Source organism: Diabrotica undecimpunctata, chromosome 5 (assembly GCF_040954645.1).
Source record: "Diabrotica undecimpunctata isolate CICGRU chromosome 5, icDiaUnde3, whole genome shotgun sequence".
Lineage (NCBI taxonomy): Eukaryota > Metazoa > Arthropoda > Insecta > Coleoptera > Chrysomelidae > Diabrotica > Diabrotica undecimpunctata.
In genome coordinates, this window is record NC_092807.1 from 144,273,691 (window position 1) to 144,345,779 (window position 72,089).

The 72,089-nt window shown below is 34.0% G+C and overlaps 2 protein-coding genes across 3 annotated transcripts; one reads left to right on the plus strand and one right to left on the minus strand.

Annotated features, from left to right (window-relative positions):
• Nucleotides 1-11,894: 11,894 nt before the first annotated feature.
• Nucleotides 11,895-40,665, plus strand: btz (CASC3 exon junction complex subunit). The gene is made up of 8 exons (XM_072532924.1): nt 11,895-12,282; nt 12,444-12,736; nt 20,084-20,287; nt 23,130-23,345; nt 29,082-29,373; nt 32,555-32,795; nt 38,012-38,346; nt 40,326-40,665. The coding sequence occupies exons 1-8, from the start codon at nt 12,214-12,216 to the stop codon at nt 40,539-40,541; spliced, it is 1,866 nt and encodes a 621-aa protein (XP_072389025.1). The 5' UTR covers nt 11,895-12,213; the 3' UTR covers nt 40,542-40,665.
• Nucleotides 40,666-46,638: 5,973 nt separating this feature from the next.
• Arl6 (ADP ribosylation factor-like 6) lies at nt 46,639-59,607 on the minus strand. Of its 2 annotated transcripts, none has more exons than XM_072532926.1 (2): nt 59,363-59,607; nt 46,639-48,179 (listed from the first exon to the last, which is right to left on the minus strand). In XM_072532926.1, exons 1-2 carry the CDS (start codon nt 59,538-59,540, stop codon nt 47,809-47,811), a joined length of 549 nt encoding a protein of 182 aa, XP_072389027.1. In that variant the 5' UTR covers nt 59,541-59,607; the 3' UTR covers nt 46,639-47,808. The 2 variants fall into 2 exon arrangements, with proteins under 2 accessions (XP_072389027.1, XP_072389026.1); XM_072532925.1 differs by having other exon boundaries at nt 46,639-48,200.
• Nucleotides 59,608-72,089: the final 12,482 nt, after the last annotated feature.

Below are 72,089 nucleotides of genomic sequence, written 5' to 3' on the forward strand. Positions count from 1 at the left end.
AAATAAATCTACCAAAGGAACGTCAAAAATTACAGTTATAACAACTACTAATAAAATTAATTAAAATATAAGGAGAAGGAACATTGTCTATTGATATATCCGTTAAAGTGAATATGACTGTACAAAAAGAACGGATGGAGTGAGAAAGAAAGGAAGGCCTAGAGCATGATTTAAGAACCAGATGGAGAAAGACTTAAAATTGTTAGAAGTACGAAATGGGAAAACCAAGGCGAAAAATAGAGGGGAATGGAAGTTGATCCTGGGGAAGACTAAGACAACTATAGGTTGTAGAGCTAATGATGACGATGGCGAGTATTAACATTTCGGTACCTTAATCTGTAGATAGTAAGTTCAAATCTCATTAAGTTTAGTTTTTGTTTTTTATTTATTTTTTTTTAATAAAATGTAATAAAAGATCGCAATAGTACGCAATAATCAAAGGCAATATACTAAACACAAGAGCCTTTATTTTATAAGTTATGGCAGCGTGCTATTAAAAATTTCCTTATGCATAATATAAGCGGAAGTATTCTGCTGAGTTGTGAAGTGAAATTCCGCAATATCGAGAACAACGAATAGTTGAGCCAAAAGTAAATACCTGAAAAAAGCCAAAAGTAAATAATGAGGTGAGCCAAAGTAAATACCTGAAATATGAAATTAAGTTAACTTGAGCTGATCAAACACCTAAACTGCAAAAAAGAATATATATCTAGGTAACATAGGGAAAATTGCTTAATACCTTTAAAAACAATTTATCTATAAGCTTAACCAGAAAAACATTGGCCAATGTGATTTGCCAATCGTACCATATGGTGCCATAACACTATCGTATTCAAAAACATATGTAAGGAAATCATAATTACCCACAGTGAAATAAAACCCCCATAATATATGTAACCCTAATAAAAACGAATGCAAGTGAAAAGATAAGGAGAATAAAAAATTATGTAGATTTATAAATATTATGTTTATACAGGATTAAGCCACAATTATTGGTTGTCATGAAAATCACATTTTTAATTAACAAATGTTTGAAGTTTCGACTTTCCACGCCGGAAATCATTTTCAAAAAAGATTATTATACAAATTCTGAAAAATGTATTACCAAAGATTTTAATTATTGATTGCGTCATTTCAAAATTGACATGCTGGACCTCGATCTTGTAGGCAACAGCATATGATGGCTGCAAAATATTTGAGGGTGGTGTTTTTACCCCAGGAATATCAAATTCTGATTATTCTGTGTATTTTGTGTTATACGTTTGTCTAAAAAACTGTATCGTAATTGTGGCTGTGTACGTAATTGAGCAAAATAAATAGGTTTGTGTTTATGTGTATTGTGTGTTGCATATGTGTTGTGTGTAATAGTATAGACACAGAATACTAGTTATTAGTATTCTGTGGTATAGATGATGTTTTTCGACCTCATATTCCGCTTTTGTTGGTATACTCTTGTTTTTTACTTCTTTTAGTATTAGCAACCAAAGCCTGTTACATTCTGCTAGTGACTTTAAGTGAGTAAAGAAGAATCAATCAAATTCTCCATGGAACAAGAGAAAAATAACTCGCCTCCTTTTTTGGTAAGTAATGTCTTTGACTTTGAAATTTATTGCATCTTTACTAGATGCAATAAATAGTGAATGCATTCAAATGGGACTTGACATCAACACAGATAAGACCAAATTTATATTGGTATCAAGGAGTCCAATAAATAATTAACAACTAACTCTTGGTGGACAGCAAATAGAGAGAGTGACAAAATATAAACATCTGGGAGCTTACATAAACACAGAATTAGACCCAGACCAAGAGATCAGGGTACGAATAGAAGTGGCAAGGGCAGCGTTCTTAAAATTCAAGCAATTGTTCTGTGACAAAAATCTGAATACTGCGCTGAGACTGAGGTTTGTTGAATGTTACGTCTGGTCGCAACTATTGTACGGGGTAGAATCATGGACATTAAAAGTGCAAATAGTTAAGAAGCTTGAAGCCTATGAACTTTGGATATACCGGAGAATGTTGAGAATTCCATGGACTGCCAGGATCACCAATGAGAAAGTGCTGAGAAGGATGGGTCGAGACAAAAAATTGTTGAGAACAATAAAAGTACGCAAGACTGCATACCTTGGACACATACTGAGAAATGATAAATATAGTCTTCTGCAGGTCATCATGCAGGGTAGAGTCGATGGTAAAAAGGGAATAGGTAGAAAGAGGAAGTCATGGCTGCGAAATATTCGAGACTGGGACATGGAAAACATGACTGTAGACGAATTATTCCACGTTGCAAAAGACAAAGAAGCTTTTAAAAATGTGGTCGCCAACCTCCGTTAATGGGGAAGGCATAAAAAGAAGAAGAATGTCTTTGAGTTTAAATTTTTGAACGACACATCACTAAATGTTGAATTACCTTGTAATTCACTTCTAAGCAACTGGGACTTCCTTTGATATCTAGTGCATTCCAACAAATCATGCTGTAAGGTGTCTAAACTGCCACATGAACACAGATTTGTATTGATCACTTTCAATCTAAATAAATGAACTGGAACACTACAATGTCAACTTCTCATACGACACATTTGTGCAATTATACCCCTTTTTAATTCCTTTTACGTGTCCTATTTGTTGGAACTGATTTTTCCAACTGATCCATAGGTTTTCTTTATATTTTGTTTAGAAATCCTTAAAGGAAGCCTTTGGTTCTTACTCTATAATTCATCAAGATCCGGGTGTAACTTGGAATCCATGCGAATTTAATTTCTTTATATTGTTAGTAAAGTTGACTAAGTTTTAATTGAAGAGTTTGTGTGTCTGTTACAGTCTTATAACTTTTTCTTGTAATTTTCTCCTTTTTGAATCACTACAAATAGGGACTTTTTTCAAAATCATTCTGAATTAAATCTAATGCCTTTTTATCGCAAATAATTCTGCTGAACAAATTGAATTAGCAGATGATAATCTTACTGTTAATTTGGTGCTTTAATTAAGCTTTATACCAATGCCCACATTATCTTGTTCATCTTTGGATCCATGTGTGAAGACTAGTTTATATTCAGACCAGTTATCAAGGAGCCATGACACAAACCTGGCTTGGTTATCTTCTTTCCCTAGGTTAAGAGTTTTATAAACCATAGGAGAAATCTGAGAATTAAGAGGAAAAGAGTGACAAGGAAATAAGGAGTTATGTGTCACCTCATGAATCTCATGTAGCATATTCTGTCGAAGGCAGCCAGTATTGGTGGGAAGTATTTTCTTCTTCAGAAACTAAAGTAATTCGGAAATACTTTATGAAATTACTCAATTGAGGAATATATGGGGTTGTCATATACCACCTTAATATAAATTTAGATGCTAGCCAAATCCTTTTAAAATCTATAGGTGTTTCTCCGCACTCCGACAAAATAATATGAACTGGAGAAGACCTCATAAATCCCTCGACCACTCTGAGAGCTCTATATTGAACTTTATCTAGTTTTGTAAGTAAGGAACGGGCATAACCTTCAAGAAAAATCGATCCATAATCAAGGTGTAGTCTAATATAGGCCTTATATAAAATAAGTAAGGTAGCAGGATGTGCTCCCCACCTTGTTCGACACAGGCACCGAATAATATTGACCCCACTGGAAGCCCTCGACGTCATCTTTTCGATTTAGATTTCGATTTCCAAGAAAGGGAACTATCTAAAATAACTCCTAAATGAGAAACTTCCGGTTTCAAATCTAGCAAGATGTTATTTACTAATATTTGTGTGTTCGGAGTGTTATTCCTATTTCTATAAAAAAAATCGCTTGACTTTTGCTAGATGACAAACTCCAGCATGTCAATTTTAAAATGACATAACCAATAACAAAATCTTTGGTTATACAAGTTTATACCTTTTTCAGAATTTGTAACTATAATAATCTGCTTCTGAAAACTATTTCCGTAATGGAAATCGAAACGTCAAACATATATTAATTAAAAATGTGATTTTTCTTTACAACCAATAATTGTGGCGCAATCCCATATAAACATATTATTTCTTTTTTTAATTCTGTTTTTTTTTTGTTGTACATTCTTTATTTCCATTCCTCTCTATTTATATTTCCAAATCGTTAAATATGTCTACCTTTTTATTTCTTTAGTCAGTACGTTTTATTATATAACTAAGTAATGTGTTAAGTACTGTTTCTTTCATGACCATATCTTTGATCTTTTATTTTGAATTCGATTTGTTTGCATCCTGTATTTTTGTCCTTGAAATTTTTTAAAGTATTTTTTAGTTTAGTTTAATTTATTTTAAACTAAGCAGTTTTTCTCAGCTAACGCAATCTCATACTACTTATTTTTTGGGTTTTCTAACATTATTTTTATTAGCTGGATCATCTTAACTGTCACTTACAGTTCTTTCAATGCCCGGTATATTTGGTTTCTTTTAATTATGACAGTCTTGTTTGAAACATATGAAAATTGCATATGTGATTTTATCATCGAGTTAGAATCTATGGAGAAGCTATGAGCATATTAATCTGTGTCTTAAAAACGGCGTCAGTAGGTGTGGCTAACGATCATACCAATATGGCGGTGGGATCAGCGCCGGACTCAATAATATTAAAACTACTATACAAATATGACTAGTTATTCAGAAGATTTATTCATAATCTAAAAAATTGCAATACATTTTTAATAAACCATGATTTATTTATCCCGCGGTAAACACTAAAAACACGACATATTATACAAAAAGATAAATTAATACAGTCAAATAACAAGTTGTATCTGAAAGAGATAATAATATAAATATTATTTTAAAGGGTAAAATGAATATATGACATGAATAAAAATAATTATGTTGCAGTAGTTAAGAAATTTTAAGATATTTGGGATGAAGATATTTGAGTATTTTCAAGAATAGCATGATCTACCTTATTTATAAGATTTTTTATGAATACTATTGATTTATTCTCCGAAGTACGGACCATTACTTTGTTTTCATATTTGTATACTAACCTGTGGAACGTTATTCCTGACGATTTTTTATTGCATATTTACATTGCTTCTGCTACTGCAACTACGTTGAGAACAAGAAACCATTATTATGCACTATCACAATATAATATTATAGTTTCTATAAAAGTATTATAAAACTAATAATATTCGAAAAACAACAAACGTAAACAATCATACACGATCTGTCAAAACGATCATAACAATATGGCCGAAGTTAGGTCGTTTTTAGTCACGTAATGCCCTCTCCATAGATTCTAACTCGATGGATTTTATGTAACACCTGGCATTCGCGATTTTTTTAATGAAAAAAAATGATCTCAATACAGCCCTGTCATGCGTTTATGTAAATTATAGCCAAAGATATCTTTTTCGTATCTTAAATTTGGGTGCGAGGTTTCAATAATTTAAAGTTAAAAGTTAAAAATTCTACCGTTTACCGTATTTTATATTTAACAAACGGTCTGTTAAAGGCTTGACCTTTATATCTACTAGTTAGGGTTGAGACATTGATCCCCAACTTGTGCCTGAAACTCCGGGTGGATTTTTGGCTCACGGCTTTCCTTAATAATTCTTCTTTATTGCCTCGCCCGCTGTTACTTTTCACCTGTTCACTTTCCTTCTTTTACGGCCTTTTTAATCTCTCGTTCTATTGAAAATTTAATGAAAAATCACTTGGAGATAGATTTTTAAAATATTTTACCATGATATATATTTTACATTACACATAGAGAGAAACTTTTTGATACTTGCTGAAAATTGTGTCTGTTCTTCAGATACTTTAAAAATTCTTAACAGAAACTAACAAACTACCAGATGATGTGTTCATTTGTATGACTCTAACAAAGATTCCAAATGGGATAGGTACTCGAGAAGGAGGATATAGGGTAGACCGGGGAATCCCGACATACGGGGCAATACCGACCCAGTGGGTTTTGGTTTTATTTTTAGTTGAACACGTCACTGTATAGTGCTGCTGCTTAGCGAGTGGTAACTCTATAACAAATTATATTATTATAAAAACATTTAAATAAATAGAAAGTGCAAATTATAAAGATAATTTTGGTATAGTTCATATTACATTTTAACATTCAGTTAAGTCTGTAGATTTTTTTAACTGCCATCTTGTCCTACAGGGGTAATGCCGACAGGCCAATGAGAGGAAATATTGACAGGTGTCGGTATTACCCCATTTATTTTAAAATTAAATATGCAGTTATTTGATACCAAAGACGTTGCTTTTGATGTGTTTTAGATGGTGAGATCGAAAAAAGAACAACGGAATGGGGCAAATGGAACGAGGAGTCACTAAAAAGAGCATTTGAATTGGTTAAAAGTGAACGATCTGTAAAAAGTGTTGTTGCTGAATTGAATATTTCAAGAATTACGCTTCATGACCGTCTCAAATCTAATTCTACCGAAAAACCAGCCATGGGAAGGAAATCGTACTTTTCAGCAGAACAAGAAGCTATATTAGTTGATCACAACTATCAAACCAGTTTTTTGGCATTACTTTGACAGACTTATGGAGACTTGCGTATGATCTTGCTGAAAAGTTAAAAATAAAACATAAATTTAATAAAGGTACAAAAATGGCTGGGGAGGACTGGGTTTTCGGATTTCATAAGTCTAAGTCAACCCTCAGCAACAAGTCTGAACCGAGTTATTGCCTTTAACAAATCTGAAGTGGATTTATTTTTTTCCAATTTGGAAGCAGTTTACAAGAAACATCCTTTTAATCCACTATAATATTTAATATGGACGAAACCGGTATATCTACGGTCCAAAAACCTGGAAAGATTTTAGCTACTAAGCGTCAACATCTGGTGGGCTCTGTCACAAGTTGGGAAAGAGGCAGAAATATTACGATTGTCTGCACTTCGAGTGCTTCAGGTGCATAGATACCGCCCATGTTTATACATCCTAGGCAGATAATGGTATCTCGGTTAAAGAAAGATGGACCAGCTGGAGCCATTTACAAATGCTCCCATAATGGCTGGTCAAATGAAGACCTCTTCATGCAGTGGCTCACACATTTCAAAGACAAGGTAAAACCAACAAAGGAAGAGAGTCACATTTCTCTTGATAGTTATAATTATTGTAGATCTAATCATATACAGGTACCTCACACATCACATAAACTACACAGCCTTTAGATTTGTCGTTTTATGGCCTTCAGAAGAAAGCATTCAACCTACAGTGTGACAGATTCTTGAGGAAAAACCAATTTCAGAAGATTTCTATGTATGACATAGCATATATATTTAATGAAGCTTACTTGAAAATCGCAACGATGGACAAAGGATTTTCAGGGTTTAGTGCTTCGGGGATCTTACCGTACAGCCCTGAAAAATTTACTGATATAGACTTTGTCACCGAGCAAGACACTTAAACTCCAGTCATCGCTGACTCTGAAAATGTTTGTGAACCAGCACATGGTGCAACTCTTCATGAACACAATCATAATGTCACTGGGAAGCTTGCAATCGCTAGAGAGACTTGTGTCAAAACTTGTCAGATTTTAAAACATAATCCAAAAGATACGGTACAGAAATTTGGAACCAAGACAACAACCAGTGTGATTTATGAAAATTCATTACCAGGTAGTTCGAAAACGAATATTGTACCAAATTCTTGTCCAAAATCCTCTAATAATCTCTCATTTCAAAGACATTTTGGAATCAGTATCACTTCTTCCAAAATCATTTTTGAAAGACACAAAGAAGAAAAAGGAAAAAGCATAGACCAAAAAAGTTATACAGTTTTCGTTCAAGTATTTAATGTTTTTGTATATAGCGATACCATCAGTTGTCTCATTATTTTCTTATTATCACTACTGTCGGCATTACCCCAAAAGTCTGTCGCAATTACCCCGGTGATCGGGGAAATACCGAACTTTGCTAAAGTTAATGAAATATTATTTTTAAATACGTAAATGACATTGTTTTACCAATATTAAATACTCAATGGATAAGGAAAATTCCAATTATAGTATAGGTATTTTCATTAAAAACCTAATTAATATAGAATAATTCGGGAGTCCCCCGGTCTACCCTACCATAAACATATTTGTAGATGATATTAGTATCTACACAATAGAACAAATATGAAGAATGTCATAAATAAAAGAGGGTGTATAACATACGTTGCTGGACACCAATATGAGAGCTCTTACCAGTAATATAGAAATGCCTTAAACACTAACGATTCAAAAAGCTATGCAAAGGTATAAAATATTTATTAACACATTCGCGGACAAGACGGCATATCCCGTCATGCACACAGGGATAAGACGCGATATACCGTCCAAACAACCAGCTCCGTATAATACTCAAAGCGGCATTTTTCGTCGTGCATATATTTTTCCCCACACGAACACGACTGGTGACCCAGAAAACATCAAAATATTCCGTAAAATGTCTTTGCATAAGTTTTGCCATGGGGTTAACCTGACTTGTGTTTTGGTGATGCACGTTTTTTTTTTTATTTACAAAAAACCCTTCAACCTAATAAGGTTATTCGCTAATAAGCTCCGTATAATACTCAAAGCGGCATTTTTCGTCGTGCATATATTTTTCCCCACACGAACACGACTGGTGATCCAGCAAACATCAAAATATTCCGTAAAATGTCTTTGCATAAGTTTTGCCATGCGGTTAACCTGACTTGTGTTTTGGTGATGCACATTTTTTTTTATTTACAAAAAACCCTTCAACCTAATAAGGTTATTAGCGGAACGGTAACAATTAATTACACTTTGCTTCGTAAATTAAAGTCTTTTAAAAACAAAAATAGGTTATCTATGTTTTTTTAATTTAAAATGTCTTTAAGATTGTTTGGTAAATAATATTTAATTCTGTGACAATTGAGCTTTTCGCACTTTTCCACTAGCACATGTTTTACCGTAAAGGGTGAACCGCACTCATCACAAATTCGGCGTTCTTCTTTCTTAAATAAATGTTCATGAAAAAACGGTATGACCAAGTCGTAAACGGGAAATAATTAATCTGCTTTCGTCTGTATACCTCGGGGGTTGCCATGGTCCAGTCTTACTTTTTACCTCCTGAAGTAGCTTTTTAGGTCCATACTTACAGATTGGGGTGATATGGGGATACTGTTGTCGTTTATACCTTCTTGTCAATTGTCTAAAAATAGTAAAATTTTCCGATTTTGCCGTTTCATGTCCCCATTAACTGTTAAAAGCCAATTGTTAAAAAGTTCTGTCGTCATCCAAGTTTTTTTGTTAGCAAGATAATCCGTAGGAAACGACTTCACACCTTTGGAACATCGCGGTTTCATTGCTTTTCCTATCACTAAGGGTTTAAGTTTTTCTGATCCGTCCATATTTACTGCAAGTAAAACTGTCAACCTCTCTTTACAACATTTACTATGTTTTCCCCTATGACATTTTTCATCTTTAAAAGTAAGCGTCTTGTCCGGTAAACATTTGAAAAATAGGCCAATTTCATCAGTATTAAAAATGTCTCGGGCATCATAGTTTTCAATCAAGGTCTTCAATTTACCGTGCGAATCTAAGCGAAGTACATCATCAAGACTTCCACTTTCCCCACAAAACTTTTTTAAACACAACTCCATTTCTCTTTTTGAAATTTGTAAGCTACCCTTCACTTGCCGCAAAGTTTTTGATGCTTAGAGTAGACGCGAACTCTTTTGCTTTTTCCTTCAACAAGTTTCCGCTAATAGACACTTTTTGTGGTCTACACTGTCTTAACCAAATGATCAGACTTTCTTCCAGACGAGAAAATTCACCTTTAGTAGTTCTTTTCCGTACTCCAGCAGTTTGAGCAGCATTAATTTTCTCCTTGTGCTTTATTATGGTTAAGAAAGTACTCAAAGGAATCTTAAATTCTTTTGCAACATCACTTTTCTTCTCACCTTTCTCTACTTTTTGGATTAACTTCTTCTTTTCAGCAATCGTCAAACATTTATACTTTCTAGGGCTCATGACTAACAAAATTTTAATCTACATACCAACGAAAGAGTAACAGTAACTAATAACTAAACAAATTAATTCGTGAGAAGTGTGTGTCAAATATGCAGTTAAATTAATCATAACAAAAACAAAGGCGCGTTGATACATACAATCTTTCCGCCTCTTTCTCTCTGCAACTTTGAATTGTCGAGTGTTGGACGCCGATGAGTTCGAATTAACGCGTCGTTTTGTTATATAGCAATGATTTTTTTCGTTAGAATTACCAAGTGCATAAAAATGTATTGATTTAGTTCGAAATGTAAAGAGATTTTGTAAGGAACTCGTGATAACTTTGAACTATAGAGAGGTTTGAATTATCGCAGGTTTGAATTAACGCAAGTCGACTGTATGTCTCATCATGTTTACAGATGAAAAATCAGAGATAGATCTAAAGTAGGTATGTAGGGGAGTTAGACAAGGATGCGTTTTATCGCCGCTTTTGTTCAACTTATATTCATCAACATACAGCATCTAATGGGAAACATATAATGTGAATTAATATAAACGCTAAAAAACCGAAATATATATTTATTACAAAAAGACCACAAAATATAGAATAAATAATATTGATTATAAATAGTAATGTGATAGAATAAGTAGAAAAATATATAGTACAAGTAATATTAGTATCAGAACAAGTAGAAAAATAAAAAATTGACACCTTTCTACTATGTGATAGTCTAAGATTTAATTTACTTCTTAAAAAGTTTCTTCCATTCATTGTGTTTTCGTGCCAACATCCTTGTGTCTGTCCATGTCACACCTCTTTTCCAATATCTTCCCGGTTACTTCATCCCATGTCTGTCTTGGTCCTTCTCTTTTTTTCTTGTTTTTCAATATTTTTACTTCCCGCGCTCTTCTCACTGGTATGGTATCTTTTCTCTGGTGTAAATGGCCCCACCAATTAAGCTGTCAATATTTTTAATTAACTCATGTGCCTCTTATTATGACCCTCTCCTCTGTTGGAGTATTTCCAAGTACATCTCCTAATTAATCATATATCATAGAAAGCTTTTCTATCATTCCCATCAACCCGAGTTATAAACACAACATTTAACGCTTCTTTATCAAATACAAATTTCGGTCTCTTTATTTCATTATTAATCACAAACTTTTGTTCCCTTTTGTATTAGCATGGCTTATCTTGGATGCTAGCAATGTGTACTCTCCTTCAAAGCGCATCTACCAACTTCAGCCTTGCGTTTGCTTCCAGAACATTTTATCTCATAAGATGTCATCATTTTAGTATAATCTTTGTTATTCTGGGGAAAGTTTTTTCATGATTAGGAATAAAAATTTTGCCTGGCATTTGATTCCTGACTGCCTTTAGCTTTTTATTTAGACTCAAAATGAAAGACAAAATTAGTCACATTATAAGGTTTACCGCTTAATTTCAAAGTTAATATTCCCACTAAACCATGGATGACATAACTACTGATTAGGCAGTAGAAACCACACTATTTGTTTAGTATGGAGTATACAATATTAAAATAAGAATAAAGAATATGTATATAGTAAATACATATTGTTAAAATAATTTACTTTTAATGTAGGAAAATGCACTTAGGATTATAATCGACTTTGTTTATAAGCTTCTAAACAAATATTTTATATTGTTGAACACAAAACAAATCCCAGACAAGCAAACTAGACATAAATGTGTGACATCTGCCATCTACCGACAAAAAGACTAAATAACATTACATGCTATGGAGGTGCTATGGCTATTTAGCTTACCATTTTTAATTTCCTGTTATTTTATGAATTTATTTGTTAAACTGCAATTAATTACCGTACATGCAAATTAATGACAATTTTAAAATTTACCTTTGGAACAAATTATTTGGCATTACCTTTTAACCTTTTTATTAGGCTACTACATAAAAGGCCATTTGGAAGTTTGTTCTAAATTATTATTTCTATTGTTTGAAAACAATATACAACAATAATATTTTGTGTATACGTCTGACTAATATTTTATTTAGAAATTCTAAAGTCCAATAAATTCTTTAATACAATGGATAAGCAAAAGTCTAATTCCTAACCTCTTCTAGAAATTGACATATTTTCTAGCTGTATAAGAAATGTCATACGTTTACTTTTCTTTCTCTGTTTAACTTCTACAAGTACTTAGAAACATTCGTAAACATATGTTATGGTATAATTTATGAGAAGCATATTCATATCTTACGTCTTTTTAATTTAAGGAATGAAATTTATTTTTTATATAAGAAATGGATCCTATAACAGTTCAAGCAGCAACTGCGACAGAGGAAAGCGATAATTCTTTTGCCACATCCGAGGTAAGTGTTCAACTAATTCTTTTAGAGAACAACTTAAAAGTGAAAACTAAAAGAGAAAGACCAATCTAGTCATTAAATTAAGGTCGGGGATATTAAGTAGAGCAAGGCATTCACTAAAGGTTATTTCATGTTCACCGTCAGTCAATACAATGCTTTTACAGAAGGAAACTGACACCGCTTTTCCTGAGAATAATTCAGGTGACAACTCAGAATATGATAGTGCTGATGCTGAAAGCTATAGTGAAGAAGACGAAAATGTTAAAGTAAGATCCAGGGCTTCTGATTTAGATGAGCACTCAGATGATGGTAGCCTTATATTAGAACGGGAAGAAGGAGATGGTCAAGAGAGCACCCCGTCTAAAAAAGTAGATGATGATGAAGACAAGAAGAACCCCCAGTACATTCCAAAGCGGGGTACATTTTATGAACATGACGATAGGACTCTAGAAGACAAGTAGGTCATTTTTATTTTATCTTCATTTTAACTTTCATTTATATATTTATACAATCACCTCATTTTCTAAAATTAAATTAAATGTTATGCATGTGGCATCTGCAATAACATATTGAAACAGTTGTAATTAGTTGCATTCATGTTGAATTAAAGATAAGATATTCTTACAATTGTTTAACTAACAATAAATTTATAGTGAAAAAACAATAGTTATCTTCATAATATATTTTGTTTATCAGCCCCCCTCCCCAAACTACTTAGGATGAAATTACTCTCACATTGATTTGAAACTGATAATGTAAAAAAATATTTTTCATAGCATTAACATTACTTTTTCAGGTTTTGAAACAAAATTGTAATAAGAGGAGGGTTTGAATTTGTCTTTTAAATAGTAACCAAGGTTTGCAATATGTTCAGCAACCAATTTTTGCTAAGTAATATTAATTTAATGGTGAAAGTGGTGATTTTTAAATCACACCACTATCATTGACCGTGAATTTTAAATAACTGTACTTTTATGTACATTATTGGGTCGTCACAAGTATCGTAAACTAAACAATATGATTGCGATCACTCTGTGTTAGGTAGTACTATAAAAACATTGCTGATAATGAATATGTTTAACTAACGCAACTAGATGGTTTGACTTATAATAAATAAATTTACAATACTAATAATAAAGTAATCCAGTTTCAAAGCACTTTAAATCTGACAATGCTTCCTCTTTTAAATAAAAGTAAAAATAACTCTAGAATTTCACTTAATATTTTTTATAAACCTTAAGAATGTTTTTATGAAAGAAAAAATATATTCAATACATTTAATATTCTTTTAAATTTATGATTTCAAAAAGACAAATATTAGTGGATAACATCAAATATCTAGTATTTCAGTTCCTAATTTTCACAGTTGGTAAATTCCCAGATGTTAATCACTGTTCCCCAAATCACATTCACAGAGAATATCATAATATTTATTATATAAACAAGTTTTGTGAGGTGGTGACCATGAATTGATATCTGAGATATCTGGTCACTGATAACAGTTATCAAAGTTAGCAAGGAACACTAGTTATCAGTGATTTATAAATCACCGTGACTGAGTCACTGTTAATGAAATACTATTATTTTTATGATTGTGTTGGTTATCATATATTTAGTTAGACATATATTTTAAGAATGTATGCAAAATATTATTCAAAACGGCAAAAAACAAGCGGTTATTGTCCAGAAAGTAAAGCAAAATTGACCAGACACAAGATAAATATTGCTTAACATTGAATGGTCTTGTTTACTTTTGATACTAAATTCCTGACAAATATTTCTCTTGTATATACCAAAACGGTTTCCAAAAGAGCTTAAACATATTTTAAATTATCCCATTTACTTTAAATATATATTTTAAAAATGCTGAAAGTTGTAGAGAAGTTTAATTAAATACATATTTGTGTTCTGCATTATTATTGTACGGATGAGACCAACATTCCAATCCACAAAGTTTTGACTGCACTTTCTCCTCTAATTACAATTTTTCTTGATAATTCAATACTTTAATGAAACTTAATCCAGTAAAAGGTATCTGAGAAATAGTTTACGGGTTTTATGTAGTTGAAAGTCTGGAACCAAATTTCAACCTTCAGTTAATTTGTTTGTCATTCCATTTTATCAACATATATATACAGTGTGACCCATTTAGATTGGAAACACCTCTATAAAATTTGAAGTTGTTAACCGATTTTAATAAAATTTTTTTTTAATGTCATGTAATAATAGTTCTATTGCGGGACAAAATATGAAATATTTAGTTAAATTTTCAGGGCATTCTACAATACTTTTTCTTCGTCAAAAATGGAAAATTTGTATTAGCGATTTTTTTATTAAAAAAATTTCTACGTCACTGGATTTAGAGTGGCTTCAAATAGTTATGACAAAAATTTCATTTAAATATATTTATTAATAACGAAGTTATGACAACTTAAAATTTTAAAACTCACTAAGCTACGAGTTAAAAAAGAACACCCTGTATCAACAGATAACCATAAAACTAATTATTTTTCAAATAATTTTAATAATAAACCACTACTAGCCAAAAAACGTTTAAAATAGCATAAAAATTTAATGCAAGTAACGCACTTATATTATTATTAACCATATATGCTACAACTTAAATCTCAGTTGCCATGACAACGATATTACTGTTTGAAATTATTTGTGTCATACAAATTTCAGTGCTAGCATAAATGTATGCATAATATCTGCAACAATATTTACTTCAAATTCTTTTAATAATATTTTGTGTCATGGCTGCAAGATTAAGTTTGAGAGAAAAAATTGAAATTATACGTCTTTTGGGAGAGAACGATAGAAGTGCCAGGGAAGTTTGTACAATATTTAATGACAGGCATGTGGATCGTCCTAATATTAGCTGCGGTACGGTAAACAAAATAAATAGAATATTTAATGAATATGGTGCAGTATCAAAACTAATTTTAAAAAATAACCCGTTACAAAGAAGAAGAGGAAATGATCAAATCATTTTAGATCATTTCAGAAATAACCCTAATGCCAGTTTAAGGAATGCCAGTTTATATTTGAATGTGCCTCGAGAGAGTATTCGGCGATGTCTTAAGGTAAATAATATTAAACCTTTCAAACCAAAATTCTTACACACATTACAAGAAGGCGACGAAGCAAAACGTTTAGAATATTGTTTATGGGCCCAAGGGGAATATTTAAACAATATAAATTTTCTAAAAAACGTGTTGTTTACCGACGAAGCCACTTTCACTACAAATGGAGTAGTATCATTACAGAATTGTCGCTATTGGACAGCAGATAATCCCCATTGGGTAATAAACTGTAAAAGCCAGTATTCTCAAAAAATCAATGTCTGGTGTGGTATACTGAACGAGCGAGTTATTGGTCCTTTCTTTTTTGAAGAAAACTTGAACTCACAGAACTTTTTAGAATTTTTAAACACCGACTTGTGGGATGCTATTCATGAGCTCCCAATTAATGAACGATTAAATTTGTATATTCAGTTAGATGGTTGTTCTGTTCATTACGCCAGAACCGTGAAGCACTGGCTAAATAAAAATTTTCCGAACCGTTGGATAGGCCGGGGTAGTCCGTTGATAGATTGGCCACCCAGATCTCCAGATCTCACAATTTTAGACTTCTTTCTCTGGGGAGTTATCAAACAAAAAGTTTACCAAACCCGTCCAAGAGACGTAAAAGAACTTCGTGCAAGAATTCGACAGGCATGTGCAGAAATTACTCCCCAACAACTAAGAAATGTAATTAGAAATATTCATAAACGCTACGACAAATGTATCCAATTAGATGGTGGATTGGTAGAGGCAACTAGGATTTAAACTAAAATTATGTTTCCATGTTTCTGTTAATACAGAGTGTTTTTTTTTAACGTTAATACAGAGTGTTTTTTTCTTAGTGAGTTTTAAAATTTTAAGTTGTCATAAGTTTGTTATTAATTAATATGTATTAATCAAATTTTTGTAATAGCTATTTGAATCCACTCTAAATCCAGTGGCGTAGAAATTTTTTTAATAAAAAAATCGCTAATACAAATTCTCCATTTTCGACGAAAAAAAAGTATCGTAGAATGCCCTGAAAATTTAACTAAATATTTCATATTTTGTCCCGCAATAGACATTTTATTACATGACATTAAAAAAAAATTTGATTAAAATCAGTTAACAACTTCAAATTTTATAGAGGTGTTTCCAATCTAAATGGGTCACACTGTATATATATATATATATATATATATATATATATTCCTTTAAGTGAAATTAGCAAAAGCTGAAGCAGTAGCGTATACAAATCTATATGGTCAACATATAACAGCAGTGACCAAAATGTCAGAAAAAATGGGGAAGCAGTCTATTAGTACCTGTTTACAAAAACAAGGAAGATGTACAATAATGTACAAACCATAAAACTACTTAGTCATACCATGAAAATATGAAAGAGTAATTGATAGACAGATATGAAGTGCCCAGAATGACAATGGTCCAACTCCACAAAAGCTGAAACTGAGATATTGGAGGTTTTGTGAAATCAGTTATAGTTAATTCTAGAAATATCACATATGTACCATAATTGGATTTTAATTAACATAGATGTTTAGTTTTATAACATTGACACAAAATATTGAAATTTTGCTTGAATGCTGAGTATAATTGGACCCTGTTCTGCAACAATGGTGTAAGCCACCGGCATGTTGTTCTGAGATAATTAGCTTTTTGTATTTCGTTATCATAGAAAATTCCCTTGCTGAGATTTTTTTCTTTAAATATGTTTTACTCTTTTACAATAATACATATAAACGGAAAATATCGAAATAAAACAATAACCTTTAATTTTTGGTATAAAAAAACAATAAAAACTGGGTTACATGATTGTTGCAAAATTGAGTAAGTGATCATAGTTAATTATGTCAAAATAGTTTATAATACAATTTGATACAAAAGATAATCAGAAAGCATTTTTATTGAGAAAAAGTAGATACAGTTATTTTTATTATTCATATACAACGTCAAATTGCTCTTCATCAATAGTAAAATCTGGCATCTGTCCATGTCCTTCTACATCGTCTATGAAATTTTCACTTCCGACTTTATCTAAGAAATTATAAAAGACTTTTGCATCTGTAGGTACCAAATCCAAGATGTCTTTCAGGTCTTTTATTTTTTCAGCAGAAAGCTGTCTACCATTTGGCCACAGTGGAGGCAGTTCTATTTTTCCAAGTAAAGGTTTTCTGCCCTTTCCTGCATTTTCGATGTTAACTTGCGATGTTAATTTGTTTAACTGATGAAAATGCTGTAGGTCCAATGCTGTTCGGTCTAGTGAGGTTACGGTAAAGGGCTTTTCGGTCCAATGAGTTTGGTTTACTGCTTTCAGTCTAATGATTTCGGTCTAATTGTCGTTTATTGCATAAAAACGCATGTATTGTATAACGCAATTAACTTAATTTGTCTTAGTTTTTCCCCCAATGTATAATGCAGCAATAAGCAACAACGGCGTAACCCACTACATTTTATAGCACCAGGGTATCAACCGCTAAGTTTATTTGTGTAAATAGTAAACTACAGCATATTATAAAACAAATGATTACTGAGATCTATAGCCAATTTGTCCTAATAAAATAATTGATTCATGTTCTGTTTTGAAAAAGAATTATTGTAGTTTATGTTGATACATATACCCATTGAATATTTTTCAACAACAATGTAAACCGCACTGTGGATTACCTGGTTGTTGTAGATTTATGCATTATCACTAGTTTGACGAATGTGGATTAGAACTTTGGTTAATAGATGTCGCTAAAGTACCAGATACGGCTTCTACCATTTTTGCTTTTTGTCAAACCACTCGTAATAAACTTGTTGGCATGTATTTTACATTTGTAAACAAATTGTGGGTTACACCATTGTTGCAGAACAGGGTCCAATTTGTGTTTGAAAAAAAAAAAGAAAATTGACTTGTACCATTTTTAAAATGACTTATTTTTTTATCCTAAAAATATGGAACACAGTTATTTGAATGAGGTTTAATTATTGTCATTGTTAATAATTACTTCTTCGGGAGGACACAGGATACATCTATGTATGTCCCATACATATGTGTATCCTGTTTTGTTGTTCATGCAATGTATGCCAAAATTGTATATATACAAATTCCTCTTATAGTAGGTGTTCCGTCTCATTATAATTCACTTCATGTTATTGTCGATTTTATTTTATTATTTTAGATTCATATCGGTAATTCATAAAGTTTGGGTAAATTAGCTTCCAGAAATCTATTAAAAGATTAAAATGTTTGTCAGTTTTACATATTTCTGGTGAAAGTTTGTAGATTAAACCCTCCCTTTAGAAAGTAGGTACCCAGCAAATCCGTCGGCTATTGTTGTCGCAGTCGCTGCGTCTGTAGATGGTTCTGATAAGGACAATATGAATAAATTTGTAATGTACGTTATTTTCAAAAGTTAAAATCTTTTATAGTTTTTAGAAACGACCCCCCTCCCCTAGGGGCTTCTGTTATACGTTTTGTAATGTATTTTAGTAGTAGCATTCGACACTCAGCTCTGTAAACATGTATAGTTAAGCAATAAATAGTTCTATGAAAATTGTCGTATATTATTTTAATTTAATAAATTAAAGTAAGTAAGTAAAGTAACTTTCTGTAAGTCAAATATAATCACATAGGCTTCATCTAGTTTCTTTGAATCATTCTTTAAACTCTCCCTGGCAGCATCTGCTTTCCTTTGATGTAGATTTTCAGTTCGAATTCATCAGATAGCTTGCAGGTATCTTGGAGAGGTGTTTTGAAGTGTAAGTTAAATTTACTCTTGAAGATGTGGTAGTAGTACTTTAAATTCTTCGGTTCCCTATCCTCTGTAGCACATTTTTCTTTATAGAGATCATACATCTTTTTTTACTGTTAGATTGCTGTTTAACTATTTTCGATGAAGGGTTTTCAATCCTGAATAATGACTCTGATAATCAGGTAATATACTGATGTATTCCATGATGTCTGAGTTTCAATTACAAAATGGCTCTCACGGAGGTAGCCATTGCTGTGTATACATATAATTCTAAAATAAAACTAAAGCAAACAAGTATTAAGTTCCATTTTTAAATAGGAAAAATAAACACAAACTATTCAACACACGTACAGATCACTGTCTGGCTATATACTGGCTGTCCGTCATGCACGTTGTCCCATATGATATGTACATATTAACTTTGGTCGTAACGACCGGCTGGCCGGAAGCTGTTCGTATCAACGAGATGTGGCCAGTGCGGCCAGCTGGCTGCAACGGTCACGTGCGCGTTGGCTCATTACAACAGATTTACATACAACTTATTGAGTATCTGACGATTAGATACAACTCTTATAACAAATAGTTACAAATGTTAGATAGGCACTACCAGAAGAAGAAATAATATGCCTCTAAAAGGTATGATACCATGCAATTATTGTGTAAAAGCTGTATTTACAGCTCGTCAAACAGTGACAGACTAAAGTCAAAATCAAAGATAAAGAGTAATTAATCTACTCCTGTTTTCCAGTTCAGTGAACGCTCTTGTTGAAGTTATCTCTCTTGAATGATATAAAATTTGTAGTACCTTAATTTTAGAAATATATCAACACAACAGTACAAATAGGTATTGAGATAATAGCAATATGTTGGTCAGTTCTTTTATTTTTATAAGTTTTTATATCTTTATAATTTTAATTTACCTCAGCTTAGAATTTCAAATAACAACAGGCAGACATATTTTATAAAGTTTACATGTTCTAGTGTGTACATTATGTGTTCTAGTGAGGAAGCAAATGAAGAAGAAGCTGATAAAGATAAAGATGGGAAGAAGAAGATTTGGCAAGACCAGAAAGAAAGATGGTCCCATGATCGGTTTAATGAACCTGAACAAGCACCAAAATCTAGAGCTGAACTGATCGCTATTTATGGTTATGATATTAGAAATGAAGATGGGCCTCCAAGAGCCAGGAGACGTAGAAAATATGGGTAAGTTGCAAAATTTCTTTGTTTTACTTCTCTAATATGAGCACAATATTTTTTTTGTTGAAAATTTTTGGAAGGTAATAAACAACAAGTATGATTTAAAAAGTTTTTGGAAAAACCCAAATTTTAGTACAAATGATGGTAAAAATATGTTCCGAAATATTTTTGCGGTTAGTACAATTAAACATAGAGCTAAGATTAAACTATTACAGGAAATAATATCAAACTCAACAGTCTTCCGGGTTGAACCGTGTCGATTATCATTGCGCCGAGCTTTCTACATCCTCTTTGATGTCTTCTTCAGAGCTTTCGAGGTCTCAATCTCCAGAGACCCCAGACACTACTACACTTATCACAAACCAATGCATTACTACTACTGGAAACAGAGGACGGTTCATTTATACCATCGATGGTGACGTGGTTTGGCTGGAGTTGGCGCAATGATAATCGACGCGGTTCAACCCGGAAGACTGTTGAGTTTAATATTAATTCTTGTAATAGTATTAATTTTAGCTCTAGGTTTAATTGTACTAACCGCGGAAATTTTTCGGAACATTTTATTCGCCTCTACAAGGAGGAATTTTACCAGCTCAATAAATCATATAGCAATCTGCTGCTACATGCGAAATATATAAAACCCTAATAAGACCGGTACTCACATACGGCTCAGAAACCTGGACATGCACTAAAAAAAAGGCGTTGTTAGCCACCTTCGAAAGAAAAATCTTGCGACACATATATAAGGGCACAAAAGGAAACGGAATATGGCGAAGAAGATACAACTCTGAACTATACAAAATATACCAGGATGCGGATATTATAACATTCATTAAAATAGGACAGCTGCGTTGGATAGGACATCTAGAAAGAATGGAAGAAGGCGAAATACCAAACAAAATATTTAAACAGATGCCAGTATGAAAAATAACAAGAGGAAGACCGAAGCTGAGATACTTAGAACAAATAGAAAATGATATAACAACCTTAAAAATAAAAAACTGGAGAAAAAAAGCACGAAACAGATCAGAATGGAGAAGAATCCTGGAACAGGCCAAGACCCAAAAAGGGTTGTCGAGCCAGTGATGATGATGAATCTGCTGCTACATAAGAATCGTCTTCTTTGTGATTTAACATTCCTTAAAGCCTTCCGAGATCATAGAGTCATTCCCAAATTTCTAAAACTCAAACATCATACTTCTTCTTTTATCTCCCAAATCTTTCAAAGACCAGGTTTGCGCTTCTCCGTGAAGCTATTCATTCCACTAGACGAAAACTAGAAATAGCAATATTTTCAATATCTGGTCATCTATTTATTCTTTCAATGTACATCCTATATTATGGGACAGTTTCAACGGTATCAACACATAGACAGCCTTAAACACTTTCGAATCTAAGACTGAAACTCATAAGCGCAAATTAGCGCATTTAATTGCCGAACAAATTCCAAAAACAATAAGTTCGAAACCTACTACAGTGGTTCATAACTTTTCTGATACCCCTATTTCGACCATTGCCATTAAAGCTTTAGCCAAAGGTTTCAATTACTCTGTTACCCCAAGTCACGTTCCAATTGAGACAATCATCTGTCAAACTGAAGAAACCATCTCCAATTTAACTTCCGAAGATGCTGAAATAACTAGACAGGACATCGATAGAGTTGTTAGAAACTCAAAGCCTCCTACTCTGAACATTAGCCAATCCAAGAAAAGTCCTGAAAGAACTTTAGTCAAATCCAAATCTAGTCAATCTTCCCGCTGATAAAGGCAATACCACCTTCATCCTAAACACTTCTTCTTACAGTAATAAACTCTCAAATCTCATTAATTCTCCAGACTACAGACCAATTCCTAATAATCCAACAACCTATCTAGAGAAAACAACAAAAGTCATTATCAATAAAACCTCTCTTTCTGTTGACATCAAACAATCTCTAATTCTTCTTGAGAAGAATTAGAGATCGTGAAAAGTCTTCCAGAACACCTCGAATATATGACCTACCCAAAATTCACAAACCCGATATTCCTCTACGTCCCATTGTCAGTGCATACAACTGCCCTACACAACCATTGGCCAAGTAATTTGCCAAAACTTTACAACTTCTCGCCGAAAATGCTTCATCCTTTGACACAGATTTTCAAAACTATATGGTCGTCAAAAACCATGTTGGGACTGACGTTAAGAGATAGATAGGGTTCCAAATGGTACTATAAGAGCCAAATCATGAATTACAAATTCTGTGGAAAGTATAGCACATATGGAGTAGAACTAGGCCGGACACGCGGCAAGAAGGAATAACGCTAGGTTAACTAAATTATGCGGCGTCCTAGATTTTAGGAATGTAGAGGTATTGCTGATAATGATGGTCATCTGAAAAATACTCCCTAATATAGTGTGCCCTCTAGTATTTCCCCTTTGTGTTTAAACTGTGTGATCTTTGATTTTCGTTTTAATTGGTATCAAGGTCACACTATCAGTTCAATGAAATTTACCGCTAATGAAATTGACCAGCTGGGTGCTGCTTTGTTAAGCTGTTGCTTATATTTTTACATATTTTAAATTTGCAGTGTTAGTAATAAGTGCAGTAATAAATTTTTATTATGCTAAAATGACTAGAAAATTGTTGGATTTACTTTTATTTTATGTTTATGTAAATTGTGGTTATTATTTTATCGATACTTTTATGATGACAGATGAAACATCCATCGGGGCGTCTCATTTAAAAAATTGATAAGAGGCTTATCGAAAGATGTGACAAATTGTGTTAGATTATTTCTTTCATTACTTATATTATCAAAAAACATGCACAATACGGCACATTTCTAATGTTCCATATTTGTTTCATTAGCCGTGGTCCTAATAAGTATACACGTAACTGGGAAGATGAAGAGGCCTATACCAAACCACCTCTGGTAAGAAAAGAAAAGAAGAACTTAAACAGGAAGAACAAAGAAGACTTCCCTCCCTTAGTTAGAGACCCATCAGAAACCAATGAAGAAAGTTATGATTTAGGAATAACTGTAAAGGTTGATCAAGAGTCACAATTTAGGAAGGTAGAAACGAGGTAACTAGCATAGCTATTATTTTTCTAATTTATTTGTGGGTATAACAATTTAAAAAGTTAATTATGTGCTTCATACACAATTAATATCTATAATTAAAAATATTCAGAATTTATATGTCTGTAACAGTATATTAAAACTCACTCGACTGTAACGATAGTAGACTGCGCGTCAGAGAAAATCGTTCATCCATAAAATTTAGGAAATTATAACTTTTTAATGTTTTATATTGAGTGCAATGGAGCCGTTGGTTGCTTTTTATTTTTTAGTGGTGAAAACTAACCCTATTAGGAAAAATCGTATATTTGTAAATTAAAACGGGTAATTTAATCAAATCATCTTTTAATGAAGTGAATGAATGTCAATTAAGATTAAACGACATAATTTAAACTTACATAAAAATGCAAATTACTAAAATATGAGCATCATAATATCCTATAAAATTTATCTTGACAAAGGTGAAAGTAAGTTTAAAACATACATTGTAAATCAGGGTTGGCAAAAACCAAGGTTTTTTTAAAAAAACCAAAAAAACAGTTTTTTTGGTTTAAATCAGGTTTATTTGGTTTAAACCCGATTTATTTTCTAAATACTTGACTAAATGAATGAAATATTTTATAAAATAATAGTAATAAACAATGAAAACAATGATTAAGACAACTTTTATTTTTATTTACTTACATAAAAAAAATTAATATAACGAAAAAACCTCAAACGTAAAAATATTCAAAATAATTAAGATTGAAAACACAAAAATATAATTTATCTTCATTTTAAGTAGATGTATTAAACACTTTAAATAAAAAAAAACAATTTGGAGGTTTTTTTTGTACCCAACCTGTTTCTAAGTTTCGACTGCACTAGCCCAAAGGAAGAAAAAATTCTTTCAACGCCAACTGAAGACGCTTGGGCTGTGTTAAGGTGTTCAATAATATTAATAATAATAATAATGTCAATATTTTTGTGGCTTTTCCACCACTCAATCAGTGTCACAAAATGTTTTTGCAAAGGTACACTTTTTGCCAGAATCTTTACAATTATTGGTAAAACGTCAATTTCGGAAAACTTTTCTTTTGCGAAAGTTGGAGATTTTTCTTTTGGGTCAAGCAGATATGACAAAAAATGTGCTTCTGTCATTGCCATTTCATACCGACTTTAGAATTTTTTTATACACTCCTCATTGCCAATATTTCTTAACTTGTTTTCAAGCTCCTTCCATACACATACAGAATCACTAATTGTACATGTATTACTTTGTACTGTATCAAGAGCTACAGAAATGGATTTAAGTAGTAAAAGCAAGTCTTCTGCACTTCTTTTAATTCCTACATTCCCTACTTTAGCCTGTATATCTTTGTCTATGGTCTGCCTATTTTCTTCACAAATTTTAAGCAATGTTGGCCAAGCTTCAATATAAGATTCCAGACAATCGCACATTGTATTCCATCGAACTTCAATGGGTACAACAAATTTTAAATTTCCAGATTTGCGGTAACATGCATTTGCAAAATGATTATTACGAAAGTATTTAACAATACTAACTACGTGTTTAGTAATATTGGTATTGGACGATTGGCAGTCGTTAGTCAGAAGGTTTAAAATATGCGCAGAGCAGCCGTATGTAATAATATCAAGATCTAGGCGCTTCTCTAGTAGGAAACGCGTTTTCTTTACGTTAGCACCATTGTCTGTAACTACTGAGCGAACTTTGCATTTCAATTCGCCCCCACACTTCTTAATGCTATCATATGTAATTGAATCAAGGTAATCTGCAGTCTGAGCATGGCCTGACGTATCAAAAGTTTCCCATAAATAAACTTCACCAGATTTTGTGGTAACTGTAACACACACTATGGGATCGTTATGGACATTCGACGAACCATCAAAACCCAAGCAAACAACTTCATTTTGTATAAAATCGCGAATATTTTGCATTTCCCCAGCAAGTGTCCGGTTATATCTCTTCGACTAGGTGGCTTGTAACCAGGTCGAAGTTCTTCTATGAGACGAATAAACTGTGGATCATCAACATGTTTAAATGGCGAATTTGTAGCAAATGTATAACATGCTGTTTGCTTGTCGAGCCTCCTTTTGGTTTGTACTTGTTTTGATAAGAAAGGGTTCCACAGAACTTTCAGTTTTGCGTCTTTTTCAATTTTGAGCTACTAGTTGAGATGATTGGGGATTAGAAGAAGTACTTGGTCTGGACATCATTGCATCTCTGTCTTCAGTGCATGCACTATCGTTTCGCTCCGTTGAAACACAGGATGCAGAAGAGGAGAAAGAAGAAGCCCTGTCAGAAGTCACAGTTTCTTGAGTATCTAAAAACAAGAAATATTTTTTTTACGAAACAAAGTAGTTTTTAATAGGGCTAAAAGACACAAAAAATAAGGCATGAAAAGCTTCTAGTTCCTTATAAAAACTTATGTAATAGATTCGCAAATACAAAATACACAAAAATGGGGAGGAAAAATAGAAACAATTAATATTCAACTATAAATTTATAAATATGGTATTAAAAAACATAATCTGGGTTTTATTTCTTTTTGTCATGCTTCTGTCATCTTAAATTTTAAAAATGCAGGAATATCAAAATGTCTTGTTGTGATCACATTAAGTCAAATTTTAAATAACTGACATTGTTCAAAATTTGTACCAAGTGAAGAAATGGGCCAATATAAAAGCTAGATAATACGACGGTTCGTTTATAAAAATGTAAAAAATTGATATTGTTAATTATTAATTTCCCATGTTAATTTAATAATGTTCATTTAAATAGTATAGGAAGAAAGTATGAAAATACAGTGCAATTTAAGCATTTTTTCTTACCTTCAATGTCATTATCATTATCATTATTTCCAGAAGAACATGTAATTAAGTTATTCTTCATTCTTGATATCTGACCCTCTAAAGTTATCACACATTTTTTACACTTTTGCTCTTTCACCTTTTCTGCTGCTAAGTTTAATACTTTCAAAGGAATTCCAAGTCACGTCTTCGTCCACTTAAACCTGACATTTTCTCTTTTTTTCCCATTTAAAAATCACTACACAAGCGTTTATAAAAATAGTAAAATAAGTACTAAGTGCCAAGACTGCCAAGTCAAACTATAAACTATTATGCTGGAATCACAGAAAATCAACTTGGGAATCCCCTGAGCCACCTGATCGCCGCACCATCACTCACAGTGAACGATGCTATGGGGGGGGGGGGGGAACCACCTTGTTGAATAATAATAAAATACAATAGAGATATTCAAAAGAGATATCTATCAGGATCGGTCTTGAATTATTATATTTTTGTTGAGATAACAAAATGAAGAAAAATTTAAATACATATTACTAGTATAAAATTACAGTTTTAATTATTAGAATAATTTAAAATATATTAATTTAAAAATTTAATCGTCAAATTTGTATTTGTAGTTTGTTGAGCCGTAGTTTTCATTATTAGGATAATATCAACAACATAGAGAAAAAACCATGGTTTAAACCAAGGTTTAAACCATGTTGTTGTAAATTACTTTTGAAAATACAGAAACAAAACAATTGGTTTAATAGAAAATATTTTTTTAGAAATTGTGAATCGAGTTCTACAAAATATTGTCTAATACATAATTCACAATAATGTTCCCTCAATCTGACCTTAAAATTGAGAGAAATTGTCTTTTGAGACTCCATTTTCTATGATGATGTTATGAAAAACTCCTGTTCCTACTATTACATTCATATACACTGTCAAATTTAATCTCATTCTATTGTTAAAAATTGGAAATCATCGTTTCCATACCCTATATTGGCCCTTTCCACAACATTCCTAGTGCGAATGGGAGATTCATTATACAGATTATCTGCTTCTGTTCTAGCATCTTGTCTAGCTGAATCATAAAATATGATTTCAAACTGTAACCACACTGGACAACTATAAAAAATAGTACAAACTTAAAAAAGTCTCCAGCTTTCATGTACAGAACCCAACTATTTTGCAACAATATTTCTAATTTTTAAACTAGTCACTGCTTTTTTGGACATTTAATGAAAAAAATCTTTCCGAACGATATATTTCTACATTTGCACTTGCATAAGAATCAATTCGTATTAAAGTACAAATAACTGCAGCTATGCATCTTGGAAATCATAGAATGGTATAAAACTTTTCTTCAATTTGGACGATTTCATCATTTGTTTGATCTATTTTCAATTCTAGAAGCTGTTTCCCTGTATATACCCATATAGTCAGCTACTGTCATTTGCATTTTTCCAGAAGCAAAAAATAATAATATTCAAAATAACTGTTGGACTGGTGTAACAGCAGCTTCCCTAAAAATATGTGCTCATTACAGTATTTTCTCTATATACATTAGAACATTAATGTTGGTTGGTTTGACCTTTTAATGATTTTTATCCACCAATGGTAATGTCATGACAAATTTTATTATATCTTAATGATATTACTTACCTCTTTATTATGAAGTTTTATCAAAGGTTCGATCTGTTCAAATAAAGACATAATTGTATCTTGTCAAAGGAAACCTTTCAAAGAAATATAAATTCATCATTATTCTAAACAATTCATTCTTTCTTTATAAACTTTTGAGTGGCTTGTATATAAATTCATTTTTGGATTAATTGGAACTTGAAGAATACTGAAAGTTACGCTTAAAGTGGACTTTTAATTTATTTAATGTCACATTTAAATTGATTACGATATCAGGCGTTATTAAACAGACGATGTTATATTGTTATTAATTTGATGGGTGGACATTTTTGACTTTTGACATTTATGATGAATTTTGACGTTCGAGAATCGTTTCGAATCAAATTTTAGCCGTAGCGCTCGCCTCAGCATGTCACTATAGAGAAAAAAGTAAAATACAATACCAGTTTAGAAGCTTCGCTTCAAAAATTTAAAAAGTTCTAATAATTTTATAAAATACTGACACAAATCAAAATAATGCATTATTCTTTACAGTAATTATTGTATTATCTTATTGTGCTTTTGAAAAAGGACGGCTTATCCCAAAACGTATTGTGCAAAATGTCGAACCAACTTTTCGATTAACAATAATTAACCGTAACCGCACTTCTACCCATAGACATATAATACAAATAGACTGACTGCTGCCATACAATCACGTTCCCCCAGTGCGACAGAGAAAACTGACTCAAAGCAGTCCCTGCATCTCTTTCTAATGGGCCAGGTTTATTGACCACGTGACTTTCATTTTGGTCATTTAGGTCACGTCGTCGATAAACCCGTCCCATTAGACAGAAATGCAGAAACTGCTTTGCGTCTGTTTTCTCTGTTGCACTGGGGGAACGGTAATGTATTGCAGCGATCAGTCTATTTGTATTATATGTCTATACTTCTACCATGTGACGGCCATAGGTTAGACATAAACCATCATAGGCATAAACTAACTATGACGTTCTCGCATAAAAAAAATATAGAATATTTAAAATCTGTTTACTAACATAGTCCATTTTTTACTTTTTTGAGATATGAAAAGCTTCTTCCAAGGTAGCGATAGGCTGATTTGATGCCAACTTCAATTTGTAGTGTTGTTCAGAATCGAAGTGGTAATACACATTCTGCTTATTGTTTGCCTTTGAATTCAATCCTATTATGATAAGTGCAAATGTTAATACCACATAAATAAGAGGTGTACGAAAATATACGATGATGATTTTCTAAAGTTTTAGTTGATCCGTTTTTCCCATCACATATTTTCATTTCAGAAACGAGCCTCCTGTGGACAGGACATATCAACCACCCCGAGCTGAAAACTCCTTAAATAATTCTAGTTCTCAAGACAATTATAACAATAAGGGTAATCAATCTAGAGTAGGATCAGGTCGTATCAGTGGTAGTATAAAGGAATTCAATGAAGCTGAGTATAACGGATTTACCACAAAATCTAGGAATGCCAGAAATAGGAAGTCAACACCACAAAAGATATTGCCCGCTAAAAGTCGTTCCAAGGATGACTTTATTCAATCACAGAATTTTTATACTTCTAATAAAAATAACGTAAGTATTTAATTTGTCTTAAAACATTTTTTTGTTTTTTCATTGGCTTTTTCAGAAACTTCTGGTTGGCTGCACCTTCAAGATCATTATATTTGAATTATTGAGTTTTAATTGTCGAAGACGTCGAATTCAGTCGAAGACGTCTTACACCTACTGTATAAAAGCGACATACCAATCAATATTATACAAACCATCGAAAACATCTATTTCCATAATCGAATACAGGCACAGGCAAAGATAAAGGGAAAACTAACACAGTGTATACCAGTACAAAGCGGAGTCAGACAGGGTGACTCGTTAAGCGCACTTTTTTTAATATAATAATGGACGAAATAATACAAGCAGTACGTAAAGGTTATGGCTACAGAATGGGGAACAACGAAATCCAAATATTATGTTATGCAGACGACGCGTTGCATTAATCGGCGAGACAGAAGACGAGCTCCAAAGATTAACACACATCTTCAATAGAACAGCCAAGAAGTACAATATGATAATATCAGCAGAAAAAACCCAAATGTTGACAACATCTAAATACCCGCTACGATGTAAAATCGAAATTGGTGGGAAAATAATAAAGCAGGAGGCAAGGTTTAGATATCTAGGAATATATATAACTAGTTACGGAGATGTTGAAGAAAAGTACGACAACAAAGCAAGTAAAGCGGCAAGATCTCTTAATGACACAATCTGGAAGAACAAACACCTAAGACAAGACACAAAAACAAGAATCTATAAAGCAGCAATTAGACCTATATACCCGGGACGGGTATATTAAAATACACAAGACCTGACCCATCTAGAACGAGACGACTACTAGAAACAACAGAGATGAAAATACTGCGACGAATATCAGGGAAAAGTGTGTTGGATAGGGAGAGAAGCGAAAATATAAGAAGAGCACGCAATATAGTAGATATAAATGGATGGGTGACAAAACGGAAACAGGAAATAAGTCACCAAATGGCAGACCAAGAAAAATATGGTGCGACAATCTAAAGAATTAAGGAGGTTAATATTGAAGAAGGAACAGGCTTTAAAGCCTACATACAAGAAGGAAGAAGAAGAAGAAGAAGAGTTTTAATTGGTTGCTATGGTATTGATCATATCATAAGATTTGTTGATCATAGGATTTCCGAAATGGAAATTGAAACTCAATAAACGTACTTTAACCTTTAATTGTGGCTTATTCCCATTTAAATAGTAATTACTTTAACATGCCACAAGAAAATAGCTTCAGAACAGTGTTGATCTGTAATCTAAATATATTAGTAAACATGGCTGTTGTTGGTTTCTTGGTGTATAGCTCGATTCATACAGAAAACATTTCGGATTGTTAAATTCCGCTTGTAGCAAAATATATGTTGAATGTTCCTTGTTCCAAGTCATAACCCTATTTTTGTGACCTATATGGGTTTATATTCTATCAATAGGGTGCTAACCTGACTGTAACTGTAGAAATGTAGCATAAGTTTTACGGTCTACAATATGTTACTTTCTAAGAACTCAAGGAACAGAGGTGAACGAACTAATAGACTCCAAACGTATAAAAAAGGAGTCCAAGTCGTACATATTTAGGGATTCTACAGTATTCACTGCCTTCCCTCGCTCAACCGTTTCCATCTCTCTCTGTTGTTCCATTCTCCATCGTTTAGGCCTCTCTTACTCATGGCGTCGTCTACTTCGTTCCTCCAGGATTTTCGCGGTCGTCCTCTTTTCCTCCTTCCTATGGGGCTCCATTCGGTTATTCTCTTTATCCATCTGCTGTCGCTAGTTCTTCTTACGTGTCCATACCACTTTAGTCTTTTTTGTTCTACATATGTTAGTATGTCTGTTTCTATTGATGTTCTTTGCTTTATTTCGTCATTACTTCTCCTATCCATTCTTGTTACTCTGCAGCATCTCCGCAGGCATTCCATCTCTGTTGCTACTATCTTACTTCGTAAGTATGTCATATATGTCATAATACTCCGCACTAATGTTTTATAAATCTGCGTTTTTGTCTTCATATTTAGGTGTCTATCCCACCATACTGAGTTAAGTTGTCGGATTGCTGTTCTTGTTTGTCCTAATCTTTGTGTAATTTCTTCTTCTGTTGTTGCCTTTTTCGTGATTATAAACCCCAGGTATTTGAATTTATCCTTTCCTTTTATTGTTACGTTGTCATCAATCTGTAGATCTTCTATGTCTTCTTCACTTGTAGATAGGTACTCTGTTTTCGCGAGGTTAATATCTAGGCCAGCCTTGGTATATTCTTCTTGTAGTTTCTTCATCATGTAGCTGAGGTCGTCTTGGTCTTGTGCAATCACTACTTGATCGTCTGCAAAGCTTAACGTATATAGGTATTCGTTCCGTACCGGTACTCCCATGCCTTCACATTTTCTTTTCCATGTAGTCAAGGCTTTCTCTAAGTATATTTTGAATAGGGTTGGAGATGTGGAACAACCCTGCAGGAGTCCTTTTGTTGTGGTGAAGTCTCCTATGATTCTTGTTCCGATTTTCCACAAATGCCACTTTTCCCATTTTTAAATAGAGAGATATACATAGAGAAAAAATAGAGATATACATTTTCCACAAAATGTATATCTCTATTTTTTGCTTTTTTCTTTTCCAACAGTTGTTCCAGTGTGTATATGTGGTCTATGCATGATCTTCCTGCCATGAAGCCTGCCTGATCCTCACCGATTTTGCCTTTTATCGCTTGCTCTATCTTTTCTCGCAGTATCTTCCCATATAATCTTCCTATTGATGATATTACGCTTATTCCTCTGTAGTTTTCGCATCGTTTTCTATCTCCTTTCTTAAATATAGATGTCATATATGCCTCCGTCCATTCCTTTAGGAGCTGTTCTCCATTTATGGCTTTCTGAAATATCCATTGTATCATTCGGTGTAATTTTTTTGATCCGTATTTTATAAGCTCAGGTGAGATGGCTCCGGATCCCGGTGCTTTCTTATTTTTGATTGCTTTTATGGCCGTTCTCATTTCCCTATCTGTTATTTCTATAAGCAACATCATACCAAAGAATATAGACATAATCTTACCTACCTCTAGTTAGTTCTACTTGTAGTACTTTCCTAATTGCGTTTTCTATATTACATTTTTTTTATTTGATTTTTGCGTATTCCGATACTTGTTCTACATTTTCTCCGTTTAGTTATTATAATATTATTTTTTTAGGATTTAGAAAAAGACATGAGTAAACTGAATATTGATGAAGGTAACGGAAATAAGTCTGGTACTAGTAAGAGTAGTTTTAATAATAATGCGAATAATCAACGGCAGAGTAGTGTACCACCAAGATTACAAGCTGAACAGAAAGGATCCAAAAGATATAGTTCAATCCGACAGAAGAGTTTGCCAGAAACTAATACGCCACCGCTTACAAATTTCCAACACCCACCTACATTTTATGCTAGTGGTAAGATTTTTCCTTTCTTTATTTTATTTAAGTACTAACTGACTTAAGTACCGCCTTAAAATAAAATAATGTGTCAAAGTTCAATAACTAAAATTTAGCAGAGATAACCAAACAAAAATGCTCAAAAAATTCTGTACGAAAAAAGTTAAGTCAATGTAATGCTTTTCGATAAACAATATTTTTGGTATTTTTTTGATGTTTGTAAATACTCTTGCTGTTCATGTGTGAAACATGGAAACTCCAAGTGGATTCTGCAAACTTCCAACGATTGGCCTTGTGATTTGTAGATCCTTAAAATCAAACGGTAAGTCCGTTGGAATCATCGTTATATGCGGGATCAAAACATCCTCTCCTTTGTATTTTCCTTTGATGATCGTTGTGTCTCCTGACATTCTTTAGCTTTTCACAATCAGTCTCCTTCCATTGTACAGTCGAAGTTGTTTAATGTTACGTAGCATACTGACAGCTGAACCTACGTTTAATTATAAATTGAGGTGATGTGATATTCCCGGCAATTCCATTGAATGAAACTGGGGGTTTTTGCTGTCTGTTTCTTACATTACTATTGATGCATATTTTCATTGGACTATATGCTCAATATACCAGGCATGTTTGCCTGGTTTTTTTTTCTATGATTTATGCTTATTTATCCTAACATTTAGTGATCTTGAAGTTTCTCCCACATAAAAATTGTTGCATTCACAAGGTTTTTTATAAATGCAGTTCTTTGATCTCTCCTGTTTATTCATTTTTTTTTTATTTGAAACTGCTTCAACCACAAGGGTTATTTAGCAATGGTCGATTTTACAGATAACATAAATATAAAAAAATCAAAGAATCCAATTAGATTTTGTTAATTAGTCCCGAGGAAACCAAAAAAAGTATGGTACGATTGTGGTCACTATGTTCACTTAGAATGTCTTTTATTTTTGTAGGTAACTTAGAGCGGACACTCCACTAATAAGTGATGTACTGTTAGTTCACATCATACGCGTAAAACAAAGGTTTGAGTTGCTTGTGTAGTAGGAAATCATGTGTGATCTTAGTGTGTCCTAATCGTAGTCTGGAGATGAAGTTGTTAAGATTGTGACACGAATTTCCTTTGAAATGTGTTTCTTGCAAACATAGGATGGATGGATGAAACTTATTTATAAGAATTTTAACATCTTCTAAATGGTTATGGTACCCATTTAGGTCCTATTGAATAATAGAATTGAAAATAATTTAATTAATAAGTCTCCGGGGAGGAATCGCTAGGATCATCGGTAGAAATATTACTTAAAATTTGTTCTGTAATTTTGTTTATAATTCTAGAACAACGGGATTTAAGATGTCTTGAACTTAACATAGGGTGTATTTTCTTTAGAAAGTCTATCAATCCTTCGATATCCTCCGAGTAAGTTCTGGCGACACTGAGAGAATCTGAAGAACCATGCGCATTTCAAAAAAGTCAATAAGTTCTTCCTGTGTTAAGTATCCATTGTTGGAGTTTTCTTTGAAGATTTGTCTGGTGCATTTGGTAAGTGGATAATTTGGACAATTATCCAAGGAAAGATTCAGGGCAAACAAAGCGTGGGGAGACGACGTATATCTTGGCTGCGCAATTTAAGAGACTGGTTCCAGTGCACATCTAACCAATTATTTAGAGCAACAGCTTCAAAGATACGAATAGCAATGATGATTGCCAAACTCCGTAGCGGAGAGGGCACTTGAAGAAGAAGATTTGGTAAGATCTTCTACTAGGTTTCTGTTGTTTTCTTGTTTTGAATTTTTGGTTTTTTGCTTCGTGGCTTCGGTTCAGTGAAGGCATTTTCGTTATCTCTTATTGGGGGGGGGGGGGTATATTATTTCAGATACGTTTCGTTTAGGCTGCTGGGATGAGGATGTATCTTGATCTAAGGTATCCATTTGAGTCTCATTGGGTAGGTCGCAATTTAATCAGAGTATGCTTATTTGATTGAGAGGTAATGATTTTTCTAGGCGTTTCAGCCTCAGTAAAGAGAGGATTATGTAGAGAAATTTATTGACAAAGGAGCTGATTGTTGTACTGTAGTTTCAGTCTCGCTAGAAGAGGATTGTGTAAAAGAAATTGTTGAAAGGGAAGCTGATTGGTGTACTTCCTGTAGAGCGTTTAGATGAACAGTATTTTGGGTGTTGTTTGAAGGAGTCTGATTATTTTTATTAGGACATTGAGATGCAAAATGTCCTTGCTGTTTGCATAAGTAGCAAGATTGCTTTTCGATGGAAAAGAAAATTCAATAGTTGTTATTCTCATGGTTAATTACATAGAATCGAGTAATTTGTCTAAGTTAGTTGGCGCTATAAAAGTGTATCGTCGGAAACTCAAGATATGCTTGAATGCTGGATTTGAAGTCCCTATCCTGAGAAAGTCAATTGGAGTTAATAGATGTTTACCCAAGTTTTTCAGTTGTTCTTCTATAATGCTGTGCGGAATACTTGGACATACGTTGGAAATAATCAATCATTCATTTGGAGTTATTAGTCTTCGGACCTGAATACGTTCTTGATTAATTACTACAATCCCATTGTCGTTTGCTAGAAACTCATTGACTGTTTGTTCACTGGTAAAGAAGATACAAATACGATCGTTTATAATTTTAGAAATAGAATGTATTTTTTTGGGATCCACTTTACAAGTTACTGCATTAAGGTAAACTTCAATGTTAGAGTTTGGAAGTGAGTGAAGGACTGGTAATTAACCTCACGCCAAATCGGCGAAATAGTTGTTTGCTCTTGATTTGTTATAGATGAAATGAGAAAATCAAACTTACAGTTTTTAATCCAGAAGAAGTAACACTTTTGCAGTGCACCTTTGTTTAAATTTTAGATATAAACAAAATTCAACAATTCAATTCAATAAGCAAACTAACAAGCTAATATTAAATATCAATTTATCGCTAATTGCTAATATGTTTACTGTTCGGAGATTCGAACGAGAATCCCTCTCCTGTTTATTGATGGAGTTGATTTTGGAAATTAGACCTCAGTTGTTAGATTTTCAGATTGGAAATTGAAACCTCAAACAAGTAAAAAATTTAATTGTCATTACAGTCAATTATGGTTTAATTCCATATAAAATAATATTGAACATATTGTTCTTCTTCTTTTTCTTCGTCTAGCCATTCACGTCCACATCTGAATATAAGCCTCTTTCAAGTCTTCCTTTCCATTGTTTTTTATTTTACGCTACTTGTAGCCAATTTTTCCCGGCAGTCCTTTTCAGATCATCTGTCCATCTCATAGGAGGTCTGCCTCTGGGTCTTTTGTGTTGGTATGGTCTCCAGGTTAAAGTTGATCTGTGCCATTTGTTTAGATCGCTCCTAGCTACATGTCCAGCGTATTCCCATTTCAATTTTAATGATTTTTGCACCACATCGGTGACTTTGGTTTTCTGTCTTATCCATGTGTTTGTTTTCTTGTCCTTAAGTGATATACCTAGCTTTGCTCTTTCCATCGCGTGTTGAGTGACTAAGTATATTCATATTCTTTTTTGTGATTGTCCATGTTTGTGCCGCATAAATTAATATCGGAATAATGCATGCATCAAAAACTTTAGATCTAAGATGTAATTGAATTTGTTGATTTCTGAGTATATAGTTCAGTTTACCGAATGCTGCCCAAGCTAACTTTCTTCTTCTTTTTATTTCTTCAGTTTGAAAATCCCTATTTAGTATTATTTTTTGTCCTAAGTATATATATTCTTCAACTTTTTCTATAACTTTATCGTTTATTATTGTCACGGTGTCTTCGGAGTGCATGACTTTTGTTTTGTTTAAATTCATTTTCAGTCCTATTTTAGAAGATTCGGTATGTAGTTCTAAAAGCATGGTTTGCATTTCTTGTAGGTCAGTAGCTATCAGGATTATGTCATCTGCTAATCGTAGATTACTGAGGTAGCGGCCATTGATGTTTATTCCCTTATATTTCCAATTTAGGTTTTTAAAAACGTCCTCCAAAACTAAGGTGAACAGTTTGGGTGATAAAGTATCTCCCTGTTTGACTCCTCTGTTTAATGGTACAGGGTTCGTGTGTTCATTTTCATTTAGCTAGTATGTAGCTGTAGCTTGGTTCATAGTTTCTTTAATTAAGTTAATATATCTGCTGTCTATTCTACAATTTTGCATTGCGTTTATTACACATAGTACATATTGTTTATTACAGTCGCATAACATATTGTTATGTGACTGTAATTACCGTCCTCAAATGCACGAAGGGGAGCTCTTTTTATCTCGAAAATTCTACCTGACATTCTGATCTCTAGAACAGATGTGCGTGTATAAAAACAGCTGCTGCATCTTTTGATTTCATTTTTTTAAGTGGTCAGAACAGTCAAGAATCGCAAACTGGAATATTTTATAATTATAATACTTTATAAAATTGTGTATAACAGAGAGATATAATATACTTCATTTAATAATACAAGGCAAGGTAGATGAAAGAAGAGGGCCAGGTCGAAGACGAACGTCATGGCTTAAAAACCTGAGGGAATGGTTTAACAGATCCTCTGCCTCCCTTTTCTGAGCTGCTGTTAACAAAATTAGTATAGCCAATTTGATAGCCAACGCACGATAATCGAGCAGGTCGCAAGAAGAAGAGAGTTTTTTGTAGTTAAGTGAGTTAATTTAGTTAAACTACGTTTACTTCACTTAATTCCTGAACCCACAGAAAAACGTAACAATATTTACAGTTACAAAACTTCCTGCGATCTTTTATTGCTTTATTTATATGCTGCTAATATCCTATCTAGTACCAATGGTATTATTAAGGCCAACAAAACCGAGAAGGTTTGAGTTGATTCGAAAAGTAGGATTATTTTTGTACAGAAAAGGTTCAGTTTTCGTTAATATTCTATTTGTTCTATTTACTAAGTTGAATCACTTGGATTAAATTGATCAGTAGTGTGGTTCCGTATGGCCTGCTATGGATATGGTTTCATGAGGTATATCATGGAATGTGTTGATCGATCGAAAAACAAACACCGAGTTCGTAAATGGCCTTATGATGTCTCAGTTGTACAATCTAAAGAAGAAGCCAAATCCCCATCCAGTGAAATTATTCCAATTTGCTGTATTTTAGTTTAAGTTTAAGTAAAAAAAATGTTCTAGTAAACAAATTTAAAAGTTGAGTAGTTTGTTGAAACTACTCAAACAAGTTTAAACAAGTTTGTTATGTATACTTATAAACTTATTTTTTAGAATACAATCAACAGTCCGTCCCATCTCCAACTCAGCCGATTATCCATCAAAACGCCCCAATATTATCATCTACATCTCAAGTAGCTCACGTTTCGTCTCTTCAACCTGCAGCTTTGCCACAACAAGTTCCTGTAACAGCTGCTCCTCTGCTGCAAGCTGCAACTTTTGCGCCCCAAGCTTACGCTCCGCCTCCAGCTGCCTTCATTCAACCGGGGCCTGTAACAGGTCCACCTTTTATACCAGGACCGCCGAATACACAACTTATAAATTTTGTGCAAAGTCAGCCGACTTTTCCACCAAACTTTCAGGGATATCAGCAACCATTTAATAATGTGGTAAGTTTAACATTACTTTATCTTCTAATGTTAAATAATGTTGGTTGTATATAGCCGATGAGATTAAGTACTGCACTATCGATTTTTCGTCAAATCAGATCTTTATAAAATTAATAAAATAAAATAAAATCGAATCGTATCGAATCCAATAAAATAAATTAATTAAATTAAAAACTATCGCTCCGTGCATAGACGATAAGAAAGTTTTACGAGTCCCTTCCCATATCTGTTGGCCCAACGTTAGATTGATAAGAAAATTACATTTTAGAGAACAAAAATAAAAGGACAGCGAAAATTTTAGAAGTTTTAATTCATCGAACAACATTTTTTAATTTCCTAATTATAAAAAAATATTTTATAACGTAATGAAAACTATTGATTAAACAAAATAATAATAAATTTTAAAAAACGCATATACTATGTAATATTACCAAAAAAAAATGTGAAAGTTTACTACGGAGTTACGTCCCCTTTATTTTTAATGACATCCACAATTCTTCGAGGCATAGTTTTTACCAAGTTCTGACAAAATTCTAATGAAAACGAATCCCATATTTCTTGCAATTTTTCCTTCAATTTGTTGACGGACCTGGCAGGATGTTTTCTTAAACCTTTCTTCACTTCGCGCCACAAAGTCTCTATCGGGGATAAGTCAGGACTGTTATAAACCCATTCCAGAAGTGGTATGCCATGCGTCGTCCAATCTACGCCGGCCTGTTGGAAGACAAAATCTTCCGCTGATGTTAAAGTGTGTTCCATAATCGGTAAAAGAGATTCTTCTAAAATATTAAAATATTTGTCCATGTTTACAATCCCATCGATAAAATGTAACTTTCCCACACCTTTAGACGACATGCTGGCCCAAATCATGACAGATACAGAAAATTTGCCTTTTTTCTTCAGATAGTCGGGGTGGAAAGCTTCATTTTTCCTGCGAATCACGCGAGTCCTACTGTCTCTAACACACACTTCAAATCTGGACTCATCACTCCATTGTATTTAATCCCATTGCGACTGAGTCCAATCTTTATGCTCTTTTAACCATCTTAGTCTATTTTTCTTTTGTTGTTATGTTAAAAGTGACTTTTCCTTAGCCTAAAATAAAATGAAATTTATTAAAAACAATTCGTACTAATTTTTTCAACTATAAAACTTACTTTGTACGTATAAATCCTAATTTGTGGGCCTCTCGGTGACATGTTGATCTCCGTTAAAACGTGTCTCCATAAAACGCTAACTCCATATAATGTGCTCGTCGATTTTTCACTATAATGCGTCTTAATGCCCTTCGATCTGCTTCGGTGATTTTACTTTTTCGTACATTTCTAGGTTTGTGACGACCGAACCTGTAGTTTTGTATCTTCTGACTATATTTCTTACACTATGGCGTGACAATTGCAACATATTCGCGATTTCCGAATTGGATTTTCCAGAATTAAAAAATCTAATAATGATTGATTTTCATCAAATCGTCGTCATCAAAATGTCGATGACAAATTTTCTAATCGATAACTTTACCTCGACCCATTGCACAATCCACAAACAGCAAAAAGCTTTACAATACTACAAAATATATTTGACATTAACTAACAATATTATTGTTTTGATTTCATTTTTCCATAGCTACCTCTGGATTTAACGTAATTATGAAAAAATCAATGCATGTTGACATAAGTGAATGCATAGCTAGGATTTAGTGAAATTTTTTTTATTGTTCAAAAAAAAAACCATAAGGTTAATGTTTTTAATAAATATTAATAAAAATACCATATCAATTAATATGGGAACTTATAAAAACATGCAGAGTATAATTTGTTTATGGTAATCTACTTAAACTGCAAATTCCATAGGTGGGCCAACTGATATGAGAAGGTACTCATATAGGGTATTCAATATTTGCTTCGTTGCAAAACGTATCTGCTGTGCATTCATTTCTTGTGCTTCCAGCCGTGTACGTAAATGTTATATATATTTTCTAGACTCCCACAACCGAATTATATCAACCACAAGGAGGTATAACTTATTACTCGGCCGATCAACAACTTGCTCAACGACAAGTTCATCTAAAGCGTCCGAAAGCAGCTATTCCAATAGTGGCCCCACCATCGTACGATAAAAAGGAAGACAATGGAAATGATCAACAAGAGAGTGGTAATGCCCAAATTGAAAATGATAGCGTCGTAGAGGTTCAATGACAAAGAGGATATTATCGTTAATATATTTTATTTTCGGTTTATATATTTTTAGTTTCGCTCTTTTATACGAGGTGTGTTTAATTTTGGAGATTGATGATGAAGAAATCGTAGATTTTAAAATTTTCTTTTGGTCTTGCGAAACTATAGAATATACATATTTATAAAAAAGTATACAATTAATTCTTAGATTTAAAGCAAACACTTATGTAATATATATATATATATATATATATATATATATATATATATATATATATATATATATGCTTACCCATTACCGATTACCGAGTCTATTGCTTCTGTCACCTATCACATTTTCCTTATAGCAGGATATCTACACCTTTTTATTTAGCTACTTTCTGCGAATTGTCAGTTGATCGATAGTAAATTCTCTGAGCGATTAAGGTAAGTTGAATGTAAAACTGTGCTATGCCCTGTCGATTAAATCAGATGGTTGGCATGTTTCCATTAGAGTTTATAACTGGGCTTTCCTATATTTATGGTTCTGTAGCTTGACACCTACACAGTATATCCGTCTTTAATAGTTAATTTAGAGGGAAATATTTCTTTGTCTATTAAAAGCCGCGCCTGAAATGTGAGCATTCAACTCTGTGGGGTCTATATTAATGATAATTGGTGTGTAATCGTAAACGGTTGTTTTCCTGGTTTATAGGCCCTAGTCTGTAACTATTTCTTCCCTAAGTTTAACTAGAGCTGCTGTAGACAATATCATACTTAGTCGGTATTGCAGTTTTTCGTTCATTTATGGAAATATTTCGAATTTCATAGCGCTTAGCTCCATATCCTACATATTCTTAAAATATTATTAGCTTCTTTGAAAGATAAAACCACTAAATTTTCTTTTGAAGAGACATAAGCGCTTATTAAAACACGACTTTAATATTCAGGTATGTTCAGAAAAGTATCAGAATCCAAAAACACTTGATCAACTTTAATCGTAAAAAATAGTGTCTGCATCTAAACAGGATATGTATCTGAGCACTACAAAATACGAAATCTCTCCCCAGTCATCGCCTATAAACAAGAAAATAACGTATCTGTTGTGAAAGCCTACTTTCCTTGATAATTACTATATTCCCTATATTGGAAATACATTTTGGCTATAGAGTATCGACTAATATTTCCATACATGTTTTAATGGTTCTAGTAATACTAGTAGTTCACCGATTATTGACTATTGGTGACAATAACATAAAGTTAAAGTAAATCACACTTATTGAAGACATACTTTAGTTTATCGTAAATTGTAGAAATTGTACATTAATATCAATAAAGTTACAAATAAATTAGTATCTTTTGCGTAACAAGCAAACTGTTTTATATTTGATATATGACGTATGAAGTTTTTTTGTAAAGGAATCGAATACGGTTCTCTTTTCAGTCATACTACTAACAGAAAGAGAAAGTTCATTCATTAATACGAGAAAGGTCTGATAAGTACTTAGCCTTTAGTGTCAAAATAACCGAGTTAGTCTATTTAATAGCGGAATTATCAATGTCCTGACATTATAGTCAAAATGTGTTTACACTGCAAAATAAATACACAACAGATGAATCAACAGCTGAATCAGGAGCTAAATCAATGATTGCTGCAACGAAGCAAATATTTGCATTTTACAAGCGTTAAAAGAAATAAAAATTCTGCCAAAGTTAGAACTGGAATACAAAGTAAACGCTTAACTTGCCTGGTATGGAACAGAAATTATAACACAGCCCAACAAAATTGGTCCTTGAAAATTAACGAATTTTAAATATTTTTGGTGCTCTGATTTCAAAAATGTCTTCTTTTTTAACAGTAGTTTTTTTTTTGGAATCGATTGTATAATTTTAACTTCGCTTGAAAAGATATACACAAAGGTACCTGGAAATCACCAAACGGACTTACAGTAAATATGGATAGATAGCTTCTTCCACTTTTATCGAATTAAACAATATTTATCAAAAGCCATATATCGCTTCGTGGTAAAAGTCCTAACGATAGCTAAACGATACTATAAACGTAGGTGATCACGCTCATGACTCATTTCATTTTTTATTTGCTGGACTATACGCGATAGTAAATTTCTTTTGCAATAGTGGCGCCATCTGGCGGTAAGGCTAAGTACTTATCGGAAACTTATAGCTGTTGCAAAAATTATCATACTGAATCGGTATTTTCAACTGACCTCCATATACTACTTGACGCAGGTTCTCATTTTACAATTATTATTATTATTATTATTATTTATTTATTAAAGCGATAACCCTAATAACAGTAAAAAATACAATAAATAAAAAATCAGTTATGTTTCATGAATCATAAATCTAAATAGAAATAAACTTATGAAAGAACAACTAAATCTGGAATAAAATAGCAAATCTCAAACGTTAACAGACATTTCAGTAAAATACATACCAAGTGACCAAACTACACAACAATAAGCTTCCTAGTACTCCATTTGTATAAATGATCAAGAGGACCTTATAAAGACAGTTGATCCCTAAAATCATTTTTTAAGAACGTCGAGCAGTGCAAATATCTTTCTAATAGGCAAAAAAATGTCTATTTTCAACTTGTTTATGTCCCATGGTTTTGACATATGATTTACCATGGATTTACAGACTGAAAATTTCGTGCCCCTTTTCATGAAGCCTAAAAACAGTCCGGCTGCAGCTTTCTTCTTAAATGAATGGAGTATGTTATTGTCAACCGCAAGTGTATAGACAAAACTGCAGATCTTTTTAATAAGCCTCTTATCCACCAGATATTTTTAACTCATCTGGTATATTTCTTTGCTCTTAACAAGGCGGAAGAAAGACGCTTTTTTTCTTCCTCTTATTTTGTTCTCTCGCAAATCTAGATTTTGTCTAAATATTTTGATAATTTTTTATGTCGGATCATATCGAAAGGCTTCCCGTAATCTATAAAACAAGCTTACACAAACAAAAACATCCAGGCATAATTTTTATTAACACTTTCTAGTTGAGGAAAGCCTAATAACCTCTTAGCCAACTTATTCCCACAACGTGCTTCTATAGATTTAGCAGCATATTTTGTTTCTTTTCCTTGTCTTCCTCCTTTCTGGGCATATTTAAAAAATTATTTTTACGCCGGGCAATGTGAAATATAGATTATTCCATAGTAACCTATAAGTCATCTTAAAAAGAAGGCTTTAAACTGATTGAATAAAAAGTGAGGTCTGAAAACTACTACAATTTAACAAACTATAATTCTTTTATAATAAATTATTCTTAACATCAACATTCAAGAAAAAATATGTAAAAAATTCTTCTGTCTTTCAGACACAGAAATGCTGGTCTATTATACTCTAGTGATTTGTCAGTAATTTGCTTTATGACGAATATTGCATCTGTACACGATCTTCCACTACGGAACCGCTGTTGTTCATCTGATATAAAAACTTTTACATCAGGTGCACAATAAAGCTGCATCATTTCTTGAAAATCACAAAACAAATTTTGTTCTGTAGAACGATTACAGCAAGCGGTTACTTCTAACTTAACAGATACCTGTGAGTCCTTGAACAGTCCCTGGTATTTCCTCATTGAATAGTCCATGGTGATAGCAGTACCACAATACTGCCCCCTCCCCCTCAATCTAGTACTTAAAGTAATATCAATCAAATTAATTATTATGATTGTGGTTGGGAATACTGGGGGATTCCCTACTGCGTATTGCTGAATATATGCTGGTGGAATACAGTATGACAAACACATACTAGTTTGTATCAGAGCAACACTCAGCTAGCATATTAAAACGAGAAAAATTAGAATATGATAACATTAAACACAATATGCCATGTTTTCTCTTAATATGATTGGCTGCCCTCTATAGTGAAAAATATGCGCTTGATCATTTCTAAATTCTAAACTATTAGCTTTGCATTTTTGTCTATTAATGTAATATAGCAAATCTTATTTTTTATCAATTATACTATCATTGTATGTAAACGTAAAAGTAGTGAAAAATATTGCCGCAATTGTAAGATGACAAAACTAGTCTGGCATATTGAGCTTCAACACATTGCTGACAATAGACTTGAATATATTCTTTTGGTATTTACACACTATGGTTTCAGTGCAAATAATTGTCAAGTGTAAAAGAGATGATCACTCTCACAGAAGTTTATCAAGTTATATGAAGTAATATATAGTTGCCTTATAACAATGTCTTATGTGTTTTTTAGTTTCTTCAAAACTTGAAATGTGAACTGCGTTACTTTTAATTCTGGCTACAAGTCGTCATCATTTTTTGTCTATCTGTTGCAATTTTGGATACATTAATCCCCGGGCGAATTAGGAACACACGCTAACTACAAATATGAACATATGAGTTCAAATGGTTCAAATACAAAGAGGCAAGTTGCGAAGAACGTGTGAGTCCTTCCTTTTAATGCATGCAATGTTGCGCACTCTTTAATGGTCCTATAACTTGATATTCGTGTTCACATAATTATATTGAACAGATGAGGAAAAATATTTTCTCGAGAAACGTAGATGCTTGTTGGAAAGGTTACTAAGTTAAGTTAATAAGGTTCATTCTAAAAAGGCTGTTCTCTTACGTAGTACGTGAATATTGTTGATGTTGTCTATAGATTTCTGTCACGGAATAAAAATTTTATTATCGTTTTGCATATCCTTCTTTCGTAATAATTTACACAAACAAATATTTGCTCTGATATAAATTCTAAAAAGTTATATAGTTTTTTTACATGCATAATATAGGACAAATATGTTCTAGCTAGAATATGTGTATAATTAAACATAGAATAATCACCCGTGTTATATTTTGATATAAAGAAAGAATATAAAGTATGTTTTGTAATTATTTATAATACATTTCTACTCTCCTATTAGATTATGGAGAAAATATCAGATTGAATATAATTAAAATACAATTTTATGAATGTATCATGTATTTATTTATTATTTAATTAACATAAAAATTAAATTAACTAATAATTATAAAATAAAGTACACGTTTGAAAAACATTGTCTTTTTTATATCTATTGTACAAAAATCCCACTTGACTTTCTAAACACCCGATTTCCCAGCATACAGCCAAAGTTCAGCAGAACTTAAACCAAAATCAACATATCTTAAAAAAAGTAAACTAGGGATACAATTCCTTATTTTTATTTTTTGGCCAACTTCAGAGTTCACCTCTTCCTGGGTGGAACTTTTCTAAAGGAGATCTCAGGAGACCTAGATACTAGTATTAGATTCATCTCTCCAGTCTGTGTCTAATAACTGCAGTAGATTCATGAGACAAGAGTATAGCCCAGAATAGAGTGATTTCAACAAGCAATTGTATGAAGAATGAGAAAGATCAAAAACTTACTTCACAACCTAAATGATATCAAGCGGCTAACAACCTAAGTGGCTATCAAAACTAAAAAAATTATTTTTAAACACTCCAGTGAGCAAGTGTGAGTCTTACTTAAAAAGTTACCACTTACTGTTTATTTCGACCCAAGGCAGCTTTCACCGCTGATCAAATCGCCAACTAAATCGTAGATTGCTCTAGAGCAAGGCGGAATAAAACTCGTTCAACAGTAAAAAAAATAATTGAAAGCTCGCATGAAGAAGGATAGCCAGACGATATTAATGGCACTGAAATCGAATCGAATTAACTCGTTTAGTTTGGAACTGAATTCAGAAATCGTAAAAAGTAACAAAGTAACTCTCAACGGAGAGGTCGTAAACGATATGCACACGATACTGTCACAAGAACAGAAGACTTACAACGGCTGATTACATATACAAATATTGCTTACGGTAATAATTGCGGCATAAAAATTAATTAATGTCCAGAAAACTAAGTATATGGTCTTCGGTAAGAGCGAATTAGTGTAAATGGCACTCAAAATGAGAAAGTATGAAACTACAAGTATAGTGGGATCTCTAATAAATGAAACTGGAGACCAAAACAGTGAAATAAAAAGAAGTATCGAAATATAATACGAAAAAATTATATATATATATATATATATATATATATATATATATATATATATATATATATATATATATATATATATATATATATATATGTATATATATACAGAGTACGACCGTCAAATTTACATCAAAATGTTACACAAGGGTACTTGTGTGAAGGTTGTCGATTAACTGGAGTGGAAAAAACAATGATTATTTCATTACTTTAATGAAAAACATTTTATATATGAAACCACACACATCATCAGTTAAAATGTACAATTAAAATTGTCAGACAGATAAAAGAAAAAACTGTGTGACAACTTGTTTTGTTTGATAATTTTGATTGTAGAGTGGATTTGATGATATGTGTGTATTCATATACAAAACGTTTTTCACTAAATGGATAAAGTAGTATTCTTCTGGTTTTCACATAAGTGTCCATATGCTGCTATGCAGACGACGCAATACTACTCTCTCATAGTGACGATGATTCACAATGTATACTGCACCAATTCAATATAACCGCCAGAAAATTCCACATGTTAATTTCCCCAAAAAAATGCATGGTTATAACAGCAAATTTACTAAGATGTAAATTGGAGCTGGAAGGTCAGATGATAAAACAAGTGATGCAGTTTAAATATTTAGACATCACATTATCTCGCTATGGAAAGCTCGAAACAGAAGTGGAAGTTCAAGTAAATAGGGCAAACAGAGCCGCATGTTGCGTGAATGAAACAATATGGACAAATAAAAATATCCGAAAAGAAATAAAAGGCAGAATTTAATAAACGGTCATCAAACCAATAATGACATGCGCAGCAGAAACATGACTTGACACAGAGAAGAGAAAAAGGATGTTAGAAACAGCACAGATGAAATCTTTTAGAAAAATTTATGGTAAAACACTATCGAAGAGAGCTAGAAGTACATATATACGACAACGTGAAAAACATCAAGGACTGCTAAAAATACTAAGAGGAAAACTGCTAGGACGAAAATTAATGTTTCCCCGTCCACATCTGACAAATTAATGATCAGAAAGATTTCAATTTTGACCAAGGTCGTTAATAATACTTGTAGCTCTTAAAAAGGAAAATAAAAACATTTGAAAGCTCAAGCAATAAAAAATAGTCTTTTAACAGCCCTTTTATTGACTCCAACCCACCCAAACTCAATATTGTTTTTTCCAAACGAGTCAACAAAGTACCTTATAGTGTATATATATATATATATATATATATATATATATATATATATATATATATATATATATATAGTTAAAATTAGTTGAAAAGTTGTTTAAGTTTTGGCCATAATCATATCCCTAATTTGTTGTGTTAACCATTCTACTCCTTCTTGCAAGCCTTCTCCGGTCAGAGCATTGCTAGAAGAAATATGCCAAGGCTTGTCCATGATCTTGTCAAGTCCTAAACCTGAAGCTATTTTTACACTACTTAAAGCTTCCTTATTATCCATTTTATTGGCAAAAAACAATATTGGAATTTTTTTATTACAAATATCTGGATGTTGAAGCAATAAGTCTAATTCTTCTTTTACAACTACCAGTCTTAAACGGTCGCTGCTGTCTATCACAAATATTATTCCATGGCAGTCCTTGTAATAGTGCTCCCACAGGTCTCTGTATCGCCCATGGCCGGACATGTCGAAGGCTGTAAAGGAGAGGTTTTTGTCTGGAAAGTAAATTTTAACTATTAAAACTACGCTACATGTATGAACTAAACTATATTTCATTATAACTAGAGATTGCAATTGCTGGATCCAGCAATCCAGCATTTTTTTATATGCTGGATGAAGCAAACCATGCTGGATCCAGCAGCGCGGATCCGCAAACGTGTCAAATTCGAAATAAGTTACTTCATGTCTTTATTAGCCTCTTTATTCGAAGCCGTGAGTTGGCAACTTGCCATTCTATCGCGCTAGATATCATGTCCACCGCAAGAAAAAGGCTGTTGTCGAAAAATTACTGTGAAATTAACAAAAGTGAATATTTTTGGCTGAAATTATTTTTTCATAGTACTTTAAGTACTATACTTTTATATGTCTTAATTACAAATAAAAATAATTTTTAGTTTTTAAGATATAATTTTTTTAAAAAGTCGTTTTTTTATACCCTCACGACCTATGTAACCCCTTAATTGTTAATTTTTTTTTCAATCAAAACATTCAACAAATATAACTCGTCCAGATAAAGAAACAGTCTATTGTTGCCGAGAGGGGGCGTTTGGGCCTGTAGGACCCATCGCCGGCTCTGCGGACTTCTTCCTGTCCTCGGAATTAGACCGGGTGTTGACCATCTTTGCTTGTCACTGATAAAATGGTTTAATACTTCTACTGGTATAAAATATCGGTTACCGTGACAAGTATCTGTTATAGGTAACAGTTCCAAGGAGCAGTTACAAAATAACAGATCAAAAATAGAAAACAGAACAGTTAAAATAGTCTAAGTATTCCTTGACTTACGGAAGGAATAACTTAGTAAACAAGAAAAATAAAATGGTATAAAAGTACAATGCAAAGAAAATGTTTCTAAGTGTTTCCTGACTTACGGAAGAAACAACTTAGAATGAAAAGTGAAATACACAAGATAAAAGAATAGAAAAATGCAGAAATATTCCTAAGTGTTTCTTGTCTTACGGAAGAAACAACTTAGGACAGAAATACAGATAAATGAAATATGTAAATATGAAACAAGTTATGGAAATATTTCTAAGTGTTTCTTGACTTACGGAAGAAACAACTTAGAGTGAAAATAAATAAGAGAATCAAATATGGAAAAATAAGAATACAAATACTTATAAGTGTTTCTTGACTTACGGAAGAAACGACTTACAAATACGAAAAATCAAATACATAAAAGATGTGGAAATATTGCTAAGTGTTTCTTGACTTACGGAAGAAACAACTTAGCATAAAATAGAAAATGAAAGAGACAAATGTATTAAGTATTTTCTTAACTTAAGGAAGAAAATATCTTAAATAAAATATCGGAAATAATAATGCAACAATGATTATGAAAATATTTCTAAGTGTTCTTTTGACTTACCGGAAAAGAATGGCTTAGACGCACAATTAAAATAACAAGTCAAATATTCAGAGAAATATTTCTAAGAGTTCTTTGACTTACCGGAAAGAACTACTTAGACAAAGTACAAATCAAAATATAAAATAGAAAAAGCAAGATAAATATTTCTAAGTGTTCTTAACTTACGGAAGAACAACTTAGACACAAAATACAAGAAAAATAAACAATCAAAATAATCAAATAAAATATCAAACAATCAGTACATGAACAAATATAGATCAATGTATTATTCTAACCTGAAAAGGTCTGAATATACAATAATGCTAAAATAAAAAGGTATACAGAAAATCGGAAATAAAACAATAACTTAGTTGGAACAATAATAGCACCGACTAGGTCTACAGTAGAAGAGGCAAGCTCGACTGACCGATGAGAGAAAATCTACCTGCTTTTATGTAAAACAAATCCTTTGTTTTACGAAGCGAAAGTGGATTTTCCCTGCATCGAATCAATTAGAAATTTGGATTTGGCCAACCTTGGAATTCCCAAGTATTTTAACCGATATCCAAATTCCTTGATGCGTCGAGGACACCCCCCCTCCTCTGAAAGACCTAACGGTGCTAAAAAAATTTATTAATAAAAAAAAATCAAACAATACAATAATACAAAAAGTCCTTAACCTAAAAAAAAGAAATACAATACAAAGAAATACAAAGAAATACAATTCAAACTTACGCTAGCGACTAAGATATGTTACACTTAACTATTATAATATCCAGATGGCCCAGGTGGTCCAGGTGGTCCAGGTGTTTCGGCCAGGCTACTTAATTCACCCGGCTGGGGCCTTACGACGTTTCAGAACACGTAGAGTTACTCGATTCACCCTGGTGTCTGTAACGTTTCGTAACAGGGCCCCGTTATCCTCAGCTGTTCTGGCAGGGCTACTTAATTCACCCTGAGGAAGGTCTTACGACGTCGTGAAGATATAAGGTTACTCAGTTCACCTTGATATCTACACGTGTCGTAATAAACCTTAATCCTGCTCTGGAGGTTCGTCCCTAGGTGGAGAAGCAGCGCGGATGTCATCTACATGGATGGTCCTATTCACGTCGCGGTGTATCTCATAGGTATGATCGCCTAGCACCTTCAGGATCGTGTGTGGTCCCGTCCATGTCGGTCCGAAGTTCCCTCGGACGTGGTTCCTCACCATGACCTGCTCTCCTTCGATGAACCTCCTGGCGGGTGGAGCGTTAGGGTTGTCAGGAAACATGTTCCTCGCATATACAGTGGCCTTTTGAACCGCTCTGGCAACCCTTTCGTCTCGTCTGGCTGCGGTGTTTGCCAGACGATGCTCACGCTGTGTTTCTTCTGCGCGCCGTGGCAGATAGCCTAGCAGAAGTTCAGCGGGTGTTTCCTGGGTGGCCTCGTTCCTCCGTGTCCTTAGGCTGAACATGATGTCAGCCAGGTAGGATTCCCATTTCGGATCATTTGCAGTTTTGCATCGGGCGCGGAGTCCCTTTTTGAGCTCCTGAGCTCGGCGTTCAACCGGGTTGGCCCTCTGGTGGAAGATAGGGCTAAATTCGGCTTTGATGTTGTGCCGTCTCAAGAATCTCTCCCATGCATCTGTCCGAAATTGGGCTGCGTTGTCCGTGATGAGGGTGGTAGGTTTCCCCCAGCGGCCGCAGATTTCCTCCTGGAGGAACTGGATGATGTCCCGGCTTTTTGTAGATTGGACGCATCGATATTCCACCCAGTTGCTCAAGCAATCTGTCGCCAAGAGGATGTAGCGGTTGCGTGTTCCTCTGGCTGGTGGATATGGTCCCAAAATGTCGAAGGACACTCTCTCCCAGGGGTTGGCGGGTTCCCTGGGCATCACAGGAGCTGCTGGTTGTCGTGGAGCAGCTTTGGTCCTCAAGCAGGTCAGGCAGGACTTGACGTAGGCGCGAACATCCTTTGATAATGTGGGCCAGTAATAGATATTTTTAATGGCCCGGATGGTCTCGTCTTGTCCTGGGTGGTTGGCCTCCTCTGAGTCGTGATAGACCTTCATCACGTCCTTCCGGAGGGATGGGGGTACTATCAGCGTCCTGTGGTCTGGTCCAGCGTTGTAGTAAGCGGCGTTATCGACTAGTGTGAATTCACGGAGAAGGTTTTCTTCGACTTCGTTCCGTGGTCCACGTCCGGAGATCTCTAGGTAGCGTCTCCGAAACCGCTGCATACCGTGGTGTGTCTGGTGGCTTCTCCGGATTTTATCCTGGAGTGGTAGGTCAACCAGATCATCTAGGATGGGGTTGGTGTCTTCATCCTCGTCGACGTCCTCCATCATACATAGTAGAGGAAAGGACTCGTCTTCCTCCACGTCCGTTGTAGGCCAGCTAAGTCGCACCACTTCCTCGTCTTGGTCAGCTTCTTCTTCTCTCTCCGTGGTTGGGTTCCTGGACAAGTGGTCAGGGAGTTCGTTCTCCTTCCCTGGGATATGTATCACGGTGAAGTTGAACTCCTGAAGTAGCAAGGCCCATCGGGATAGTTTGGCCTTGTCTTCCTTGAACCGATGGAGCCACAGGAGAGCCTGACTGTCGGTGTACAGCGTGAAGTGCTGATCCTGGAGGAAGTGCTTGTACCTCTTGAGTGCCCAAACTAATGTGAGGCACTCTTTCTCGTTAATATGGTAACGGGTTTCTGCTGGTTTTAACTTCGTGGAGGCATATGCGATGACTCTCTTGTCGTCTTGGGTTCCTTGGAACAGGACTGCGCCCATGCCGACATCGGAGGCATCCGTCTGGAGGCAGAAGGGTTTGGACGCGTCTGGTCGGTGGAGTAGGAGATCTCCCTCGATTTCGATCTTGAGACGTTGGAAGGCGGCTTCTGCGGCGTCGTTCCAGTGCATCCGTCTCTTATTACCCTTGGTGAGGTCCGTCAAGGGTGTTATGATGTCCGAAAATCGAGGGATGAAATCCCTTAACCAGTTGGCTGTCCCGATGAAGCTTCGCAGTTGCTTCATCGTCCGTGGAGTGTCGAAGCCTTTGATTTTCTCCACATGCTTCTCCAGAGGTTGGGTGTTGGCAGAGGTGATTTTGTGTCCTAGGTACTCCAGTTCGTCTGCTGCGAATTTACACTTTTTTAGGGATGCCCATAGTCCGTGTGTCCGAAGTCTCTCTAGAACCAGGCGGAGGTGGTTCTGGTGTTGGGTCCAGTCTTCTGAATAGATGATAATATCATCCATGTATACCTTGATGAAAACATCGATGTATCCTGCGAAGACTGAAGTCACGAGCTTCTGGAACACAGCTGGTCCGTTCTTGAGGCCGAAGGGCATCACCGTAAATTCGTATGAGGACCCGTCAGGCAGGCTGAACGCTGTCTTCGGGCTGGAGTCCTTGTGCAGTGGGACTTGCCAAAATCCACTCTTCAGATCTAAGGTGGTGAAGATCTGAGCCGTGCCAATCTCTTTGATGGAGTCGTGGATTGGTGGCATGCTGGAGGCTTCGTCGATGGTCACGTTGTTAAGCTTCCTATAGTCTACGCAGAAACGGGGGGTGCCATCCTTCTTGGTTACAATAACCACCGGGCTATTGTAAGGAGATTTGCTGGGGCGGATGACTCCTGCGGCTAGCATCTCTCTCACCTCCTTGGCCATTATCTGCTTCTTCTCCGTAGAATATTTATAGGGCTTAACGTTGATAGGCGTGGCGTCGGTCACTTCGATTTTCATTTCGGTGGCCTTGGTGGTCGGCTGACGTAGACGGTCGTCGAAAACGTCATCGTACTCTTGAATCAACTTTTCAACTTGTTGCAAAGCGAAGGATGGAGCTTGATGGGGTCCCAGCCGCTGCGTCCTGGATTGCCTTTTTGCTGGGTTCTTCCAGTAAATGGTGGTTCTGCAGGTGGTACCGACGTGTAGACATTTACGTGGTATGTCTACATTGGCCTCTTCCTGTTCCAACCAAGGCATCCCCAACACAACGTCGTGGTTCAAGTCCTCCATAACCACGCAGTTGACGGTTGAATCCAGAGTCTCGATGTTAATCTTGACTTCAGCAGTCCCTAGGGTGCGGGACGTGCTGCCCGTGCACGCCAGCTGAACCAATCCTGATCCTCGTTGCAGGTCCCGTCTCTGGATCAATCTCTGGTGAATGAAGTTCCCAGATGCACCGGTGTCGACTAAGATCTTCACACGTTGTCCGTTGATCCTTCCATGGAGTTGGGGGAGGCCTGTCGTCGAGGGTCGTGTCTGAATCGGGTTCAGTTGGGGCACCATCTTCACAACAGGGTTTAGTTGGCGCCCCTGTTGGCGTTTCCCTGGTTCTGAGGTAGTGGAGGTGGTGGTTGGCTCATCGGTGGCATCCTGGACTGTCTGTTGGGGTTCCTCCATTCCTCGATCGCTTCAGGGTGGCGTGGTGTGTTGTTTTGACGTGGGGGACGGTAGTGCTGTCGCTGTCGGGATTGTTGCTGGGATTGATGTTGGGGTTTGTTAGCGACGGTGTTCCGGCGGGTATCAGCTTCCATTCCTTGGGCTATTGTTAGGAGGTCCTCCTCGGTCTTTGGAATGTTCACTCGTAGGCAGATCGCGATGTCGGGTCTTAGTTGGTTTACGATGGTGATACACCTCTGGTCTTCAGGGGTGTATGGTGCGAGACGTCTGAATAAGGCTGATTTACCGTTGATAAAGTCCTCCGTGGGTTCATCCTTCCGTTGATGCTCTCCATGAAGTTTTGACGTCAAGGCTGAAATCACGGCAGGGTCGTTATATTTCCTTAGGAGACGGTCTCGGAATGTGTCGTACGGCAGGTCCGTGTGTGTAAACTTCTGGGCCCATTTCTTCGCATCGCCGTGGAGTGAGTTGTCGATGAGATAGTCTATCCAGTTGTCCTCGTCTACGTCATATTTGGTTAGGAAATTCTCAGCTTTGGTTAGGAAGTTGAGAGGGTTTTCAGTGTCCCGGCCTGAGAATTGAGGGGGCTTCATATATGTGATCTTGGGCTTCGGTGGCTCAGGTTGAGGCATCTGGGGTGTAGTGCCTTGAGTAGTGGATAGGGCCGTCATCGCTTGCATTAGGGCAGAGATGAAGTCAGCTGTAGAAGGCTGGCTTGAAGACGGTCCTGGGGTCGTGAGTTCGGGTTTTGTTTGTTGGGCGCCATGTTGCCGAGAGGGGGCGTTTGGGCCTGTAGGACCCATCGCCGGCTCTGCGGACTTCTTCCTGTCCTCGGAATTAGACCGGGTGTTGACCATCTTTGCTTGTCACTGATAAAATGGTTTAATACTTCTACTGGTATAAAATATCGGTTACCGTGACAAGTATCTGTTATAGGTAACAGTTCCAAGGAGCAGTTACAAAATAACAGATCAAAAATAGAAAACAGAACAGTTAAAATAGTCTAAGTATTCCTTGACTTACGGAAGGAATAACTTAGTAAACAAGAAAAATAAAATGGTATAAAAGTACAATGCAAAGAAAATGTTTCTAAGTGTTTCCTGACTTACGGAAGAAACAACTTAGAATGAAAAGTGAAATACACAAGATAAAAGAATAGAAAAATGCAGAAATATTCCTAAGTGTTTCTTGTCTTACGGAAGAAACAACTTAGGACAGAAATACAGATAAATGAAATATGTAAATATGAAACAAGTTATGGAAATATTTCTAAGTGTTTCTTGACTTACGGAAGAAACAACTTAGAGTGAAAATAAATAAGAGAATCAAATATGGAAAAATAAGAATACAAATACTTATAAGTGTTTCTTGACTTACGGAAGAAACGACTTACAAATACGAAAAATCAAATACATAAAAGATGTGGAAATATTGCTAAGTGTTTCTTGACTTACGGAAGAAACAACTTAGCATAAAATAGAAAATGAAGGAGACAAATGTATTAAGTATTTTCTTAACTTAAGGAAGAAAATATCTTAAATAAAATATCGGAAATAATAATGCAACAATGATTATGAAAATATTTCTAAGTGTTCTTTTGACTTACCGGAAAAGAATGGCTTAGACGCACAATTAAAATAACAAGTCAAATATTCAGAGAAATATTTCTAAGAGTTCTTTGACTTACCGGAAAGAACTACTTAGACAAAGTACAAATCAAAATATAAAATAGAAAAAGCAAGATAAATATTTCTAAGTGTTCTTAACTTACGGAAGAACAACTTAGACACAAAATACAAGAAAAATAAACAATCAAAATAATCAAATAAAATATCAAACAATCAGTACATGAACAAATATAGATCAATGTATTATTCTAACCTGAAAAGGTCTGAATATACAATAATGCTAAAATAAAAAGGTATACAGAAAATCGGAAATAAAACAATAACTTAGTTGGAACAATAATAGCACCGACTAGGTCTACAGTAGAAGAGGCAAGCTCGACTGACCGATGAGAGAAAATCTACCTGCTTTTATGTAAAACAAATCCTTTGTTTTACGAAGCGAAAGTGGATTTTCCCTGCATCGAATCAATTAGAAATTTGGATTTGGCCAACCTTGGAATTCCCAAGTATTTTAACCGATATCCAAATTCCTTGATGCGTCGAGGACACTATGAAGGGCTGCTGGTGGTCATGCTTTTTCGCTCACACTAAGACTAAGGCTCACATATATCAGGGATTCTTGTTTTCTCATTCACGCTCACGTTCAGATAGCCGTTGCCATTTACAGTTTGTTTCTTTATCTGGACGAGTTATACCTACACCTTATTTCACAGACTTTTTTTTTTCTTTTCAGATTTAATGCTGCTACAGTTACTCCAATATTAATTAAAATGTCTCTTGACGATGATAAAAAAAATTGTGGGACTTTTCCACAAAACTGGATGAGGGTTGAAGTGCAAGATGCTCTTTATGCTCAAAAAAGTTGTTGATTAGCAACCGCTCAACAGCAGGCTTAAAAGGACATCTGAAAAAGATACACAACGTCTCTTCTGGAAGCCGGAGACAGAATGATTCTGTCTCCGGCTTCGGCACGCAATGTAGCTTTTCTTTAATAATTTTAAAGTGTTTGTTTGTCCTTTTGTAGTGTAGTGTAATGTACAATTATATGTTTATGACATTTTGTTCTTGTCAGATAGGCCGCAATTGACGAAATGCCCCTGAAGATGATCTAGGGATCGAAAGTACTTGGGCAAGATTAAATTAAACTGTGCTCGATATATGCCTTTTATTTGATCAAAGTTCAAAATTCCAAATAAGCCTCGAGGCTAATATTATCCCAAGGTTCTTTACTTCTTCTTCTTATGGTGCCTGTTCGTTCCGAACGTTGGCGATCATTCTGGCTATGATGACTTTGTTGGTTGCTATACGGAATAGCTGTGTTGAGGTCTATACCATGCTCTCAGGTTAGCAAGCCAGGATATTCTTCTTCGTCCTGGGGCCCTTTTCCTTCAATTTTACCTCGCAAAATGCATTGGAGTAGCTCGTATCTGCCTTAATTTCTCATTATATGTCCCAAGTACTGCAGCTTACGGCCCTTCGCGATGTAGACCAAATCCGCGGTTGTGTTCATCCTCCGCAGTACTTCTTCATTGGTGAAATAATTTATTTCACTCGCCAGATTAAGATTTGTATCATTCAGAGTACCTAATTTCTTTTAATTTCTCCCTCGAAGAAATTTCAAGATTTTAGACTTCTGGGAGATTATTTTAAGCCCCACATTAGAAGTCCAATCTGTAACTACAGTCAGAGTTGTTGCATTATATCTCTGACTGTGCCATTAATTTGCCGTAGGTTAATATGATCAGGTGATCCTCGTAGCATCAGCAAGATAATGTCTGTCGATTCGCATAGGTATACTATGGTAGCTTTATGGGACTGTCTCGATGTAGTTTGGGGAAAAATGATATGGTTTATCTTTTATGAAGACAAGGTACCGATCACAAGACGACTACTGCACTGACAATATTACACTTATCGAGATAGGAATTATTCAGCCACTGTGTAACTATTTTCCAAACTTAAAAAAATGTACGAGAAACGCCGTTTTGCAACGAAAGATGAGGTCATTTCTGAAACATCACGGAAATCTTTTGAGGAGATAGAACTTGAAAAAGTATTTTATCAAGTACGTATACTTAACGAAAACGAGACTATATTGCAAATTAAATGACAAAATGGAGAAAATCGAGAAAAATAGATTATTATCACACACCTTTGAATATGTACCCAATTTAAATTGAAAACAAAATGTTAAATTGTTGACCTGCAATCAGAATGAAATATTTATTTATTTATCTACAACTTACACCATCTAAAGCATAAAATACAGTCAGATTTGTCCATAACATTTGTGAACTCCCAAAGAAGTAGATTCCATTATTGGAGGTGATTACAATACGAAGCATTCTAAATGAGGATCAAGATTACAGACCACGAAAGGAAGAGAGCTCGCAAAAGCCAACAGATCAGAATAAAATACCTGATCTGATTGATTTTTCATAATCAAGAATATTGACCCTAATTTTTTTAGGAGGCCTGAGATATAAACTCGAGTCATTCCCCCATTCTGCTCACACTTAGTAGTAACGAAATAATACGGAAAGAGACTCCTCTAGGCTGGTCAACACAAGAACAGATTGGCAGAACTTCAGAAATTAATTAGAAGACGCAGTTAATATTTCGGTCCCTTTGAAAACTAAATATCAGTTAGATGCAGTTGAATTGTTCGCCAAGGAGATTCAGGAAGCAGCATGGAACAGTACTTTAAATAATGCGTCACAACATCTCAAGCAAGAAATACAAAGAATCAAGAATGAATCTATTGGAATATACGTTACGGCTCAAAGGACCTGTACTACATAACCCACTAATTAGAAACGGTTATGGAGGCTGGGCCCGAACCAATGTTCAAATATCTAAGTACAGCATCTCGAAAACACGTTCCAACCAATAACGTGGTCAACATGAATAGATTTAAACCAGATTTATTAGAAATTAAACCTACTGATACTAAAAAAATTGACAAGGAAATAAAACAGAATATCGATCCCAAAAGAGGTCTAGGGTTGATCTTATAACATGCGAAATATTAAAACACTTACCAAAGAAAACCATCAGTAAGTTTACATACCTATTTAATGCATTATTTCGACTAAACTATGTTCTCAAAACGTGTAAAGTGGTAGAATGTATACTGATTGACAAACCAGATCAATATTTTTACATCGAATGAAAAAGAGCACAGAAATAACAAAAACAATAAAACTTCGAAAGTTACAATATTTCGGCCATGTAATGAGACTTCCAAAGAGGTATGACCTTCTACACCTCGTAATACAGGGTACAATCGCGGAATAAGAGGCCCGGGTCGAAGAAGAATACCCTGACTCCGAAATCTCCAAGAGTGGTATTAAGAAACATCCGCTAATCTGTTTCGAATTGCCGTAAAAAAAGTTATTACGTTCGAAAATCGGACAGGGTACTAAAAGAAGAAGAAGAAGACATACCAGGAAAGGCGCCGAATGAGGTCTTGTCCTACAGGTCTATTTCATTATTGTCTGTACTTTCAAAATTATATGAAAAGATCCTAATGAAAAGACTTTTAACGAAAGAGAGCCATTTAACGATAGACCAGGTACATTATTAATAGTACCTACTACTAACAATACTTGCAGATATAATACTGCGAGATACCTGGGTATGTGTCTTGATGCAAGACTGTGTCGGAAGGTCCAAAACCAAACAGTTTTAAGTATTTGTTAGTATTTATGTAGGATGGAACAGAACTGCTTATTGATCTTTCTGATCAGATTGCAGTGTTAAGACACCACTTAAGAGGTGTTTTACTAATAAAAAAAATCTACAACTTACTTTGAAATCTTTCCACTGAAAATCCAACTGTAGGTACAATATCGGAAACTCTGTCCTCTTCATTTTTAAATTTATTTACAACGGTGGTTTTTCCACTATTATTTAGTCCAACTACTAAAACATTTACTTCTCTCTTTCTGCCACCTAAGAAATTCGCTAACTTTTGAAATAGTCCCATTTTGATTTGAAAAATATTTTTGTTTAACAAACTGAAACCATCTTCATTTATTTATCTAATTATATAAAGTTTCGTCTGTTGATTGTGCGTTGCTATGGCGATTTTAGCTGATACAAACAATTGAAGCGTTCAATAACATATTGGATAAACAGTTACGATATACGCAATTACCGTTACATACATAACATTATACAAACAAAATATAAACAATGTATAGTATAAAGTAACTGAAATAGAAGGATTAGAAGTAAAGGTATTGGTATAAGACCTTATGTGTTCCAAGATGTAGGCATGTCTTTGCTTTTCCATATATTTTTTTAGATCGTGCATTTTCTCAGTTTTTTCGTGTACACATTTAATAATAACGATCTCTATCTGCTCTCCTATCGCTTAGAGGTTACCATCTTTCTTTTTTGTTCTCCTAAATTCCTTTAATAACTCCACTGAGCGGGAATGAAAAAATTTAACAAAGGTATACCGGGCGGATTTCAGGAGACGATTTACACAAAACGACAAGAATACGAACCCGATTATAAATAAATACTAAAAGAACCTTTTTAGATTTTGACACAGAGACTAACGACTGAAGATAATGATTATTTCTATAATCTGCTCGAACGAAAATGCGATAAAGCACCAGGACATGACCTCATCATTTTACTCAGGGATTTTAATGCAAAACTTGGAAAAGAAAAGCATTATAAGGATGTTGCAGGACAACACAGCCTAGGTACATGTTCTAACAAGTCATAATGTAGAAAGATTCTCGTAGAGTTGGACGACTTGGCTACAATTTGGACAATACCTGCTATACTGAAAAAACCAAAAAAAAAAAGGGAAAAAAATAAAAAACCGTGTTCTCAAGTCACCCTGCCTGTTAGATGACTTAAAAATGTAAGCAAAAATTAGTGTAAATGGCAAGTAAAGCTGTCCTATAGATGACTTCAAGTTTAACTTTTAAAAAATTTATTGTACAGGGTGAACACTCTACACTTATTAAAGTGGAAGTTACAACCACTGATTCCATTGACGGTCGCTGCAACTTATTTTTAATTACTATTTAAATGGGAATAAGCCACAATTAAAGGTTAAAGTACGTTTATTGACGTTTCAATTTCCACTTCGGAAATCGTTCGCAAAATACAAACATTAGTGAAAATTAGGACAACACAGCCTAGCTACATGTTGTAACAAGTCATAATGTAGAAAGATTCTCGTAAATTTATATAAGAAACAAAGAAATATACATTTAAATAAATTTAATATTCTTTTAGAACAAAACAGTATACACACTTTAGATAACCTAAATAGAAATAATGACATATTAGCGACAGTTGTCAATCTATCAAATAGACATTTAAAACTATGCATTTAAATCATCGAGCAAAAAGACAAAAGAGGGAATCTAATCGATATGAAAAGGAGACCAAAAAAGTGGCCTCTGATGGCGGACATATCCGGAAATGCGAATGCGCCAAATTTAAATTTCATGACACTTCACAATAATCATACAAAGGTGTAGGGGTTCTAATTTATCTATTTATTTGTTATATTACATAATAGTAGTATTACATAATATTAATACATAATACACTTTTTTTAACACTAGAACATAATAAAGTTTTAATTAAATAGTAACAATAATAGTCTAAAATGTGAAACAATTGTTAAAAAACTTCAATAGAAAATACAAATAATCTTTCATGTGACAGTTGGGATAAACAATAACATCAGCAATAACATAACCCAACTAAATTTGATTCTTGAACAAGGAAAGAGTCTCTCTTTCCTTGTTTAATATGGCCTCTCAAGATGGCACTTCCTGTCTAACAATATTTTTGCCCCCACTACCTTTACATTCCCTCTTTTGTCTTTTTGCTCGATGATTTAAATGCAACGGAGAGTTTATTACCAAAGAATATAGACGCTTATTAAGCGTCTATATTCTTTGTTATTACTGTCAAAGGGTCTAAACTTTGCTGTTACTCATCCATCCATTCAAAAATTAGAAATAATAAGCTCAGTGGATAAAATATCTCAATGTTTACCAACCCACGAAAAGGAAGAATACAGAGTATTATGTAAACTTGAATTGGAAAATTCTATTAAAATTGAACAAAACATAAGCAAAGAGGAACTAAAGGCTATAAGAACTTAAAAAAATGATGACTCCATAATTATATTAAAAGCAGACAAGGGGAATGCAACTGTAATAATGGATAAAATTCAATATGAAAACAAAATTAATTAATTGTGGCTTATTCCCATTTAAATAGTAATTACTTTAACATGCCACAAGAAAATAGCTTTAGAACAACTTATGTTTACTTAAATCCAGAAATCTCATTCCCTTTTTATTTGTTCACTCCATTTCACAGTAGGTAAACCACAAATCAGAGCATAATAGGTACGATAGTTGTATATAAACACAAAAATTTGTCCAATTAATGGTTCAAGTATAACGAGAATTACAATAAATTTAGGTTAAGATAAACAGCGAGACATCCACCGGTGCGAGCGAAGTGTCGACACATACATTCGGCCTGCATTCGGCTTATTCGTGTCCTTGGGAGTGTATGGCGTATTTGCTATTCGGGTATTTGCTTATGCGTGCGAATAAAGCAAATAATTGACGAATGTACCACACTTTATCTTATGCGAACGAATATGGCGCATAAAGAATAATAAATAGCGAAGTGTGGTGCCGCCATAACAATATCCTTGAGAATATTGCGATTTTTTCGAACTTTTCATATGTCTCTCGAGTTTTGTTGTTTAGCAAAGCATAGGTAACATGTATTATATTAGTTTTTGCATTTGACTACCAATGTCAGCATGAATTGTATATATATATATATATATATATATATATATATATATATATATATATATATATATATATATATATATATATATATATATATATACAGAATTCAATGCACCATGGAACAGTGTTAGTTATACATAATATTACTGCAGCCAACCGATTCAAAAGCTTTAGTGATGTTAAAAATGATAACAGCAATCCAAGTGTTGGGATTTAAAAATTTTTGTTTTTAAATTTTGGATATGAAGGATGTAAAATTACCGATGGAGGTAAAGGTCATATTTAAGAGAATGACGTATGCATTAGACAGCCCATGTTACACTTTGTCGTATGGAGTGTGGTCTAAAAGGTGTATTTGTGACTGATTAGCTTAGACACCGTTCATAGCTATCTTGTCAATCAGTTACCAGCTGAAGTCCGTTTAAAGAGGTCTACCCTCCGGACGCTGGTACTCACGTGAAGCATGGTTATATGTTGCCTAAAGTTAAATCTAATAAAATATTAAACATCATTCATTTTTAACAACAACATGTACATTTTTTGTTAACTTTAATTTTTGTAAAGGGTTTTACCCTAATATTTTGGTGGCTCAGGCATGTTAACCTGTAAGTATAACCATTTTGCTTTTTTTAACCTTAGTCAACATTTCAATCACGTTTGCTTTAATTAAATGGTTTATACTTATTTTAGGCTTTTAACCTGATGATGGAATTATTATTGCGAAAACGTTTGTTTTTTTTTATGTAGCCCTTCTAAGGGCTTTTTAAATATTCCTACATACGTTAGTGCTGACAAACTTCAAAGGCGGCATCTGAGAGTGGGCATTCTGATTTGTGCCCTTAGATACGTTAGCGGATAGATTTGGCAATATTTGGAATAGAGTCAGAACGCTTAAACCACCAATTGCCAGATTGCAACAGTTATCTTTTTAACTTTATACAAACATTTTACTATTTACTTTTAAAAACTGTTTTAAAACTATTTACTTTTTCTTTTTTGGTAATTCTAAAATATTAATGTTTAAATATCTTATTGCTTTTGATTGATATGTTTCATTTGTAATGTAAATTTCAACACTGCCAAACAACATTTCATTATGTCAAACTCATTTATTTGAGACTAACTTCACTAAGACCAAATGTGAAAAATGTCCTATAATTCTACAACACTTTTCGATTTTGATTTTTGAAATTTTTACTAAATGCCGTAACGACATAATAAAATTGTCATAATCCTTCTGTGTAGATATACGGTTATAGAATAATAAACACATTGTTGCTTGTATACGGTTTATTGCGTTTTAAATAACACAGCTACGCTCTATATAGAAATAAACAAAAATCGTCTATATAGAAATAAACAAAATTCGACAAAACTAAATACAGACTAGACAGCATAGATGCATGGCATCGTTACTAACAATCAGCATTCCATTACATGGTTATTAGCTAAAATATGAATTCATGTCCGTATATATACAAAGTATAGTCCTATCACACCAAGTTATTCTCATTTGATTACATATTCGATTAATAAAATGTTTAAATTACTGGAAAAGGTCGAAAATAAATGGCAGTTTTGTAAATGCTATGGCACAAAATAAATTCAATATGTTCTAATTCTGCCTATTTCCAATTCTTTAGTTTCAGTCCTGAATGTGTTATTTACTTAATTTATTTTTAATTGTAACACTCATTGCAATCCCTATATAGACATAGGTACAACGCTCTAGTCTGGAAGGGTCGTGTAAATATGGCAAAGGTACATTTTAAATTACATTTATATATAAAATGTAATTCAAACCTTAACGTAAAGAAAAATATAAGCACATGCGAGGTAATACTGCATTTTGAAATACCTTATTTTCTGGGTTTATAGGCCGTGGTCTGGAATTTACCTTTCTAAGGTTTCGTTTGCAACTATGGCAGTCATGATCAAAGGCGAGTATAAAAATGTAATCATGTCCATTTTCAATCCAACGAAGGCAATGTAAGGAAACCTACGATCAAGTAAAATAACAAAGTTATACTAAAAAAACGTGGATTCCTTTTACTTGTTTCTTCTCTTCTTCTTTCGGTGCCATATTAGGTTGTTCACTGTCTTCAGCTAATCAAAATAGTTGCGACCCTCTATTTTACCTTTCATTATAAGCTGAAGGATTCTGTACCGGTCTCTTCTAAGAATCTGCCATAGGTATGAAATCTTTCTTATTTGTTTATGACATACTTGTTTATGAACAAAAAAAATTGTTAATTCGATAGTAAATTGTAGTAAAAATGAAGAAGCCAAATAGAAAATTGGAAATGAATGTAGAAGACTTAAATGCCGTTAACAAGGTAGAAATACATTGGAGTAAGTGTTATGGACCTCCTATATTTACGATTACTATGAATGTAAAACATTTCAACAATTTGCTAAGATTTGGTTTCGATTCAGTGCAACTGCATATGTCGCTCTGATGAGACCTAATGAGGATGAAATACGTATAAGAGGCTGGCGGATGCCCTGCATCGAAATTAAATCTAATACCGTCTTTCTGTTGCTAGGATTTGTTCGGTAAACTGGTACCAATCTGCAACGTATGAGATCAAGCTAACTTAAACTTTAAATATATGATATGAGGGTCGGCATAAGTCAGGCAACGCTCTCGAAAAATCGGCAAAGTCCGGCAACGCTGTCGAAAAATATTAAAACGAAGCATGTTAGTGCTTCAAACAGTTGTGTTGGTGTCATGATAGCACATGGTTGTCGAGTAGACGCGTTTTCAGAATGAAAACACGTCACGTGTACCGGAGCACCTTAATGTTCATTTTGGAGAATGGATAGGCAAACGAGGAATCGTTGAGTGTCCCGCACGGTCATGTGACCTGACAATCATTCTCAAGGACCGAGTTTTTGCAAGAGGACCACGCACCCTTCGCGACCTCCGAACTGCAATTGAAGAAGAAATCAGGCTTTCTCTCCGTTTTAGCGTTGAAGTCACCACATATTACGATAAAGTGTGCTTTTGTATCGTTTTTAGGGCCAAAGTAATGTTATCGTAGAATTCTTCTATTTCATAGTCCGCATGGTCACTTGTTGGGGCCTATACGTGTACCATTTTCAAACTATATCTTTCACTTAGTTTTAGAGTTAAAGAAGCTTATGTAGAGAGAGTAGAGAAACTTAAGTGTGTGTATAAAGATACAAAAGATTCTCTGTTTTTATTGAAATGAATATAATTACTGCCTTACTCACTACGCTCTATATCATCATAATATTTTATCGTTTTAACGTTGTAAGAATATCTACATTTAATATTTTCTCTTCGTATGCCCTTTCTAGTAGCAATTGATTGGAATGCTAGTGTTACAATTAAACAATACGAATAAGATACAATTATATAAGTATTATGACCCTTAATATTTTTAGTACAAAAATTTCACTTTAAAATGTTAAATAAAACCGTTTTATAAATATTTATTTTTTCGACCAATTCCATAATATGGAATTCTATATATATATATATATATATATATATATATATATATATATATATATATATATATATATATATATATATATATATATATTTAATTCCATATGTAAGATTGTCCAATCTGCAATAAAATTAACAAATTAACCGTATCAGGTGTAAAACCTGTCATTGGAATTGTGTCTAGACAATATGGAGTATTCCGCTTTGCAAAATAATAACAAGTAACTTATTGGTTCAATGTATTTCCGATGTTAATGTAAATAGTATTAACAAAATAAATTAACATAGAGTAATAGAAGCAATATTAAAAAGGTAAGAATTTAATTAAATATGTAGACTTCTCATAGATCGTACTGCCCATAGTCTTGGTAGTCTACCAGGTGCTATGCCAGTATTCGATTTTTTACTACCTTAGTTCATCGATCAGGAGACATAATGAATGAACTTGTTCAAATTCATATTTTTATGAATTTGAATATATGATAATTTATCCTATAGGATTTTATGGTTATTATAATAAACTGTATGAAATAGTTCCACAAATTCTTGAATAAAATGCACATCGATTCAAAAGTTTTCGGTCACACGGTTTTAATATTTTAGAGTATAAGTACCTACAGTTTATACAGTATATCTTTAATAGTATAAGTTATTTTTGTTGTTTAATTCGTTAAACATAAATCACCGAGTAATATCTGATAAAGATAAAATAACAAATCGGTGACCCCCATTATGGCAGTAAAACAATTTCAAAGAGAGATTAGACATACACTTGGGGTTTTATATTATGTGTCTCTACACTACGAAGATGATTACTGCAAGCAGGTTACGATATCGAAATGAATTTTAATAATCCCTCGGTTAAAACGTCAAGACTAAGTTCTTCAATTGAACGGTACATTCACGTACCCGAGGAATTTTGGAATTTGGTCATGCTTTTCGATGCATCCAGTATTTCCCTGGCAAATGATAGCAGAATAATCCGTGTTCAGAAGCAACCATTATGTGCTTCCTTTTCAGGGACCATCTCTATCTAGTTATCGAAGAACATCCATTTTTGGACATAAACCTCCCGCTAGATTTTTTCTTAGATTATCTTTGGTAAATGTCCAAGTTTGACAATTGTATGTAAGAACAGGTAGTATTGGGCTTACAAAATTCCATGAACCTAACTCACTCATTGGGTGATGGCAATCTAGGAACGAAACTATGAAATCCGACATTACTGGAAACATTTATTTCTTTGCAGTGCGTTCTCAGAGCAAGATAGACTCAAACTAGTATTTGCATTAGTTAAATAGTTGGAGTATTTATTGTTTTCTTCTAACAGTCGTTTTAAATACTTTATATTGAATTCAGCATGAAATTAAAATAGTTATTGTTTTTAGAATTCACTTCTACACACTGATCGAAAATGCTTGTTGCTTGTTCATAAGAATCCTTGCAGAAGGGGTTGTCGAGTTTGCCAGTGCTGCTGGAGAAGAATGAAAGATTATTCGACAAGAATTAATAAGAAATCATCCGATATCTTAAGGTCTATATTGATCCTCCGAGGGAAAAACACAGTATTCCACACTTTTTTTCTGATTTAGTCAAAAACTCTAAAATATTCTTCAAATAATATGCTTTAACATTATTTTCTCATATTTAAATCAATTCATTAATGTCTGATGAATTGACTGGAATCCACATTTATAGTTATCCCTAAAAACCACAGCCCAGGAACTAAAGACTAATTAGCCTTATATCCAGTTTGCTTAAAACATTTACGATATATTTACAAAACGAATATACAGTCAAATCAAAAGTATATGCCGCTTGGCTTCAGAAACGGTTTTGAAACATCTTCTTCCAATGCCGTCACCATTAACGGAGGTTGGCGACCACATTTCTAAAAGTTTCTCTGTCTTTTGAAACGTGAAATAATTCGTCTACAGTCATGTTTGTCCAGTCTTGAATATATAGCAGTCATGACTTCCTCTTTCTACCTATTCCCTTTTTGCCATCGACTCTACCCTGCATGATGACCTGCAGAAGACTATATTTATCATTCCTCAGTATGTGTCCAAGGTATGTTTTGAAACAATCGAAGCTCTATTCAGTATAAACCGACTCCTACAGAAACGCAGAGATCAAGAAAGGGTGTATTTGCTGGTTTCATAGATTATGCAGATCATAGCATTATAAGCTGATAAAAATACTTTACAAAATCAAAGTTGATGAAGAGGATATCTAAATTGTAAAGAACCTCCGACAATGGTTTGGGATGACCTCCGCGGAGCTGTTTCGCAGATCAGTCAACAAAACCATGATAGCCTTGATGATGATGATAGCCTTGAACCAGGAGTGCCTCAACATCCGGACCGGATGAGGCACTGAAGAAGAAGACGATAGTCATTTTGTATGACACTATAAGAACTTTTCAAGACGCTTCAAGAACTTTTAAACAGTATTAATTCAATAAGAACTGAGCATTATTACGCAAGAACTAGTCCCAGAATCTAAGATTAAAAGTAAAAATGGTGAAAGCAACATTCAACAAAATGAGATTATTGTTCTTCTTCTAGTGCCGTCTCCACTAATGAAGGTTGGCTATAACCATTGCAAATTCGTCCCTATCTTCTGCTTTTCTTAAGAGCAGCTGTGTGTTTATAACCCGGTCCAGTCGCGAATGTTTTTCAGCCAGGATATTTGTCGTCTACCAGGACCCCTTTTTCCTTCGATTTTACCCTTCATAATCAGCTACAACAACTCGTACTTATCATTTCTAAGTATGTGCCCCAAATATGCTGTCTTTTGCCTTTTAATGGTGGTCAAAGTTCTCTGTCTCTTCCCATTCTGTGCAACACCATTTCGTTCGTACTATGATCGGTCCATAGTATCTTCAAAATTCTCCTAAAAAGCCACATCTCAAAAGCACATGTCAACATTAACAGTCCAGGCTTCGACACCATAAAGAAGAATATAGTGGATATAACATTTTACCATCCGATATCGGATTTGCTGGTTGAGTCATTAGTTACTCAGAAATTTCCTCATTTTCAAAAAGGCTGCTCTTGATTGCTCTATTCTTGAGCGAATTTCTGATTTCGGATTCAGATCTTCCGTAATCCAGACTCCTAAGTATTTCATTTCGTCCACTTGCTCAATATCTTCATTTTTTATCTGGATCCTTGTAATGACTTTGCCCCTCTTACTGATAACCATGGTTTTTGTTTTCTTTATGTTTATTGTTAAACCAAACTGTTCCCCAGTATCACAAATTGTGTTTACTAACGTCTGCAGGTCTGTCCCACTTTCAGCGATAATAACTGTATCGTCAGTATAACGGATTATTCTTATGTGATGATAACTTTAGCTTGAAACTAAGTCAACGAATGATGGAATGCTATGTGTGGTTAGTGTTATTATATGCTGTTAAAACGTGTTAAAACGAGATGTTGATACAAAATAATGCTTGCCATTTCATGGGTAGAACATGTATGTACCACAGATGTTCTACGAGGGGCTAATACTTACAGAAAATTATTGACCACAATAATAGAAAAATAGCGTATTTAGGGCACGTACCAAGAGGAGAAAAATACCATTAACTACAGCTGATACTTATGGGTATAATCGAAAGCCGACGAGGAACTGGAAGAAAATAAAGAGCATGGCTTCGAAACATTCGAGAATGTACAAGCATAAAAAGTGCTGAAGCTGAAGGATCTTTTCTATATGGCACAAAATAAAGCGGGTCTTGCTATAGTTATCTCCAACGTCCGGGAGAACAAAAGAGGTATTTAAAAGAAGCATTTGGGCAAGAAGACATGTGACAAAAACCTTTTGAATATATATATATATATATATATATATATATATATATATATATATATATATATATATATATATATATATATATATATATATATATATGTGTGTGTAATGTGTGTTATGTTAGTTGTGGCTTATCCTTATTGGTAAATGTATATTGAGATTTAATTTCATATAACTTATCTGTCAAAAGTGTTATTAAATTGCCTTAAAGTCATTATAACAAAATTTCTATTTCTTATAACATAATCTATAATCGATTCTTAAACTAGATATTCTGAAGTGCATTTGTGCTGCGGCATGTGTGCAAATTACCCATAAATAATACATTTCTCACACTATATACATAATAAAATTATTAAGTACATTTAATTGTGTTTATATACAAAATTTACTGCAGACTGGACATACCCGATGGGTTCGTTAGAATATTATAATATATATAAAAATGCATATAAAACAAAATATATAGTCAACACATACGTAAACATACAAATTATTTGTCCAAAACATGAAAATAAATAAATAAAATAATCGAAATATCGGTGTGCATCAAAACTTCAAGTGTTTGTAATGAAAAATAACAAAATAATTGCAATAATTAATACTATAATCCCAAAATACTGATATTCTAAGAAGAACCGATTGTAATCAATGAATAAGTATAATTAATGTAAATTAATAGTTCGATAACTACGCGACATAATACATTATCATTATGTTTAATCATTATTTGAGCAGCTTACCATGAGTTCGCTCTGATGAAGCCTAGAGGCAAAAATATGCATATTAGCGAATGGTGGTACGCTGTAACTAAATCAAACCTTAACTGTCCATTTTATTTTTATTTGAATAGTTTAATTTATTCAGACAGTACAGAGTGTACATCTGACAATTAAATCGTCCCACTATCGATGGTAAAAGTCACTACTATTTCATACACTAGCTGAATATCATTTTTTTGTTTTGAGTTTTTCTTTTTCGACCTTGTCAGGTTGTCATTATGTGTCCTTCAGTTACTATAAGGCATATCCACAGCCAGTGAACCATAGAAGGATTAATATGCAGTGGCGGCTGGTGTGGTAAAATTTTGGGTAGGCCAAGCCAGCAAATTACATAGCTATGGTCACGGGGTCATGACCCCCCCCCCTAACTAATTTTTTAATGATTTCTCTGTTCATTTTAACTTCTGCGTTGTATCTAATTTTTTCGATTTTTGATTTTTCATCTAGCAAATCGCGAACAGAAAACGCCGTCTTCTGTACATTCCTTAACGGACAGCAAATTACTTAAATGTTCCTTGTAACTGGAATGTTTTTTAAGGAGGCAGACATATTTTTTAAATCAAAGTATCCTTCACAATTCTATACATATTTCTTATTAGAAAATAACAAACACGGCCAACAATATAGTCTGTTTTTCGTAATACTTCCAGACAACCATTTGTAGACATCATACCAAGAGCAATTAAAAATACGCACCTTTTTCCCATCTTTTTGGTCAATACGCAATGTTGGAGTAGGCCTTTCATTCATAATAATTTTTTTTTTATCAATTTCAGTTCTAGATAATGGCGATTCCAATAGTGAAACAATGTCCAAACACTCACTATCAACATTACTATTACTGCAACCTGGTAAAGCGTCATAAAAACTCATTTTTATGTATCAGTTATAAAACAATCTCACATATATAAGTTGCATACAATCAGGCGATATAGAAATCACGCAAATGTGATTTTTTTTCTTCGAATTTTACGAACTTTTTTAAATTTATTTGGGCAACCGTGCACTTGTTTGCAATTGTGTTGTTTGTTTAAAAATATGTTACAATTATAGATTATGTTACATATTTTTATCATAATTTAAAAGAAAATTTATATTACAATTCGATAATTACGTTACAAGTGACAACGATGTTCATCGTAGGCCCGATCGTCTGGTGCCTAAACAGCAAGCATAAACACGACAATATAAATCATTGTCCGGCAAGCTGCTTAACTTCAAACGCTTTTTGTACGGGGATCTTATGTGAGCTGGGTTCCGATCGGGCCTATTAATGATATTTAAAATGCCTGAATACGAGTCGATGCTTTCTGTGGTAATATAATAACTTAGTTGTTTTAACGGACGCTAATGTATTGAGTGATTTAGTACATTTAAAAGATATTTACATGCATTAACATAATTTTTAAATCTATGTTTTTCAATTTTAAAGCTATTAAAATTATTGGGCAGGCGCGGCCTATCCTGCCTACCCCCAAAAGCCGCCACTGTTAATATGACGCTTCTTGACAAAAAACTGTAATATTTACCACTTTCTATTACATTACACTAGAGTAACCCCGAGTTCATTATGTGTTTTTCGACTTTTTCAGAAAAATTACAGCTCCTCAAAAAAGGTTCCAGTAATTTTGTAGGACACTATA

Excerpts from the sequence above, each read along its gene's own strand:
- Arl6 (XM_072532925.1), bottom strand. The coding sequence starts at position 59,540 with ATGGGACTATTTCAAAAGTTAGCGAATTTCTTAGGTGGCAGAAAGAGA. Across the intron at positions 48,201-59,362 it reads TTCAGTGGAAAGATTTCAAA|ACAAAAACCTCTCCTTTACA; the intron begins GTAAGTTGTAGA and ends TTTACTTTCCAG.
- btz (XM_072532924.1), top strand. The coding sequence starts at position 12,214 with ATGGATCCTATAACAGTTCAAGCAGCAACTGCGACAGAGGAAAGCGAT. Across the intron at positions 12,283-12,443 it reads ATTCTTTTGCCACATCCGAG|AAGGAAACTGACACCGCTTT; the intron begins GTAAGTGTTCAA and ends ATGCTTTTACAG. Across the intron at positions 23,346-29,081 it reads TTTAGGAAGGTAGAAACGAG|AAACGAGCCTCCTGTGGACA; the intron begins GTAACTAGCATA and ends TTTTCATTTCAG.